Source organism: Lygodium microphyllum, chromosome 5 (assembly GCF_053477565.2).
Source record: "Lygodium microphyllum isolate KBCC chromosome 5, Lygodium_microphyllum_v1.1.10, whole genome shotgun sequence".
NCBI lineage: Eukaryota > Viridiplantae > Streptophyta > Polypodiopsida > Schizaeales > Lygodiaceae > Lygodium > Lygodium microphyllum.
Window position 1 is genome coordinate 94,276,289 of NC_141139.1, and position 72,089 is coordinate 94,348,377.

The 72,089-nt window shown below is 40.4% G+C and overlaps 1 protein-coding gene across 4 annotated transcripts; it reads right to left on the reverse strand.

Annotated features, from left to right (window-relative positions):
* Positions 1 to 2,096: 2,096 nt before the first annotated feature.
* Positions 2,097 to 51,432, reverse strand: LOC148036147 (transmembrane protein (DUF788)). 4 transcript variants are annotated; one of them, XR_015690917.1, is made up of 7 exons: positions 51,227 to 51,432; positions 38,090 to 38,283; positions 37,524 to 37,608; positions 12,047 to 12,387; positions 3,165 to 3,306; positions 2,805 to 2,873; positions 2,625 to 2,691 (listed from the first exon to the last, which is right to left on the reverse strand). XR_015690917.1 is itself a non-coding variant. In XM_087678153.1 (5 exons), exons 1-5 carry the CDS (start codon positions 51,308 to 51,310, stop codon positions 2,599 to 2,601), a joined length of 525 nt encoding a protein of 174 aa, XP_087534279.1. In that variant the 5' UTR covers positions 51,311 to 51,425; the 3' UTR covers positions 2,097 to 2,598. The 4 variants fall into 4 exon arrangements, 1 of the variants encoding a protein (XP_087534279.1); XR_015690919.1 differs by lacking the exon at positions 12,047 to 12,387 and having other exon boundaries at positions 51,227 to 51,431; XR_015690918.1 differs by lacking the exon at positions 3,165 to 3,306 and having other exon boundaries at positions 2,627 to 2,691.
* Between the last annotated feature and the right edge of the window lie 20,657 nt (positions 51,433 to 72,089).

A 72,089-nucleotide genomic window follows, 5' to 3' on the forward strand; every position in this document is an offset into this window, starting at 1 on the left:
CAACACAATCCATGCGGGGGTAGGTATCTTCCTCTTTCAAAATTTTGCATGGAAAAGGGGCCATGTAAACTAGTTGCACATAAGAGTGAGGAGGCACCAAACCTTAGCAAGCCTTAAATATTCCACAAGAGTTGCTTGTTCATTTTTTTCTTTGCAGAGGAGAAACCACATCTTAGTTGAGATGGGTGCTACAAGAATATTTGTTCTAAATTTACGAGCTTTATTGTTTTTCCATGAAAGTATTAGGATGGAATAGATCTTCTAAGAACTAAGGTGGAACAAATGCATCAACATAGAGTGTCTCATCCTTTTTTATGCCCAATCAAGTGTTTCCTAAGAGGTAGCCAACATGTTAACTTCCTCTTACGTAAAAGCAACGAAAATTAGGGAATCACATTCCATGGTACAAGGGTCAGGGGAGGGGTCTACTTCAATACATTTGTAATTATCTTGTAGCACAATCTTAATCACCACTACTTCTAGATTTACATTCCATTGTACAAGGGTCAAGGGAGGTATCTGCTTCAATACATTTGTAATTATCTTGTAACATAGATTAACCTTAATCACGACTACTTGTGGATTAGAGAGATGAATTTGATAAAGCTTGAGCCAATAAGCAATATCAAGTTATAATTATAATAGGGATTCAAAATCCACATCTTTCTAGTATAACTATCAATGTTTGCACATGAATAATCCTTGCACACAAGTAGGTGTTGTAGGGAGGGGATCATCATAACCAAGCACTATTACTTCAACATGTCGAGCCTTCTAAAATTGAGGGACATTGAAAAGTGTCTTAATCACTTTGTAGGTAGTAATAATATTAAAGGAACCACCATGGTGCACATTGCATGTGTTATCATAATCAAAACATACAGGATGTAGAGATAAAAACTTGTCACCTCATATTATTGTAAAATAAATTCATTAACTTAATCCAAGGGATTTTATATTACAACATAAGTGCAACATTAATAAAGAAAGTACAATATCGAAGGAGTTTAGGTACCTAAGAAATGATGAGAGTTAGCATGATGTTGTGGTCAAGCGTAGCTCTAACTCTCTGTCCAAGCCTTCCTTCTCTAACATTTGTTGAGCTTTCTTTTGGGCTAAAAGATCTACTTGCTATTCCTCATGGATTTCTAGTATACTTCATGCGCTCTATCTATCTCCACTTTTCATGTTCTCAATCCCATTCATGTTATCCTTCCCATTTACTTGAATCAATCTCACACAACTAGATTGATCACATCTTATATTTCTAGATCCAAGCTCAACCTTGAAAGTCAAAAGACATGTAAATCCTTAAATAATGTGAGAATTCTCCTACATCAACCTTCAAACTATTAGCCTCAAGCCAAACAAACACCAAGTAGCGATCACAATCAATATGCTAGTCGAATGACATCTAAATCATCAATATCCAATTGAACCAATACCAAGCATGCAGCAAGGTACTACATGAATGGCACATTATTTAACACTAATGATTTGACACCCAATGTGTGTTACTATGTTCACGGTAGTGTTCAATAACACTATGTGCTACACAAAGAATAGGTCTAAGCTACGCTTGTCTAATTATCGATCGACAAAATAAACTAAGAATACTAGCATTTGTTGTTGAGACCTCTAAACACCTCTCTTTTCGACTGACACCTCTCTTTTCTACAAACTATTCTTTCGTAAATCAATTCTACTTGGAATTGCATAGAATTGATTTCCATAAACAAGTCAAAGATGTGACCATCACACTAAGGCTCAAAAACAAAAAGGCCATTTATAAGTGTGAGATTAACTTGTATAGCACATCAAGGATGATGTGTATCTACTAAGATACCATGGCCTCTTGTTACAAGATTTCCCTAAGCATCGACCCATTGCTTAGCCCATTAACGTTCAGTAAAGCCATGCTCCTACATTGCTATTTTGAGATGATAGTGAGATGAGAAGACACGTCATAACCTATTCTTATAGTTTGACGTTTGGTTTTCTTTTGCAAATCCACTTTGACCTACTACTATAACTTCATGCTTATAGACAAACAAAATACACTGCAATACAAAAACAATATTTCAAACGCTACAAGATTTGGGAAGCAAATTTGTTAAAATTGTCAGAAAAGCTTAGACAAGTAACAGAACATTTGACTGCAGCTGCTACATTCCTGCATGAAATTTCATGCAAGCATCCTCCTCCAGAAGCAGTCCATGTTACAAAGCTGCACTAATAAGCAAAACATCACAATATTTAACATTCAAGCAAGTATTGTGAATTGCCTCCCCTGCTGCATTGAATCAAGCAGCCAGCTCATACATCACAATTCCACCATTGCCCACTATTTAAACTCATATAGATCAGGAGCATAGAAACAAGACTATCCCTCCAGCTGGGCCTTATAAGACCTGGCGCTCTTCTTATCAAAGGTTATGTGACATCCAAACTTCTTTCAAATTTCAGCCTTGTGATAGAAGGATACAACATCAACTCGATACAGAAATAAGGATTTCTTCTTTCAAGCATTCTTCATAGGAGATCAACTTAGCACCTGGTATACCCTTTCCAAAAGAATCAGCCTGTTAGTAATCCCTTTCATCTATTCCTTGTTCTTATCATCTTGGCCCTTCCAGCTTTCTTCTCCATTTTCTCCCTTTTCTTTCTTGATTTTTCATCTTCCACTTCCTCCTGATAAGCGTGTGCAAGCAGCTTGTTCAGGTCCAAAAACTTTCTTCACCAATTTCCCAAATATAAAATGAGATGTGAAACTTAATGCATGCATGAATGGCCCCATCACTTACCGGTGAGCTTTGGAAGATAAAAGGGTACAATACTAACTGCCATAGCTTGAATAGGGCAAAAAATGGAATCTGCAAAATGAAACGTGCATTGGAAGAGTATACAACTAGAATTCTAGAATTGATTCATCAACAAATCATGAACATACAAAAACTCGAGTCACACTTTCATATGCAGAAATTCATTAGCATTACTTTATATGTTTGGGAAAAAAAATTTAAAACAGCCAAAAGTTTAGAGGTTGTACATATGATTGTCTTGTGAGAGTGCACGACAAAAGAAGAAACACACACATGGAGAGAGAAGGGAAGAGAAACACTGCAATGAAAGAAGAGAATGGAAGTAGAAATCTGCACTGTAACTGAATGAAAGCTGAATATAAAAGAGGACTGAACAGTCCCTGCACACAGCCCAAGGCATCAGTGAGGGCATCGATTAGGCCGATGATGGAAGGCAGCACCGGAGGATGGAGAAGAGTCCTTGTATGTTGGATTGTGCTGAAACCTGCAAAGGAAGACCTGTGAATGACCAGCCAAGTGTGGGGAAGGGTTATAAATAGCCATAAACAAACAAATCTAGTCAACCTACTCCAAGCGGCCCAAAATATGTTGGCTAACCTGTTGGAAATGGAGAGAGAGAGAGAGAGAGAGAGAGAGAGAGAGAGAGAGAGAGTAGACAATGTGAGCTGAAAACAATAGATTGTACTTGCTGAACTAAAAGTCATAGAGTACAACCTTAGGCCTAAGGTAGACCGAACCCCTAACTTAACTCCAGTTAGCCAACTCTAGAATCAACTCTAGAAGTGGTGACACAACTTATTAATGTAGTTGTGTTCACACTACAAGCCAACCAACCAAAACACATTGCCCATAGAATTGGCGAATTCTAACACCCCCTGTAGCGCCAATGTGGTAGAAGTACCAAAAGATCAATCACCAAAGGATAGCAAGTTGGAGGACTTTCGAAAAGCCTCCAACTTCTCACAAGGAAGTGCTTTGGTGAAAATGTCTACAACAATTTTCCTATGTAGGGACATACATCAAACTAATCTCTCCTGCATAGCATCTCTCTCTGACATAATAGTAATGTACCTGAAACACAAGATTCCCTACCACTACAATAGCACTGTAACTATCAGAAAGACCGAGTGTACGACCCTCCAAATAAATCTGTAGATCAGCCAACAATCTACGCAGTCATACACATTCCATTGTTGCAATGAAGGTTGCCTTGTACTTAGCCTCACAAGACGAGGCAGCCATTGTAGGTTGTTTCATACTTAGCCACGAAATGCATGAACAACCTAGAAAGGCAGTGTCCACTACTAGAATACCCAATGTCTGAATCACCAACCCAATTTGAATTGTTGTAAGCTTGTAAGTGCAAGTCTCCCCCCCCCTCCCCCCCCGGGAAATACTAAAGCATATGGCTGAGTACCTTGTAAATATCTCAAGATCCACTTGACAGCTCGCCAATTGACTATTCATGGGCTATGCATAAACCTACTCACCTAAAATATTGCATACTGTATGTCAGAAAGTGTGTTGCAAAGAGAAATAAGACAACCAACAGCATGGCCATAAATTGCAACATCATACATCTCTTTACCATCATGTATGGAGAGCTTGAGTGTTGGCTCCATAGGAGTGCACATAGGCTTGTAATCTTGCATGTTAAACCTATGTAAAAGCTTATCCACATATTGTGATTAAACATGATGATGCCATGCTGATTTTGGGTTAATTGAATCCCCAAATAGTAATGTAAATAGCCCATATCTGACATAGCAAAAGTATATTTCAGTTCAGCCTTGAAATTTGCAATTTTATGCTCTTTTACTTCAGTGAGAAACATATCATCTAAATATAGAATGATAACCAGTAGGTCTCCACCTTCATTCTTAGTGTAGAGAGTGGACATAGTTGGACTATTTGTGAACCCAATGCTGGCAAAATAAGTATCAATCTTAGCATACCATGCACGAGGAGCTTGTTTTAAACCATAAAAAGCTTTATGCAACTTGCAAACCATGTGCTCTTTGCCTTTTACCACAAACCCTAGAGGTTTTGATACATAAGCATCCTCATGTAAGTCACCATTCAAGAATGTCGTCTTAATGTCCAACCAATGTACCTTCCATCCATTATTTGCAGCCATTGCGATAGCACACCTAACTGTATTCATACAGGATCTAAGAGCAAATGTCTCCTCATAATCACTTTCCTTTTTCTATACATATCCCTCGGCTACCAAACATGCTTTGTACTTGTCTATAGTACCATCAGACTTGCGCTTTAGTTTATAGATCCTCCTCATAGAACCACACACATCAAAGTATATGAGCTACAATTTTTGGACAACGCGCCCTACACCATCCCTTTTAAAAGAAAATAAGTGCATTTTTCCAAGAATGCAACCTTAACAAGCATGGGGAGATGGAGTATCCAAAGTAGGCAAAGCATCTACCATTTGATATCTCTAAAGAGTCATGAGATTGCCAAAGCTTATGTGACCATAGCGAGCATGCCAAAGCTTCGCATTCTGCATAACGCGCATAAGAGTACTAGCTGCTAGAGCATCATGAGAACTCCGCTCATATGTGTCCAACAAAAATAAACCCTTGTATAAGGTACCTAACAATTGAAAAGCATAGTCCATCTCTCTGTCTCTACCAATGCACTTATGCTCAAAGACAATCTGAAATCCATGCTTATTAAAAGCTGAAATGAGCAATATGTTCTTTGTGATACCAGGCACAAACACTGAACCAATGCCACATACATCATAAATGTTGTTATTAGCACATGTAATACACTTCCCTGCAAGGGCTGGCCGCTGAATGCAAAGATGTGGACAAACACTTCCATGAAGTGATGTGCCTAGACGCCCCACTGTCAAAATACCAAGAATGTTGTGTTTCAACACCATTAAATGTACTATCAACCATGGATATGTCATAACTACACGTTAAGAAAGCATAGTCCTCTACAAAGTTGGTTGTACCATCCCTCTTAGAAGACCAAGTGGTGAATGTTGCGTTTCAGCACCATTAAGTGCACTATCAACCATGGATATGTCATAACTACATGTTAAGAAAGTATAGTCCTCCTCTACAAAATTGGTTGCAGCATCCCTCTCAGAAGACCGAGTGGTGAATCTCTCCTAAATAGCCAAACTAGAGTCCTTTTTCTTCTCCTTGGTTAATCTTTTCCTGCATTCATCAATATAATATCCCAGATTCATGCAGTAGTGGCATTTCCTCTTTTTCTTTATCTTCTCTATGTCTTGGGCAGCCTTGTTTGATTGCTATATATTGCTGATTTTTTACAAATTTCTTCACTTTGCCCTTGCCCTTGTATTTAGAGAGCATGGCAACATCCCCTGACTTCATAGCAACATTTCTCCGAGTTTGTTCCTCTTGTAATAAGAGGCCTTCCAACTCCACAAAAGTAAGAAGCTGCTCAAATCCCCAAAAAAGAAAAAACCCAGTCAGGCGTGGAAACCAAGATAAGACTCGAGAGTGAGTTCAAAATCACATTCACCAATTCTGCATCCAAAATAACCTCATCAATGTTCAATAACTACTCACAGATATCCTGCAAGTGTATGAGGTGATCAATCATGCTGTCACCCTCATCCATATGTGCATTAGTCAATTCTCTCCGTAAATAGGAGATTCAAACTTCATTATGAACTGGAAACATGCACTCCAAAATATCCCACGTTGCTTTGGAGGTCTTGCATGAGCGTATATGAGTATGATGGCTCTCCTCACTCATAAGCCAATCACTAACAAAGCATGTGCATCTTTGGAGTCCCATATCCTTTGATTTGTTGTAGGAGGAGTCGGGGCAGCAACTAGACCAACAACAAGAACAATTGGCTGTCCTCTAGGACCACGCTAAGGTGTGTGAGAAGCAAGCTCACCGATTCTTGGTAAATCACCTGTAACATAATCCCAGAGATCCTTTGCAATGAGAAGATTGTGCACTGTAAAACTCCATAGAGGATAATCGGTGCCACCTAGCTTGTCTTCTTCTATGAGGACTCCCAAAATGTTGCTCTAATCTTGTGTTTCGAGATTTGAGATTGCTACAATTCATGTAAAAATCGAGCAGTCAAACACTCGCAAGCTGAAGTGTGAAGTGTGCTCAACTGAGTACCGAAATCCCAACATGAGATACTAAAGCAAGTGCAATACTGTCAAAACTCTCTCTCTTCTTTAAAAACATGCCCAAATTGCATAAATAACACCAAACAGGTAATTTACAGCAATTTAGTGTTGTACAATTGCATAAGTCTAAGTATGAGTGCCCAACATAAAATCTAGCAAGTTAATGCTCAAAACCACCAATTTTTCACTGCAATTTTTAAATTTACAGAAATTTCTCCACCCAATGTTACACAGACAACAATATAATGTTGTTGCACCGCCTATCTTGTGCTTTGGGATGCATGCCACACAAAAGCCCCAAATCTCAATGAAGAAATTGTCAAAAATATTAGAGATTTGTACTTGTAGCTTAGAAAATCTGGAGTGTCGTCTCGGGATACGTGTCCACGGCAACCAACAACTTTAGGGCACCTTAGGATGTGTGTTAGATGCAAATATCAAAAAAGCCCTAAATTTATCACACCCATGTCAAAGAAATTGTGCAATCTTGGCAACTTCCGTGGAGAATTACGCACAAGAGCTTGAACCGGACAAAAGCCCCACATTTTCTCGAAGAAGTTTCAAGAAATTTTAGAAATTGGGAAAGTCGATCGAAAACTCCCAAATTTCTTGGCACAAAGTGTAAGAAATTGAAAATTTCTTTCAAATTGTGCATAAGATGAACGAGATGAATGAGAAATTGCAAAAATTTTCAAAAACCCCCAAATTTAGAAAATTAGAGTTTCTGTATTTTTTTTCAGATCTACAGGAAATGGCTGCAAGGCTAAGAAAATGACAAGCCAAGTAAAGAAAATGGCAAGCAGGGGTGAGAATATCATGAGCAAGGCTGAGAGAGGATGTGTGTGCAAGGCTGCATGCAAGACTGTGTATGGGACTGTATGCACGCTGAAAACAACAGCAGGACCTACTCCAAAACAACAGTTCCTCTTCCTTTGTTGGCTAAGTGGACTTCGCATGGGTGGCATTGGTTAAGCAGTGGCAAGAAATGCATGTTTAGCTCTAATACAAATGTTGGAAATGGGAAGAGAGAGAGTATGTGTTTTGTGTGTGTGTGTGTGTGTGTGTGTGTGTGTGTGTGTGTGTGTGTGTGTGTGTGTGTGAGCTGAAAACGAGAGATTGTACATACTGAACTAAAAGTGATAAGAGTGAAAGTGCAATCTTAGGTCTAGGGTAGACCAAACCCCTAGCTTAAACTCAACTTAGCTAGCTCTACAACTAACTCTAGAAGTAGTGACACAACTTATTAATGTAGTTATGTTCACGCTGCAAACTAACTAACTAAAACATTGGGCACTACCCATAAAATTGGAAAATTCTAAAACGACCAACATAAAAGTAATAAAATAATGCTGACGTAAAAAAACAACAGGCCGACCATAATAAATGTAGGCTGCCCACCTCACTAGCCACTGAAATAAACCTCAGCCAATGTGAACACACCTAGATCAAATTGAAAAATAAATGCATCCTCTTAAAAGAGTTGCCTTCTTCATCAAAACACATGATAGATTGAGTGTCAAAGCTCCTAATGTCCCCGTCTGTTGACTCAAACTAAGACTCATAAGCAAAAGATGACTGTGCAAGACATACATGACTGCTAACACCCCCTCTTAGATCTTGGATACGGCTGAAAGCCAAAGAAGATGAAACCGACCTTCCTTCTGTGGATGGATAGTAATTCCATGATTACAACGTAGTTATAGCAGCAACATTTATTACAAAACTGAGAAATGCAAATTAACTCACAATCTTGGATAATGGCCCCAAAATTGACGCCCCTTACGGTATTTCTTTAACTTAATTGAAGAAAAAGTTGATGTATAATGGGATTTTCCCAACCTCTTTCGGTATTCCAACTACCCTTGCGGTCCAAAATGACTAGCAAGTCTTTAATCTGATTTGTCCCTTGATTCAGGTAGTTGGTTGGCCTTTACCCGCTTTGATGGAGATGGATAATGCCCTAACTTCATTGATTTGTTGGTTCCTCACTTGAATTTGACTGAAAATGGCTTCAACCCTATTGAATCCAAGCCTTGGAGCTTTTGATTTTGGCATGCTTCCAGAGGTTGCTGCTAAACCCTAATTTCTGCTGTAGATTAGGGTTTACAGTAGAGAAATCTGAAATTTCTCAGCCTCAAATGATCTCAATGCCGTAATCTTTGGAGCAAGGTTGTACAAAGGCTAGGAAATGAGAGAGAATGTTGAGGAGAGAGAAAATTCAAACTTTCTTCGCAAAGAACTGAGAAAAATCAGTTATTTATTACTACTCCCCTCTCTCAATAGCCTATAGATGCTGTCACCTACTGTTGGGAACCCTCTCCTTACTGTCGCTTGCAATAAATGTTGCTGCTAACCGCCTAGATGTTGTCGACTACATTTTAGGGGTCCCCAGAAGCTGTCGCCTGTAACCAACCTGCTCTTTCTTGCTGGAAAATGGAGGAAAAACAATCCCAAACAGCTCCAACAGCTCTCCACTTTCTTCTTCTTCAGCCTCCTACCAGCCTTCATGGGCAATGACAACCTTTCCAAACGGTTTTCTAGTATTGTCCATACTTAAATATTAATTTTCAGTCTTTAAATACTGAAATTTAATTTAATAATCATTTCGATGCCCAAAAATCATTTGACTGGCCAATAATTAGATTGGCTAGGCAAATTCAATTCCCGAGTGTCTTTGCACCATCTTTGACCATTAGATTTGGCATTAGGTACCACTAAACACTTCTCTAGTGTCACCAACTCACACTTATGGCCAAATGAATGACCTAGGCCAACAACTGGCACCAAATACTAACAAGTGCATGTGCAACCATAACTTATAGCAACTTTTGCCTTTGATATCCCATGATTTTCTCGAGTCTCGGGCTCGTAAATTTACTCTTAACCCCAGTTGCACCTCACATGTACAACATTTACTTAACCATGTGATTAAAAATTAATCCACATATTAAGTGAAGCTTCAAAAATGCATATCCTCATAATAGAAGATAGAATGAATCCAAGGGTGGCAATTTGATAAAAGAAGTGTCAATGCTAAATAAGTCCGTCCATGAAGAAGCTCCTCACAATCTTGAGAATCCCGCTTTAAAACACAGGAGGCTAAGAAATCCACAGTCGTATCACCGTTATAGTTCCCCTCTGAAACCTCATAATAGAAGATAGAATGAATCCAAGGGTGACAATTTGGTAAAAGAAGTGTCAATGCTAAATAAGTCCGTTGATGAAGAAGCTCCTCACAATCTTGAGAATCCCCCTTTAAAACACAGGGGGCTAAGAAATCCACAGTCGTATCACCGTTATAGTTCCCCTCTGAAAGAGATGAGAGGTACGAGGTAACTACTAGAGAAGATGATAGTTAATGGGATGGAATCTATGGGATAGATGATGCACAATCTAGAACGGGTGAGGCTATGAAAGACTACCTCAGAGGACCCTACAATGAAAGGGGAATGGAGCATGTAAAGTCCTCTCTCCTACCAACCTATCGTTAAAATGGCTCCTAAAGAAGAATCCTCAACAATAGCATGCTCAATGAAAACAACCTAGGTACCGAGTTTAGTAAGGCCGTGAACGCAAAGGAGTGGAAACTTGGAAGCCGAAGTCCGAAACATGTAGAACTTCTGAAATGGAGTCGAATGGATAATCAAGCAACGGCAACAAAGTGCCAACACCACTAGTAGGCACCGAACAAATATTGCCAATAGTGACCATACCCCCAGATGGAAAAAGATCCTATAGTAAATCTTCTCCACAAGTCATATGATATGAAGAACCACTATCAATGAGCGAAGGCCCCTCTCTAAAGACAAGACAACCACTAAAGAAGGCTCCTCCATCTCATGGATGTGAAGGAACATGAACTTATATGTAGCAACTAGTATAGAAGTAGAGGAAGGCTTAGATTTTTTAATTCCATCCTTTAGTCTTGGCAAAGGTAAGGATATTTCTTCCAACACTTCTCCTCGACATGAGTGCCCTTCCCATAGTGTGGGCATTTAGGCTCGTCTGAATTTATGTCAGAGACAGAGGAAGACTTCGAATGTATAGCATGCTTCTTCTTCTTGTTCTTGGCCTTCTTGCCCTTCTTGTTGCCCCCTCCTCGAGCCTACAAGAAAGGCTTAGCAAGCCTCAATCAACTAATACCAATCTCCTTGAGTCACTCTTTGTGCTCCAAAACAAGTGGAGCTAGCTCTTCCCATAGAAGTCTCCTGAACCCTGGACACAAGCAAGCTAATATAAAAGACATCATACTTAGCAAATGATAAGTAATGAGAATCATCACCATGTCCTCTAATGAGATCATCCCACCAAAGAGATGCAAGCTCATCCTACATATCCTCCATCTTGTTAATATGATCTTACATAGAAAGGGAATCATCAACAGAAAGCATTCAAAGTTTCTTCTCTACGGTAACATAGTGGACAAAGGTCTTCTGATGGTACAGAGAAGAGAGCTTCATCCATACCTCCACTGCAATCCAAAGTTTGCGCACATGCACAAGGACACTATCCTACAGACTCATAAAGAGAAAAGATCACACTCTATAATTGAGCCAATCCCAAAGGGCTACTTGATCCATTGTAGAACCAATGTGGAATCCTCCATTGGGTAGGGAATTCAAGTACTAACAAACTCCCACAAGTCGAAGGTATCAAGAATACACTCCACTTTGTGGAACCAAAGAAAGTAGTTCACACCATCGAGCTGGTCTTCTTTGGGGAGAGAACAAAGCACGTGCATTTGAACAAAGGAAGTCATCATGGCTAGGCGAGGGCCTATAGTACAAGCCTTGATGTGAAAGATGTAGAGCAGTGGGAGGACGAAAGGGGCTCTGAGCTTCTCGATCTATAAGAGCGAGAACGAGGCTCTGAATATTGATCTTCGCGTCGCTCTTCACAATGGTTTGACTAATGTGGCCACATATTGGCAAAAGACTAAATGATCTCTGCATCAGAGTTATCAAAAGCATTGAACTAGTTGTAATCAATAACTCTTTAAAACCTACAAACTCACAATAAAATTTGTGTTTTGGTGTTGAGATGCTCAAACGGAGGGTAAATCAACTATACCTTGCAAAAGGAAGTTGTAGTTGCCCCCCACACTTTGTAGAAGGCCTAAACAATGCAAAAAATCCTTCTCCAACTAGAAGGGAACACAGATACCATGTGAGTGTGCACAACAAAAGAGGAAACACGAACATGGACAGAGAACAGAACAAAGACTGCAATGAAAGAAAAAAATGAAAGGAGAAAATCTGCATTGAGCTGAATGAAAGTTGAATACGAAAGAAAACTGATCAGTCCTTCCCTGCACACAATCCAAGGCGTCAGTGAGGGCATCCGATTAGGATGGTGACGAAAGGCAGCACCGAAAGACTGATGACTCCTTGCATGTCAAAGAGTGCTGAAACCTGCAAAGGAAAACCTATGAATGACCAGCCAAGTGTGGGAAGGGCTATAAATAGCCATAAATGGCCAAATTTAGCTAACCTACTCCAAGAGGCCAAAAATATACTAGCTGACTAGTAAAAAACCAATAAAATAATGCTAGCACAAATCAACAATGGACCACCCATAATAAATGCAAATTGCCCATGCAAAGAAATACTCTAACACACTAACTCAAACACAATCATACGACAAAGCACAAGCTGATAACTGAACACAATTAGGATTAGAGTAACTCAAAGACAATGAATACATTGAATCATGAAATAAATGAATTGGAATAGAATATGATGCTTATGTGAAGAAATGCTCTAAACGCAGATAAAACAAAACAAATCATACGACAAAGCACAAATTGATAAACACAGAACACAATTAGGGTTAGGGTAACTCAAGAGACAGTGACCACAATGAAAGATGGAAGTGAATGACTACTGAATATACATTTCTCATTGCAACACATCTTTAAGTATCATGGTATGCCAGCATCGATCATTAGTGATCAAGACCCCCGGATGACTTGTTTATTTTGGAAGGGGTAGGATACCACACTGAAATTCTCATCATCCTTCTATCCGCAGACAGATGGTCAATCTAAGGAAGCAAATTCCACAGTGTTAGATCTTTTGAGGTGCTATGTTTCAGACCACAAGACACAGTGGGAGCATATCTGCCCTTGGTTGAATTGCTTACAACAACACAGTGCATAGTTCTATGGTCAAAGCTCCATTTGAGGTGGTTGAGTGTGGCAAGAATCTGCAAACTAAGGATAAGATCTTTGAGGCTGATCGTTACGTGGAAAACTAGGATGTAGCCTATGCAAAGATAAAATATGCACTTCAAAGATCGCAAGAAAAGCAAAAGAGGGCAGCTGATTGCCATAAACGTGCTTTACAGTTTGCAGAGGGTGATTATGTATTGCTGTATTTTGAAAAGGCAAGGCTAAAAAAGATGAAAGGAAGAGAAAGATTGTATCTGAAATTCAGTATGAGACACTATGAGCCCTTCCACGTGTTGGAGAAGATCAGCGATAAGGCATATCGACTGAAATTACCTCCACATTGGCCAATACACAATGCCTTTCATGTCAGTTTGCTGAGGCTCTTTCTATTGGGTGTAAAGGCCCTTTACGCGCTCTCCCGTGTATATATTACTTCACACATGTAAACTCACCCTAGCGGGTGTAAGTGTACCGTATCCTAAGTATAAATACATTATTTTATTCTTTGTGTCTACCACACTGATACACACCTATCCGTTGACTCACTCTCACTCTATCCCACTGTTCAACAATGTTCAGCTAAAGGTCATTGAGCTCCTCGATTAATGTGCATGCTTTTAGCTCTCTTTCTCTATCTACTTCCACTTCAACTCTACAATCTAGTATCAGAGCTCGACAATCCAAGCTGGTAGATGTGACTCGCAACACTTGTAGTTGATAGGCACAGGCAGCACTCAACAGTCGATAGGTGCAGGCAATAGCCAGCATTCACAGTCGTCGACAGGTGTAGGTGAGAGCCGCAGCTACAGGTGAGAGGAAGCAATCATAGGTGAGGGGAACCAGTCGCAAATGACAGGAGACACCTTCGCGATAGGCACAGGCAAGCAGACTGTCAACAGGCAACTGCTACGCAATTGAAGACTGCCGCATGACGGGCAACTACATCGTGTTGGGTGACTGGAGGTCGGACTGCACAGACGACGAACAAGTCACGCAGCCGCACAATCGACGGGCACGTCAACGGCCCCAATATTCATCTTCAATCTGATTTATTTCCCCTCATGCGGGTGTTCATGTGAGCAAGCACAGAGCACGAATCTGTGTCAATTTGCTCCATAAAATTTGGGGCTTTTCCCAAATTTGGGGCCTGACATATATTTCAAAGACTTCTGAACCATAAATTGCAGACATTGAGTCCACAGGCGTCAGAAATTTCGGGAATTCTCAAGTGCAAGTAAAATTTTTGCTTGGTTGAGCCAATTTCTTGAAAATTGTGCACTCTTGCACCTCGAAATTCAGGGCTTTTGCAGAAATCGTGAAATTTTCGCAACATTAGCCCATGCTTGACGCTCGGGAAGATGTATGTATGCAATTGGAGCAGATTCACTGCAGAAATTTTCTAGCTTTTCACATTGGTGATATATTTTGAGTCGTTTTGAGACCGAACAGTGAAATTTGCAGCAAATTCACTGCTGAGTAGGAGTCTTTTGAGTTTTGGATGCTTCAAGTGCTCTAGATTGCAAAAAATAATAGCACTCTCTACCACTGAGGCTGAATATATTTCAGCCACTGAAGCTGCAAAAGAAGCAGTTTGGCTTGGTCGTTTGGTCAAGGATTTTGGGCTGCCCACCAAAACACCTGTACTTAGATGTGATAGTGTATGCCTCGATAAGAATGCCATGTTTCATGCACGTACCAAACATATTGATGTTTGGTATCATTTTATCAGACAAGTTCTGGATGATGGTCTAGTCACCCTGACTAAGATCAAATCACAGGATAACCTTGCAGATGTTCTCACCAAAAGTCTTGCAAAGGCTCCACATAAGCATTGCATTAGACTTGTTGGTCAAAGGTTCGTTAAAGGTTCGCTTCGGACCTTTAAGTGGGAGGTTGTTGGGTGTAAAGGCCCTTTACGCGCTCTCCCATGTATATATTACTTCACACATGTGAACTCACCCTAGCGGATGTAAGTGTACCGTACCCTAAGTATAAATACATTTTTTAATTCTTTGTGTACCACACTAGTACACACCTATCCATCGACTCACTCTCACTCTATCTCACTGCTCAACACTGTTCAGCTCAAGGTCATTGAGCTCCTCGATTAATATGCCTGCTTTCAGCTCTCTTTATCTACTTCCGCTTCAACTCTACATTTTCATGGTGATGCGCCAAAGAATATGTCTACTAAAATTCAGCGTGAGATTGAGCTGGATGAGATTTTGATACTTGAGCAGATTTTGGCATATAAGGGAAAAAAAAGTCAAAGGTAAAGTTTCCATGAGATAATTGGTGAAATTTTAGAATTATTCACCAATGGATGCCAAATGGATGGAAAAGGATGACTCGACAGACCATCCTCACTTGTTGCGGCTTTACCTAAATGCCTTTCAGTTAGAGTTAACTTTAGTTCGGGATCCATCAGGTTCAGCAGAGCAAGGGTCTGGAATATTGCTTGATGATCAAGGGGGAGGTAGCACTTCCACTCCTCCAGTTATGGACAGCTCTCATATATAGTGGACCTTGGATATATTCAGCATGCATCCAAGGTATTGCGCTAACAATATGTTTGCCATGAGGTCACTACTTAGTGTACTAGTCACTGTGAGATATATGCAAATAAGTATGAGTTTCACCTAGGCACTGGAACTATACTTTTGCATCAACTTTTAATCAATTTGGCATGAATTTTACCTTAATTTTGAGACGAATTCCAATCAGTTTCAACTTAGTTTTTTATCAGCCTAAGAACCATTTATGGTTACTTTTGGGATCAGCTTCGCATCAATTTTTGCATTGATTGCTAGTCACTTTTTGCAATGAGTTTGTGATCAGTTTGGAGTCACATTTGCCGCAGTTTGTGATCAGTTTCTCAAATCAACAAGTGATCAGTTTATGATCAGATTATGCTCAGTTTTCAATGGTTTACATCCGGTTCCAAGGACAACAGCATATGTTATGATGCCGTTGATGTTTTAGCCATGGTTTATGCTTGGTTATGCTATGCTATGGTTTGCTTTTGCCAAATGAATTGAGCTCATGAGAAATAGACATGTCATATGATAATCTGGCAATGTTTTTGAGATTCTTTGTGAGTCTTATGTTATGTTATGATTGGTTGGTAATTTTCAACATGTGCTGGGCATATGGAATGGTTGAGCAACAGTGCACAATGTTGTGTTAACTATGATGCCTTGTGGAAATTCCAATCCACTATTTTGCTTTTGATGCATTTGGTAGTGCAATCGAGGACGATTGCAAGGATTTTAAGGGGGAGGGCTGTCATGAAGACATGTATTTTTGAAACCTCACTTAACATGTGGATTAATTTTTAATCACATGGTTAAGTAAATATTGCACATGTGAGGTATAACTGGGGTTAGAGTAAATTTACAAGCCTGAGACCCGAGGAAATCACGGGATGTTAAAGGCAAAAGTTACTATAAGTTATGCCACACCGGTACTTGGTGGTATCTGGTGCTAGTTGTTGGCCTAGGTCATTCATTTGGCCATAAGTTTCAGTTGGTGACACTAGGAAAGTGGCTTTTAATAGTACCTAACACCAATCTGATGGTCAAAGATAGCGCAAAGACACTCGAGAATGAAAGTTGCCTAGCCAAATTAATTATTGGCCAATCAAATTATTTTTCAAGGCAACAAAATAATTATTAGATTAATTTTCAGTATTTAAAGATTGAAAATTAATATTTAATTATGGATAATGCTGGAAAAACCATTTGGGAAGGCTGCCACTTGTCAAAAATGCCCATGCAAGACTTAAAAAACGTCCTTAGAGACTGGAGAGAGGCATTTTTAGTATATTCAGCCTACAAGAGAGAGGGAGAAGATGCTACTGATCTGATTTGCAGCCATTAGAGGACCTTCTGAAGCAGCCAGGGACAGGAGAAGACCAATCAACAACATGCGACAACATCTACAGGCTGTTGAGACAAGGCAGCAGTAGTAAATGATTCATTTTCTTCAGTTCTTTGCATTTGCAAGTTATTAAGATAGGGCAGAAGCAGTAAATGACAAATTTTCTTCAGTTCTTCGCGAAGAAAGTTTGAATTTTCTCTCCTCACTATTCTCTCTCATCTCCCAACCTTTCTACAACCTTGTTATGAAGATTACAGCATTGAGATCACTAGAGGCTTTCTCTATTGTAAACCCTAATCTATAACAAAAATTAGAGTTTAGCAACAGCCTTGGAAAGCGTGCAAGAAATTGAAAGCTCCAAGACTTGGATTCAACAAGGCTAAAGCTATTTTTAGCCTATTCAAGTGGAGGGACCAATGAATCATTGAATTTGGGGCATTTTCCATCTCCATCAAAGCGGGTGAAGACCAATTGATTGTCGGAATCAGGGGGCAAATCAGATTGAAGACTTGCTAGTCATTTTGGACAGCAAGGGAAATTGGAATACCGAAAGGGATTAAGAGAATCCCATTGTACATCAACTTCTTCTTCAATTAAGTTAAATAAATACCGAAAGGGACGCTAATTTTAGGGCCAACAGGGTGTCCAATGTCCAAGATTATATGGTAAAGTGTGCATTTCAGTTTTGGGAATTTGTTAATTGCTGTAAATAGTGCTTAATCAAGTCATTCACCGCCCTATTCAAGGAGGAAGGCTGGTTACACAGTGTTTGTCCCATTAAGTCGCAATATCTCAAAGTATAGGAAATAAGGATGATAGCCTCACTACCTTCATAAAACAAGTAAAACAATCCCACACACTACTATAATAAGTGCTTAGGGATTACCTAAGGGTGTGTGTATGTCAATCGTATAGAGAATGTGTGGAGAGACTAGCACGACAACATGAAAGTAAGCAAGACAATCAAAGCCAACGTACAAGCATAGGGAAAAAGTGCCTTTGGAGACTACCATGTGCAATGCCACGAGTATAGTGAATCCAGAGTCAACCACTCCAAGGGCGACCGAAAAGGGATAAATACGCACAAATGCATGTTTACATGAATAGAATATCAATGCATGGGATAATGCAAAGAAAGATGAAACTTATCATACTCATGCAAAATATGATGCAATGGTGCTACTTGGACAATGCTCTCACAAGAAAATTGTTCACTTGTTTAAGCCCTCTTTTACAATCATGTCGGTGTAGAGGACACGTCAGCAGTACGGCAGGATGCCACGTGGCACTGGGTAGTCGGACAGCAATTCTATCTAGTTGGACTGCACAGTCAACCAGTTTACTGCAGTCGGCTGCATTTAATGCAGCCGACCTGGTGCAGTTATTTCCTTTTTTTTTTTTGCTATTTATAGCCGGTTTGTGGCACACTTCAGCATCTATTCACTTCAGATTCTGGACTTGAGATCTGTGGCTGAGACAGGCTGTGCTCGGGCTGACGGAGATCGAGGTCATCAAGTGGAAACCACGCAATATTGGGCTCAGTCGTGGACAATGTTGGGGGTAGACCTGACGAGGAGTTGCGCCCTGATGTGGGGAAGAGATCTCCAGAAGAAAGCACGAGTTGATATGGAATCCTTTGTCCTCCAGGAGACATACGCAGATATTTCCTCTGCCCCTGTGTATATTTCTGCACTCTTATACAGCATACTACACTGCAAATTTTCTGCATTTACACTGTCTCCTTTTCTCTCTCTCTCTCCTCTCTGTGTTCACTATCTCTTAGTCTTTGTCCTACGCTTCCGCATCGCTGCACTCTGACATGGTATCAGAGCGGTGAACATGGACTGTCTGAGGGCAGAACCTATCTGAAGAGGAGATTTCAGCGCGATATAAGGCTGTGTTTCCAGGATTCGAGGGCGAGCGGGAGGGCTGCGCATCGGATCAAGGCTGAAGCAAGCGTGGGCATGCGGAAAAGGAGTCTAATCGGTGAATTTGCTGCAGGTTATTGCTGTTTGAAGGGGAGGAAGGCTGCGTTTGAGGCCTTCCATTGCAGATTTTACTTTTTCATCGCCTCCGGGGGGTGAAGAAGGTTTGGGCAGCGGAGGAACCAACCCTAGAAGGCTGCATTTACACAGTCAGAGGGGGCTGATTTTGCATTTATGCAAGTATTGCAAGTTAACATGTCTACAGAGACTAATTTGGAGTTCCAGGCGAGAATGGACAGGAAGGTGTGTGTCCTACCAGCTCTTCCATCGGATCAAAAGCTTGATGGTGACAATTATCGCATCTAGTGGGTGATGATGTTGGCCATTTTGGAGTCTTATGATTTGGCGGAACTGGTGATGGAGGAGATTAACAGACCCTCGGTGAGGGATAAGTCCAAACTCTCTTCCAATGCTCGTGCAGAGTTGACCAAGGCTCAGCCTCATTGGGACAAACTAAATGCCAGGATTCGATCTTTTCTATTTCTGTCTTGCACTACAGCCGTGATAGCTCACATCGAGCACTTGACGGTGGCTCGAGAGATATGGCTGGAGCTCAACCGGATGACCTTGATGAAGAGGGTTTCTTTGGAGGTGCAAATGCGGACTTTGTCCATGAATAAGTCTTCTTCGCTTCGGGAACACATCAACAAGCTTCGGCAGCTTCAGATGCAGGTTCAAAATGAGGGGAAGCCTATTTCCTCCAAAGACATGGGGATCACTTTACTATCCCAGTTGCCACCACGATTCGGTACCTTTTATTCCACCCTTATTGCATCAGGGCGGGAGTCGACTCTTCAATGGGAAGAGTTGGTTCCTATGGTCTTGGACCAAGAGGAACAATTGAAGGGACAAAATGCTTCCAAATCAGAGGCTTTGGTTGATCAAGCCTCTCAGAAGAAGGGGAAGGACCAAAAGAAGGAGCATAACAAATCCAAGAAGGACAAGGAGAAGGAATCGACTTGCCATATTTGTGGTAAGACCGGTCACTAGAAGAAGGATTGCCCCGACAAAGACAAAAAGGACACCAAGACGAAGGACACGAAGGATTCTGGAGTGGTGGCTGTACCCTCATCAGCTGCCTTTCTACACTTAGCAGTCATTAAGGGCTCTACATTGAAGACTTCTGATGCTGCGATGACAGCTCCCCAGGCCCGAGAGTGGATTGTGAACAGTGGTGCCTCACGGCACATGACTCCTCCTTCCAATGGTGTTGCCCATTTGCGACCTTCACGTGGGCAGATTCTCATTGGAGATAGCTCTTCTGTGTCTATTGTTGCACAGGGTGAGATGCAACTTATTCCAGATGGATGTGGTGGTACCCACACTTCCGAGGTGTTGCATGTGCCAGACTTGGGATATCATTTGCTTTCGGTCCATAAGATTTGTGCTCTTGGTCTCTTGGTGGAGTTTGACAGTAATATTGTTCGCGTCCTTGATCGTGGATTGAGAAAGGTTCTCTTTGCAGGGTATAAGGAGGATGGCACCTACAAGTTGAAGTCTTCCCCAGCTCTTACCTCTTAGTCCTGATGGCCTATGACAAAGGATGATCCACCAAGGTCCAAGTCCCATTTCGATCAATACTATCCAGTTCCTTCTCCATGGCCTCACGGTATAAAGGGTCCTGGAGACCCTCCTGCCAATTGTTCAGCTCAAAATGTGCAATGTAATTAGCTATAAGCAACAATGCATACAAAGCCTGAGAGGCGAGCCAGGCAGACCTTCTAGGACCCTCCAAAGGAAAATCCAGAGGAAGGATCCCCGAATCCTGTATGGTTTACTGGTACCAACAAGATAACGGGTCTCACGGAGAAGGCTTGGGAGCTGAAATAGTTGCAAGAAGATCAAAAGCGCGCAATAGACCCGGCTCAAAAGGCACGATCTTATATAATGTGAGGAGCGAAGGTGAGAATGCTGAGTCCAATTCAAAAGATTGCACAATGTCTCTCTTGTCAAAGACGACATCCCTCCTAACAATCACCTTGTTCGCCTGAGGATTGAACGAACTATAGGCTTTTGCTTCGAAATAATAGCTCACAAAGACCAAGATATCTACTCGAGGGGTGAGCTTTCCTATCTTGTCACTGGGAGTGCACGTATACATGAGACTACTGAAGACTCTGAAGTAAGAAACAACGGGCCAAGTGTCAAAAAACACCTTGCACGAAGTTTTTTTAGGGATCGCCGCAATGGGACATCGGTTAAGGATGCACATCGAAGTATTAACAGCCCCAATCCAAAGGTGCTTAGGGAGCTCTGTTACGAACAACATAGTGTGTGTCATATTCATGACTGTCCGGTTCCTATGCTCTACGACTCCATTTTGTGCATGACAATTGGTAGAGATGAGCTAGCATCCAATGCTCTGCTCCTACAGAAACTCTGAAAACTCGTGGGAGGTAAACTTGCCACCAGTATCACTCATCATAGTATCCACATGACAACCAATCTGGTTATGAGTCAGCAGCACCCAAGCACTAAAATAAGTGAAGGCATCTAGCTTTACTTTAGGAAGAACACCCATATGTACCTAAAGAAATCATCCACTATCAAAAAGAAGTACAGCGCGCCATTCAAGGCGGCAATGGATGTGGGACCACAAAGATCTACATAAATGAGCCTAAGGGGTTCCTCAGCACGAGTGGTAGACTGCTGAGAAAAGGATGTATGATGTTGCTTACCTAGCTGACATGCTTTACAACCTCTTGAGATAGTTTTAGGCGTGGCAAGTTCTCAATCATCCCATGACACGACAGCTCATAAAGAGGGTCACAGCTAAGATGGCCTAAGTGAAAATGCCAAAGACGCTCAAAGTCCATGGACTCCCCTATGGTAGCCAAGGCTTGGAAGCAATGTAACTCTGAATCATCGACAATTGGCTTGGAAAGAAAATGGATCGTGAGATAAAGGCCATTAGGTTGTGCCTTGCCGCAAGCAATCACTAAACCAATCTCAGTATCTAGAATCTCGACTGTGGTCGTTATGAAGAAAACTGCTCGCCCCAATTGACAAAGTACTGAACAAACAACAAATTCACCCTAAGTTGAGCGACATGATAAACACTATCCGGCAAAGCTAGATCTGGACCCTAGTTAGTGTGAAAACTCACGCAATCGTAGGTCTGAATCTTAATCAAGGAGTTGTTTTCTATGAGAACTCTTCCGATTGCTATCACGGAGACATGAAATTTTGAGATGCTCTAATCTTGCCAATAACATCCCATTAAGATATTAATTAAATGCGCAAGGCTGTTTAGTACATGTGATGCAGATGACAGTTATTTCATGGTAACAGGCCAAGGACCCCAAGGATGCAATGAGTACAATCCTCAAGTTATCTGGACATTTTCTAGCAATTTGAGCCATCAAAGGAAGAGATTTCCGTCAATCTCTACTGTAAATCCTAATTTACAATAAAAATGAGGGTTTTGACAGCCACCTTGGAATGCTTGCTCAAAATTGAGGGCCTAGGACTTGAATTCCTGCAGCTAAAATTGAGGAATTTCAGAGAGATTCAAGAGGCCAACCAGTCAAAATCAGATTTAGGGCTGAATTTGTCTTTCAAGGAGCACGGTGAAGGCCAATTCCCAAGCAAACCAAGGGGCAAATTGGTTTGGAGGCTTACTGGTCAATTTTGACAACAAGGGGCACTTAGATTAGCTTAGGAGATCAAAGAATCTCAGTTGTACTTCTTCCATTTGCAATATAAGATAAAGAAATACCACAAGGGGCGCTAGTTTTGGAACCAACCAAATGTCCAATATCCAAGATTGAAGTGGTAAAGTGTACATTTTCAGCTTTTGTGAATTTTATACTTGCTGTAATTAGTGTTGTCGGAAAATGAAAATTTCCTCTATAGAAATCATGTGATAGGTAGCTCCACTATTAACAAGCCAAACATGTGCTAATGTACTTGGTTGTAATGAGTGGGCCTCTGCAGTCACCTCGTCAAGAGGCAACTCGCAGATATGAACGAGATTCACATTTGACGGCTCTAAGGAGACAATATAGGCCTTTGCAGGCCAATAAGACAACCCTTTGGACTTGAGTAATTCACCGACTCTAATGGTTGACTGGTGACAGTGTAGGTCTGGCCTCACACTACCCCTACTGGGGGTTGCTACCACCTTGCTTCATCTGTTGGGTGTTACTCGATGAGGGTGTGAAGGTCTAATTTTTTTTTGGATTTTGGTTGTATGCCTCTTGCCTTGGATCAACACTCATCATCATAATGGCCAGCCGATTCTTCTTAGATACATTCTGTCATCTAGGTTTGAAAGTTGACTGTGTGATTCCTTGGAATTCACTAGCCTTGTTCTAATTTTGATTTTGATTTCAATGTTGTTTGCCCTTGCCATGATGCCCTTCTCAGAAGTTGCAAGGAGTGCCCTCTCTATTGAGGATGTGTTGTGAAATTGATTGAACAACCCTGCATAATGCAATAGTTGACACTCAAACTTATAAAATGTGGACATCTAAGGCTGTGAAATCACTTGCTGCACAAAATGGAAACATTTTCATGGCAACTTGTTAAGGAACAGCATAACCTGACCGTCAGAGGACTTAGGAGCTCCAATGGTTGCGAACTCAACGAGGAAACACCAATACTCAATCAAATTAACTTTCAAGTCATCCTAGCTTGTGATTTTGAAGTTTTGGAGCTCATGATCCAAGTTGATGCAGCAGGTTTTTTCCCGAGCCACACAGCGGTTGATCAAACCCCCAACGCTCGGATGCTAAGTCAAAATGCCGAAGCTAAGAATGAAACTCAAGCAATAAGCCCTGCATAAGCTCACAACAATAGCAGAGGTGTTACGAGCCTTCCATGAGTGGATGACCTCGTATGGAACAAGTGTAGGATCAGGTTGGGGTTCCAACCCCTACACTAAATCCCATGGGTTCTGAGAGTCTAAGACACGCCTCATCAAATTAGACCAAGTGGTGTAGTTTGACCCCTTGAAATAAGTCTTGTCATTAAAGCATACTTGGCAAATAAGGAGCTAGAATCATGAGATGTCTGTGAAGATGGATAGGTGGGGTAGTGTGGAGGATAAGATGGTGGTGGTGGCAATGGATAAGAGAGGAGGAGGTAATGGTGGATAAGCAAAAATAGGCTATTGATGTCCAATGAGTGCCAATTAATGCAGAGGTAGAGAAACTGCCATAGGTCCGGTCCATATGGTATCATAGGTGGAGATGGAAGCATTGCGACACGATAGCCCTGTCTAAATGTCGGTAGCGGCAGAACATAATGACTGGATGGTCCACTAGGTAGAGCCATAGAGGCAAACTACCATACCAAACAATCCACACTCAACTATGTCTAGAAGACACTCCCAAAGGAATAACCCAAAAGTGTGAAGTGAGTGTGTGGAAGGTCAAGACTCCGTCACACATACACCACCCGAAAACACATATGTAGAGGTCCTAAAGTCTATGCATAAATGTGCAGAACTCCCTAATGTAGTGTGTGGTGGTAAATGTGGTGCACTTAATAGAAGAGGTAAGGAGATAACTCAAGCTTATCTTCAACCTCTTGTTGAGCCCTATACATAAGGATGAGATCATACTCAATGGCAGAAATCTGATATGATCTATGGACACCACAGTAGTCCAATGGTTCTCTGTCCATATCAGATTGGGCAGTAGCAAGCTAGGAGACCTACTTCTAATCGTTTTTGTCCATGTTTGGTTGTGGAGACGAGCAATTATGTGAATGCATTCAAAGTCATCCGACTCTTCTGTTGTTTTTACTTTTGCGAATGAGCTTTCCGATCAAAGGCCAAAGTTTCTCAAGGAGTACCTAGCTCTGATACCATATGAAGAAATGCTCTAAACGTAGAAAACACAAAACCAATCATATGTCAAAGCACAAACTGATAAACACAAAACACAGCTAAGTTTAGGGTAACTTAGAGATAGTAAACACAATGAATGATAAAGTAAATGACTACTGAATATATAGTGCTCATGCAGCAAACACACTATGCAGTGAATAGTGAATACTGAATCTCAAACTCTCGTATCTTTGAGATCAAGACAAAGGTTATGAGCTAGAGAGTGTATCGTACTCCGAACGGATCCTGAAACGCAACAAAGCAGCATCTATGTATCGAACAACAATAAACGTAGCTAAAGAGGCTGGATCTGATGCAAACAAGCAATAGGAAAGAGAATATACAACAGACGCAAATTGCAAAGGAAAGAGAAAACCTGGCGACTGTGCACAACAGGCAAATGCAAGCTGACTAATGTTGGATGACAAGTGAAAACGGATGGCAACAATGCATATGCTGATGATGACTACTGGAGGAGAGAGATTGAATGCAAACGCAAGCAGGATGATAATGGTCACAACTCCTGATGGCAATTGGATGCAAATGATGGCGACAATGTGTGACGGCTCTAACAACAACAAACCCAAGCATCCTGATGATGACGACAGCTCCAAGAGATAGATGATAGGTGGAAGAAGCTGGAATCATGCGTCAAATAGATTCGGACTACGATAAGAAACTCTAACCGCAATGTCCTCCGTGAATGGGATTTGGGCAACAAAGATACAAAACCTACAAAAAGGAGATTAAGGGAGAGTGGTGCATTGCATGCCAATTTATCCCAAGTTTAAAGCACCCAAATTAGGGTTTGGCATGTGGGACACAATAACTCTCTAAGATCGTGTTTTTTATTTTTAAAAAAGAAGGTTCTTCAGTAATTAAGCATTGTTTTGAGGTTGTTTAAGTCACCCTAATGTAATTTTAGCTCAACAGCTTAATGCAACAAACCTCGAACTCTTGTGTCTGAAGGATCAAGGCAGAGATAATGAGCTAGAGAGTGTTGTTAGGTTAGGGTTCAGCAATGTACGCATCTTCATACACACTCACAATGAACAAGTGAACAGCAAGAGAGAAGAGAGTGCTAAAAGGTCGCATCAACTATGTGAGAACGTATGAAAGTAGAATCCTTGTGGTACTAAGTACCACACCCATTGACGGATATTCACACAGGGAAAAAACCCTTCTTTAAAAGTGTCTATGAGATAAGGAAGTGTTCGCACCAAAACTTAGGAGAAACACAACAAGTATAATAAATCCCCTCAAGTAAACGATATGAGTGTATACAAGGAATAGGTAAATCAATCCCCAAACAATATCAAACCAAGATCCTTGCGAAAGGCTTCGAACTTCTCTCTATAGAGAGCTTTCACATCAGCCAAGTTGTCCTGTGTGAAAACATAAACCAAGTCAATCTCCCCTACATGAAGCCTCTCTCTGATATAATGATAATGCACCTCAATATACTTAGTGCAAGTATGAAAAACTAAATTTCTCGCAACTGCCATGGCACTCTATAACTGTCAGTATAGATAGGAGTAGGTCACTATTGTCCCACAGTAACATCAACCAAAAGGCATCTAAGCCATACACATTCCAATGTAGCTATAAATGTTGCCCTGTATTTAGCTTCACAGCTAGATATGGCCACTATAGACTACTTGCTCAGCCAAGAAATGCATGAATCACCAAGCATAAAATAATTGCCACTAGTGGAAACACCCTTGTGTTAAAACAACCAACCCAATCACTGTTTGTAAATGCATGCAAGCAAAAAGTAGTGCCTTTAGGATAGAAAAGGCTCAATATTTGAGTGTCTTTGAGATAAAAAAAGACACGTTTAACTACTTGCCAATGTGTAGTACCAAGGTTGTGCATAAAGCATGCCAACTGAGAGACCCCAAACTAAATATCTAGCACTGTATTACACAAGTACAATAAACAGCCAACAACCTGCTAATAAAGAGAACCATCAAAAGGTTATCATGCTTCCTTAAGTGTAAACTCGTGACCTATCTCAATGGGAGTAGAGATAGACTTACAGTCTTGCATTTGAAAGTGCTCAAGAAGTTGCCCAATATACTAAGATTGCTACAAAGTAATGCCCCCCTCAACTACAGTAGACTACAAATAGTAGAGCAAGTAGCCAAGATCTGTCACATCAAAAGCATGCTGCAACTCAACTTTTAAAGCTGAAATATGTGTCTCATGAGGTCCAGTCACAACAGCATATCATCCACATAAAGAATGAGAATCAAGAGGCTATCCCCATCTTTGCAAACATAAAATGTGCTCTCAGTGTGTGAATCACTGAAGCCAAGAGCATTCAAGTATGCATGTATCTTTTCATACCATGCCTTAGGTGCCTACTTTAAATAATAGAGGGCCTTATTCAAACGGCACACTTTACTTTCTAACCCTTTTATAACAAAGCCAAGAGGTTGAGTGACTTAAATCTCCTCATGAGGATCGCCATTTAAAAAAGTAGTCTTCACATCCAACTGATGCACATGCCAATCATAATGAGCAGCCAAAGCAATGATACTTCGAATGGTTGTCATACGTAAAATGGGTGCAAATGTCTCATCATAGTCAATCCCATATTGTTGGGCATACCCCTTGGCAACAAGACATGCCTTGTAGTGATCAATGCTACCATTAGATCCACGTTTTAATTAGTAAACCCACTTAGTGCCTATAGCATGCTTACCAGCACACAAGTCAAATAACTTCCATGTGCCATTTTTATCAATAGAGTTTAACTCCGATTGCATCGTTACCATCCAATGTTCGTTTTGTAAAGCATCATGTAAAAGAAACAAGTTCTTCATTGCATGCAATAGCTACAAGTGCTTGTGCAACCAAGTTACCCTAAGCATAGCGAGTGGCTACTCTAATTCTACCGAGAAGAGGAACGGGCTGTTTGCTGTCCCATAATGTTTCTAACAACCATCTAGTCACTTCCCAAATAGCAGCCCTCTCATCGGCCACTTCATAATCAGCAATGCCTTGATCAATAGGCTGAAAATCAGGCTACTATTCAAAAAGTGTTTGCTGCTGATTTTGCTGCTGTAAACCCTCAATAGTTGCTGAAATTGACGAAAATCAGGTTCACCTTGCTAAAATAAAGGCCACAAACTGTCAAACATGTTCATAGGCCCCACATTGGGCTGATTTTTGCAGTCCACTAAGGACTGACCAGCATGTTCAACAAATACCACATCTCTACTAACAAAAAATTTATTGGTGGAGGGTTGGTACTCTTTCTGCACTATAACCAATAAAGATGCATTTGATAGCCTTGTCTTCCAATTTATGTCTCCGTGGTTGTGGCACTATAGCATATACCAAACCACCAAAGAGACAGACATGTGACACCACTAGTTTCCGACCATTCCAAGCCTCATAAGGCGCACAATCAGTTAATGCTTTAATTGGTGAGCTGTGATTCAGCACATACACTGCACACATGATAGCACCAAGCCAAAACTTTGGGGATAGCTTATTATGTGACCACATGTAACATGTCGTTTCCATCAAAATGCGATTTTTTCTTTCAACCGCATTGTTTTATCGAGGTGTGCAAGGCATTGTACATTGATGGACAATGCCCCTTTCAGCCAAGGAGAAGTTGAACTCCCGTGACATATATTCCCCACCCCGATCGGTACGCAGTGTAATCAGCTTGCATTCATTGCCATTTTCAGCCAAGGCCAAGAAAGTTTTAAAGCATAAAAACACTCTGGATTTATGCTTCAAAGCATATACCCAACAATGATGAGTCATGTTTTCAATGAAGGTGTAACAAAGTACAACTATCCTTTGATGGATTTGACACGCATGGGCCCACAAACATCACTATGCACAAGATGTAATTTCTAATTAGCATGCATAGTACCTGTTAGCCTCCTTGTGTTAGTCATGTCAATCTGTCATCTCCTAGTTGTAAGATCCTGTCAGAGTCTAACGGAGACAGGAGCTCTAGTAGTTTAGGTGCATTTTCTTTATTTGTCGGCTTCCTATGTGCATTCCTAGGCCAATTACTACTTTCCACAATCTGCCTACACCCACTAGACATTGTCTTTGTCATCTAGGATTTTTCCGAGGTGTCCCCTATTTTTTCTGGCATTTCTTTCTCTGTGACTAACATTTATTGCTGGTCAACCAGCATTTATGGCCTCCACTGATGCAAGTTGGCCAAATTTGAACATTTAAGACTATCTATAGCCAACCCCCCACTTGGCAAACACACACGCTCTTCAATTTTCAGTCTTCCCCTTTGCAGATGCAAACTCCAACTCTCTGTGCTTGGTGCTGCCATCATCATCAGCCTAATTTGGTGCCCTCACTATTGCTTTGGGCTACATGTAGGGACTAATCAATCCATCATCATCATATCAACATTTTTCTTCAATCAGTGCAGTATTCTTCCCTCATCTTCTGCTCTCTCTCTCTCTCTCTCTCTCTCTCTCTCTCTCTCTCTCTCTCTCTCTCTCTCTCTCTCTCTCTCTCTCTCTCTTGTGTGCTTCTCTCTATGTTCGTGTTTCTCTTTCATTGTGCACCCTCACATAGTATCATCGCCTAAGTGAGGACAGTCTCTAGAGATTTCCTGCAAATGAGCAGGTTTTCATCATGAACGAGCAGCCCAAATTTCCAAAACTCAAATTTTCAACCTGCATTTAATATGTTTACTACTCGAACAGGTGATCCATTGCCCGTTTGCACCCCCAAGCAGTTGGACGACAATCTTCAAGGATTAGGCAACAGCTTTCTAGCATCAGGTGGCATCAACCTTTGCGTTTTGCTCAAAACGCAGATTTACGTTTTTGTAGAGGTGTTCGCTTCTCGGTGCAAGCATCAACATATTGCTGCAAGCGACGACTTCTTGAGACTTGGCAACAACTTCCCGGCAATAGCTTTCTATGCAAGCGAGAAATTCTTGGTGGTAGGCGACTTTTTTTTTTGTCAAACACAACTTTCTGGGCGATTGTAGGTTCGAAGATGTCTTTCCAATTCATGAGCTTTGATGACTTAAAGGAGGAGCTCCTTTCCAGACACTCTTCTAAGCGGAGACACAATTTGATTATTGTCAGCATGAGTCCCCCGTTCGCACTTGTTCCCCTTCTATTCATCTTTCACAGAAGGCTCCGTCCTCAATGAAGATACCGTCCTTGATACCCTCAGTACAGGTGCCTGTCTTACCTTCATTACCCAAAGAAGACAAACTCAATGATTCGAACTGTTCATTGTGGTTGTGTAAGGTGAAGTGCATACTCGATACCTTCTATCATTGGGCTTTTGTTTCAAATTCCATCCCCTATTGTCATAAGGAGGATCCTCTATATAGAACTTCTAAGGCCCGTACAACCTTGTGGGATTGGCTCACCTCTCGAGCCCAATCCTTCCTTTTTATAAGTTTGTAAGATTCTGTCCTTGTGCATATTCGCAGGTTGAAGACCGTGGCAGAAGTGTGGAAGAAGCTTGCATCTTTGTATCAACATAAGACGTTTGCCCACAAGATTTCCCTTGAGAAGAAGTTATGGATGCTCAGTCTTGATGATTCCTCCTCTATGAACAAGCACATCACAAAGATGGAGGACATGAGAGGTGAGCTTGCCTCTCTAGGTCAAATGATATCCTCTGAAGACATGGCTATGATCCTTTTGACTCAGTTGCCATCTCCTTAGTTCAATGTCTTTTACACCAACCTTATCACATTGAGGACCCACAAGATCCTCTTATGGGAGGAGCTTTCATCACTTGTCTTGGAGTGTGGCGAGCAAAGAGGTTGGAGCCCATGGTTTTGGCTCCATTAAGGCATTTACTACAGATACAAGTAAAGGGAAGAAGAAGAAGGCACAAGCCAAGGACAAGAAGGATGAGAAGAAGGAGAAGAAGCCCAAGTGCCCACACTATGGAAAGGGCACTCATCCCGAGGAGAAGTGTTGGCAAAAGTACCCCCATTTGAAGCCAAAGAAGAAGGATTCAAAGGAATCGAAGACTGCCTTGGCAACATCAGAGTCTATCTTTGTGCATGTATTTGCTGAGGAGGATACAGCTCTTGCTTCTTCCACCCAAGAGAACCCTTGGCTCATTGACAATGGGACCTCTTCTCACATGACCTATAGACAAGATTGGCTTCAAGACCTGAGTGCCAGAGGGGGCACAATCACCATTGGTGACAACTCTACTATTCTCGTTCAAGAAGTGGGGACTATTCCTTTATTGCTAATACCATGTGGTCTTTACACAGGATGCGGTGACAGTGGAGGATGCTTCTACAGGTACCATTCTTTGGATAAGCTCCTTGGGGGGTGGGCTCTACACACTCAGCCTTAGCCGCGCGGTCTTCCCACGACCTTGGGCTGCTTTGGCATGCTCGTTATGGTCATCTTCACTTTGATGTGATCAGACGAGCTTCTCAAAAGAAGATGGTGGAGGGACTTCTTGATATCCCTCCTATTCACACTTTGTGCCCTAGCTATTTGAGGGGCAAGCAACATAGGCAGCCACATCCCTAGGTTGCTACTAGAAGGGCTTCTATTCCGCTTGAGTTGGTTCACACCGACCTTTGCAAACCTATGGGACAACCTCCCTTAGGAAAGCCAAGTACGTGATACTGATTACAAACAACTTCAGTCGTTATGTGTGGCCTTATTTTCTGGAGTACAAGAGCATGGCGTACTCCCGTTTCTACGAGTGAAAGGTGTTTATGGAGACACGCACTACTTCCAAAGCTCAGGGCATACGAGAGATCATGGTGGTGAGTTTACTTCTAACCTCTTTTCTCAGTTTTGCAAGGATCACCGAATTTGGGTGGAGTATACTCATTCGAGCACACCTTCAGAGAATGGTATGGTGGAGCGTGCAAATCGGACCATGCTCGAGATGGCCCAAGCATCAAGGTCTTCTCGTACCCTTTGGGGTGAGGCAGTGGCTACTGTCGTCCACATCCACAACCACTCCCCGACTTCTATGTTATAGGACTTGACTCTTTACGAGGCTTTCTTTGGTCAAAAGCCTTCTATGTCTCATTTTCACATCTTTGATTGCGAATCATTGGTCCATGTGGACAAGAAGAAGAGGCCGACAAAGCTTGACTAGAAGTCAATGAAGCTTATCTTCATGGGCTACAGCACTACCACAAAGGGCTATTGACTCTACGACCCAATGGCACAGAAGCTTGAGGTGAGTAGGGATGTGATCTTCAATGAGGCTTCGGCCTTTGAGGATCCTCTTGATGGTTCTATTGCAAGTGATTCTTCATCATTGACTAACCCTCCCCCACCCTCAATTTTGATTCTCCCTTCATGGTTGCCTCTTTGCACCCCTTCTTCATCTTCGACTCCTCCCTCTCCTCCTTCTCCATCCTCTACTTCAATTTCCTTACTACCTCTAACAGATAAGACTACTTCTACTTTGTCGCATACTTCCACCCCTTCTACCTTCCCTCCAGAGTCTTCTAGGGCTGCTCAACCGTCAAAAGGGGAACCTTCTTCAGATGAGGAGGGTATACCTTCCCTTGGTGAGGGGGAGTCCCTAGCAGATGCACTATAGGTCCCGAAGGCTAGACAATCTCCCTTGCAACAAGATGCGCCTATTCGGATTCCCCCTTGGTACCGACACCCCATGCAAGATTCAAGTGTTTCTTACTTTCCTACTTCTCCTATACAGGTCCACGTAGATTAGCTCACTTACAAGCCCAGTAGAATAGTTCACTTTGTGCGAACTATGCTCTTATGTCACAGATTCTTCATGATAGTGAGCCTACTACAGTTGAGGAGGCTCTTGCATAGGGTATTTGGTGTCAGGCCATGCAGGAAGAGCTCGATTCCATCGAGCATAATCAAACTTGGGGATTGGTTTCGCGTTCCCCGAAGCAGAAGGTGACAGAGGTAAAGTGGGTCTATAAGACCAAGTACCTTGCAGATGGTTCCTTGGACAAGCACAAAGCTAGGCTTGTTGCCAAGGGTTTTGCTCAAAGGGCAAGGTTGGACTATTTTGAGACTTTTGCACCTACAGCTCGGATGTCTACTATTCGGGCTATTTTGGCTATTGTAGCCCACAACCGCTAGCCTGTTTATTAGATGGACGTAAAGTCAACCTTCTTGAATGATGTCCTTAAGGAGAGATTTATGTTTCCCAACCTCCTGGTTTTCTTGTGCAAGGGAAGGAGGACCATGTCTAAAAATTGTGAAAGGCTCTCTATCCCCTAAAGCAAGCTCCCAAATCTTGGTACCAGAGGATTTCAAAATAGCTTCAATCGATCAACTCATGACCCCAACCTATACTTCCAAGTTAAGGGTGATAGGTGTGTTTTGCTCATCTTGTATGTGGATGATCTTATCATTATAGAGATCCATACTCAGGAGATTGATCATACTCGGGAGATTTTGCGACAGCAGTTTAACATGACGGATCTAAGGATCCTTCACTTCTTCCTTGGATTGGAAATTTATCAAATGGCACAAGGCATTTTTGTTTTGCAGCAGAGGTACATTTTCGAGATTCTCTAGAAGTTTGGTATGGCCGATTGTCGGCCTATTTCATGCCCCACAGACTTTGAGTCCAAGATTTTGGCAGCCAAAGTTCCCCTTATAGATGCCATCCGTTACAGGTGTCTTGTTGGCTCCCTCATCTAGCTTATTCACACTCGACCACATATTTCTTTTGTTGTGGCTCTGTTGTCTTTTTTCATGGAGACTCCCACTCAGGAGCATTGGAGCGTGGCCTTACGCATTCTTCGTTATTTACAAGGGACTCAATCCTACAGGATCATGTATGGAGAGGGGGTTACTCTCTCTGGTTGGAGTGATTCTGACTGGGCAGGTGATGTGGATTTCTGAAGGTCCACTACAAGTTATATCTTCTCCCTTGGCTCAGGAGTTATCTCCTGAAGCAGCAAGAAGCATCCTACTGTGATCCTTTATTCTACAAAGGCAGAGTATCGTGCCTTATGTTCTATAGCTATGGAGGCGATTTGGCTTTGCCACATGTTGGCAAAGCTTGGCTCTCCTCAGCCAAGACCTACAGAGTTGCATATGGACAACCAGAGTGCTCTAGCTCTGGCCAAGAACCATGTGTTTCATGCTCACATGCACATCGAGTTTAGTACCACTATGCTCAATAGTGGATCGTGGATTCCGAGTTGACAGTGGCCTATAATCCCATGGAGGACAACATAGCAAATCTCTTCACGAAGCCTTTGCCCAAGGCTTCTTTGCTTCATCACATGAAGTTGTTGGAGCTTCAAACACTCCTAGGATTTGAGAGGGGGTGTTAGCCTACCTGCATTAGTCATGTCCATTTGTCATCTCCTCGTTGTGAACTCCTATTAGATCTGACGAAGACATAGGAGCTCTGGCAGTTTAGGTGCATTTTCTTTATTTGTCGGCTTCCTATGTGCATTCATAGGCCAGTTATTGCTTTCCATAGTCTGCCTACACCTAGTAGATATTATCTTTGTCATCAAGGATTTTTCCGAGGTGCCCTCTATTTTTTCAGGTATTCCTTTCTCTGTGACCAGCATTTATTGTTGTAGACCAGCATTTATGGCCTCCACTAATGAAGGTCAACCAAATTTGGACATTTAAGGCTATTTATAGCCAGCCCCCCACTTGACAAACATACACTCTCTTCAGTCTTCAGTCTTCCCCTTTACAAGTGCACACTCTAACACTCCGACTCTCCATGCTTGGTACTACCATCGTCATCAGCACGATCTGGTACCCTCACTGACACTTTGGACTACATGCAAGGACTGATCAGTCCATTCTTCTTCAATCAATGTAGTATTCTTCCCTCATCTTATGCTTCCTCTCTCTCTCTCTCTCTCTCTCTCTCTCTCTCTCTCTCTCTCTCTCTCTCTGTGTTCGTATTTCTCTTCCATTGCGCACTCTCACAATACAAACCTTGGGAAACAAAGCATGATGCATTTTGCTAAGTACACAACTTTCACATACATTGTGAGTAGGTGCTTTCAACTAAGGAAAATCAAGCACCATATTTTTGTTCCTTAGGCATCGCAAACTGCCATAATTAAGACGACCAAACCAAGTATGCCATAACTCAATGTCATTCACAATGGTGGCATCAACATGTAATGCATTCTCTGATGCTCTCCTCTCATATAAATCAAGCTGATAAAATCCATCGTACAAAGTACCAATGACAATGAGGACATCTTCATCACTACAGTCTCATAGACACTACATCAATCCATGTGGAATTTGTCCACAAAACCAGCACACACTTGGGCTCCCTTGGTAAGATAACTATTGCCTTTGTAGTCTTGGTAGGTCACTTGGCAACCAATGTGCACCCTTTGACCAATGCCCTAGCCACTTTGAGGTATAATGCCTTGGAAAAAAGAAAAGAAAAAGGCTCGGACTTATTTGTTCTCTTTTTTATTCCAGTTTTGGGCCTAACGGGGGAGTGCTGAGCTTAAAAAATCATTAGCCTCAATTAAACAGCCCCAAACTCAAGTTACTTAAGGAATTTAAACCATTTCTTTTAAATAGACACAATTCTAGAGAGTTTCAGTGTTCCACATCTAAACCCTAATTTGCGAGGTCCCAAAATTTTAGACAACCTGCCCTCCCATTCAGCCCAATCTCATTTGTGCACGCACCAGAGCTTTGCTGCCCACACTCCGTTCAAGGAGGATATCTCAACCAAAGGTGCCCCAACCTATCTACTACCTACTAGCACGTGTTTTCAGTCATCATCTTACTGATCTCTCCTCCTATAGCCATCGCCAGCTGATCCAGCCCCCTTCATCTGCTGCGTTTGCTGCTGGCAACCAGCCCCAAGTTGCATTGCTGCTCCAAAGTTTCATCCAACTGTTGGTGACAGTCATGTAGGCTGAATTTACTGATTTTTCTGCATTTTCTCTCTCCTAGAGCTGCCCAGCCTGTCACCTGCAATCCTACTGCTGTGTTTACAGCTTCTCTCTCTCCCCTGCCTATCTGACACTGCATTTGCTGCTGCCAAATGTCTTCGGAGGCAGACTTGCTGCAATTCGCAATCCAGCGGAGTACGATACACTCTCCAACTCATACTCTTTGCCCTGCCCCTCGAGACACGGGAGTTCAGGGGTCACTATTCATTCACTGCATAGTGTGTTTGCTGCATGAGCATTGTATTATTCAGATTCATTTTCTTATTCACTGTGTCATTGTCTCTGAGTTACCCTAACCTTAATTGTGCTCTATTATCTACCACGCGGCACACTCTTGGACTGTTGTACCTATTCTGCCCTCTTCTACAGTGGCCGCCTTCTATTGAGCACCTTGTGTTTCACAAATTGGAGGCTTGGACCTGCTGCTATTTTTGTGTTTTCTCCTCCAATTGGCTGCCCAGCAGTCTTCTTGATAGCAGCCATCATTATGGAGAAATTATATTATCATCACAACAGCTCTTAAGGACTATGTTCTGCTCCATCTACTGCTATCCTTCATCACCTAGTGTCTTCTCCAATATCCCCCTACCCAGAGGACTCTGTTTCACTCCCCGAAGCATCCTCATCCACAAGCACTACCGCCTAATCAGCTAAGACTGTATTCCTCTCCGAGATTTGATCGGCGTCATCAACTCGACTCTGCTCACCTCAATAATAGTCCCATAGACACAAAAACCTAAGGCTCACTCCATTGTATCATCATTGTACGCGATTCACCATTTCATTCATTTTCTGTGTTTCTGAGTTCTGTGCCTCAGCATTTGCCATCCACATATTGTTTTCCTTCCTGCAAACCATGCCATTTCTTTCAACCCCTGGTGGTACTCCTATATCTTGGAGTCAATATATCAGCCTAGCTTGCAATTACCAATACATCCTCAGTCTCAATGCCCCACCCTCCTCAATGATGGCCCATAATCCACAAAGCACCAATGTATCCTTGGTCTCAGTGCCCGACCCCTTCAATGAATATTGCCTATAAGGTAAGATGTGTCAAGGATGGAGGATCATTATCTGACGACAGCCTGTCCAAGTGCTGTATGCCAATGGTATAGACTAAGATATAAGTATGTATCTCACAATACAAAAGCCCATGCCCAATGGCTCATTTAAAGGTTTAACATCATCAAACAGCTGTGGTGGGCTGTGGCTATTGAAGGACTCCTGGAAGATGGTAATTGAGGCCAGAGATTATTTGTAGTAATATAAGGTGTGTGCCTTCACCTGGCTAACTTGAGGCAGAAGGGACAACCTTGGTATAGAGGGTTTAATCCTTACTAAATCAGTCAGCCATCCTAGACAGAGGTTGACCTCATCCAAACACACTTTCCATTTATCTATTTATAGGCAGCATTGCACCACCAAAGAAAGCATCTAAGGAGCTGACGGCCTCTGTGCTATTGACAGAAGAAATTGTCCTCTCCAAGTTGAGCATTCAGCCTACTCTCAGAACAATGATCAGTAAATCACATCTACTAGATTTTTGTATGTCACCTGCAGATAGCATATCAAGCAATGCCACTGCATTTACTCCTGTTTATCTCAAATCTGCATTACTTGCACCCAACTTTAGTTCTAGAAAAACTAGAACATCGAGGAAAAAATCCATGCTGCAGAAGTTTTTGCCTAGAACAGTACATAACCACACAAACCTAAGAAATTTCTGTTAGCTAGATCTACATTAACATTATGTACAACCAACTCTGATGAGGTAGATTACTTACCACTACATAGACATACCAAAATTTGTCTGATATGATTGACGCCAGCTGAACAAAAATAGTAATGTACACAATGTCATGTATATACCTGAAACCATGTGAATCCCACACACACCACATGATTAGTCTATTAAGCCAAAGATATTGCATCGTCAACCATACACAAAGATTTGCATTTCAGTCAAAACGCCCCAAAAAACACACAAACACACATGTTGAAAGGTGGGCTTCTAAATGAAAACTGTGCACAGCTACAAGTTCAATTTCTGCATCTTTTCTAGAGCATCAAGGATAAACTTAATGACTCAAGATTTCTTGTATATCCCTTATCTCTACAGGCCATGGCAAGTACATTGGAGGCCCAGAAAGAAACCCTGAACTAAAATAGTAATAAAGCTTGACTACCCCGCAGATCCACCAATCCTTAGCCCTCACATTTATTTCCCATACTACATGCATCCCTCTCACAAAATAAAGGATTCCAACATGATACAAGCAGGCAAAGAAACAAACTGCTTACTTGAAATACAGAATGTAGTTCATACAGTAGAGTTATGAGTTTAACTCACCCACATAATCCACCACCATTCATATCAAAGCCGCCATCTATAAGCTCTCCATTGTCATCATAGGTAGGCTTTGCCATTCCAGCTATTTGATCATAAGAAAGCTTGTATGCGCCAGACATAATCAATAAACCTACCCAATGCTTCCATGAAAATGATGAATGGAAGATGATCATCCTCACTACCACAAAGATGGCCTAACATTGACAGCAGTATCACACATCTCATTAATAGCATAATCAAAAAAAGATTGGACCTACATTTAGCAACCCCAAATTCGCATTCTTCCAAACCCCTGCTCGTATCACATTAGAAAATAGTTATAGTTTGAAAATAAATAAATTCTGCCAAACTTGAGATTTAAGGTCTGCATATCTTGAATGACCAACAATGGGAGCATGGTACCACTATCAGGAATAGCTCTGATACAAAGAAGCACTGATACCAAGAGATTCACTTTAACAATCCAATCTAGGTACCAGAGAGAGTGGAATCTGAATACAATCTCCTTTACAGATGCTCCATACATAAAAACATTATCATTGAGCCCATATAACCAGGTAGGAAGAATCAGGAGGACTAGAAGCACCAAAGGTAAGAGCTATATCAAATAAAGGTGAGTAGGGTTTCATGGTATCGAGATACTACCCACAAAATTTTGATGCAAAAATGGAGGTTCCAAATTCCTACCATTTTGACTTACAGACTGCCTTAAAAGATCAAAGGCGGTTTAAAGCACAAATTTCATTAAGAAGCATGCCATGCTTCAGACTCTGTTAACTCAAACTCAGCCTCTCAAGGTAACACAAATAAGCACATATGAATGGAGCATGTCTATCATCATGGTGTGTTCTAACCAAAGGGTACAGTAAAGGTGACTCAAATGCTACATTACACATGAATAATGGTATGACACATTCAGAGAGAATTTGAGCTTACCCTAGAAAAGTAGTCTAGACAGGCTTGTCCATCTATAGCCCTGCACATTGACCCTCACCACAGGTAACCTGCTTTAAAACCCCATGCACATTGACCCTCTAAGTGTAAATAAAATTCAACTGTCCAATTTTGTGTCAACTTTATCAGATGTCTGTAAGAAAACACATTCCCAACTACTTTCTGAGAATTGTGAGGATTAAAAAACACAGGGACAGACATTCACCCATGTAGAAAGCCCTGCATTGAAATACTTGCCTGAGAGAATAGAAAGTCCTATAGGGTGGTTCTAGCTGACTAGCAACCACAGAATTCTAGCATGCCAATCCCCCAAATATCTTCCATGCTATTGGAAAAGTTCTCACATATAGACATATGCCATGTGTAACCAGCCTTCCTCCTCGGATAGGGTGGTAAATAACCTGATTAAGCACTATTTACAGCAATTAACAAATTCACAAAACTGAAAAGTACACTTTACCATACAATCTTGGACATTGGACACCCTGTTGGCCCTAAAATTGGCGCCCCTCTCGGTATTTATTTAACTTAATTGAAGAAGAAGTTAATGTGCAATGGGATTCTCCCAATCCCTTTCGGTATTCCAACTCCCCTTGCTATTCAAAATGACCAGCAAATCTTTAATCTGATTTGCCCCTTGATTCGGGCAATCAACCGGTCTTTACCCACTTTGATGGAGATGGAAAATAACCAAATTCAATTATTTGCTTGTCCCTCCACTTGAATAGGCTAAAAACAGCCGCAGCCCTGTTGAATCCAAGTCTTGGAGCTTCCAATTTCTGGCATGCTTTCCGAGGCTACTGCTAAACCCTAATTTATGCCTACATATTAGGGTTTACAGTGGGAGATGAGAGAGAATGATGAGGAGATAGAAAATTCAAACTTTCTTCGCAAAGAACTGAAGAAAATCAGTCATTTGCTGCTGCTGCCCTATCTCAACAACTTGTAGATGCAAAGAACTAAAGAAAATCAATCATTTACTGTTGAAGAAAATTAGTCATTTACTATTGCTACCCTATCTCAACAACTTGTAGATGTAAAGAACTTAAGAAAATCAGTCATTTACTGCTGCTGCCCTGTCTCAACAACCTGTAGATGTTGTCGCCTACTGTTGATTGGTCTTCTCCTGCCCCTAGTTGCCTCAGAAGGTCCTCCAATGGCTGTAAATCAAACCAACATCTCCTCCCTCTCTCTTGCAAGCTAAATACACGAAAAATACCTCTTTCCAACCTCTAAAGACGTTTTTCAATCTTGCATGGGCATTTTTGACAAGTAGCAGCCTTTCCAAATGGTTTTTCCAGCATTATCCATAATTAAATATTAATTTTTAATCTCTAAATACTGAAAATTAATCTAAAATTTATTTTGATGTCCTAAAAAATAATTTGATTGGCCAATAATAAAATTGGCTAGGCAACTTCCATTCCCAAGTGTCTCTGTGCCAACTTTGACTATCAGATTGACATTAGGTACCATTAAACATCACTTCTTTAGTGTCACCAAACTGACACTTATGGCCAAATGAATGACCTAGGCCAACAATTAGTACCAGATATCACCAAGTACCGGTGCGGTATAACTTATAGCAACTTTTGCCTTTGGCATCCCGTGATTTCCTCGGGTCCTGGGCTCATAAATTTACTCTAACTCCAATTACACCTCACATGTGCAATATTTACTTAACCATGTGATTAACATGTTAAGTGAGGTTTCAAAAATACATGTCCTCATGATAGCCCTCCCCCTAAAAATCCTCGCTTTGTCCATGATTGCACTGCCAAATGCATCAAAAGCAAAATAGTGAATTAGAATTTCCACAAGACATCATCGTTAACACAACATTGTGCACTGTTGCTCAACCATTCCATATGCCCAATACATGCTGAAAATTACCAACCAATCATAGCATACCATAAGACTCACAAAGAATCTTATTTAAAAAAGCATTTCCATCTTATCATGTGACATGTCTATTTCTCATGAGCTCAACTCATCTAGTAAAACCAAACTATAGCATAGCATAACCAAGCATAAACCATGGCTAAAACATCAATGGCATCATAACATATGTTGTTGTCCATGGAACTAGATGTAAACCATTGAAAATTGAGCATAATTTGATCATAAACTGATCACTTGCTGATCTGAGAACTAATCACAAACTACTGCAAATGTGACCCCAAACTAATCACAAACTCGTTGTAAAAACTGACCAGCAATCAATGTAAAACTTATCCAAAAAGTGACCATGAATGGTTTTCAAGCTAATCAAAAACTGAGCTTAAACTTATCAGAATTTTTTGTCTCAAAATTGAGGCAAATTTCATGCCAAATTGATCATAAGCTAATACAAAAGTATAGTTCCAGTGCCCGGGTGAAACTCATACTCATCTACATACATCTCATAGTGACTAGTATACTAAGTAGTAACCTCATGGCAAATACACTGTCAACGCAGTACCTTGGATGCATGCTGAATACATACGAGAGTTGTCCATAACTGGAGAAGTGGAAGTACTACCTTCCCCTTGAGCATCAGGCAATACTCCGGACCCTTGCTCTGCTAAACCTGACAAAGCTTCGGCTCTAACTGAAAGGCATCTAGGTAAAGCTATAACTAAGGTGGTCTGCCAAGTCATCCTCTTTTATCCATTTGGTATCCATTGGTGAATAATTCTGAAATTTTACCAGGTATCTCCTGGAAACTTTACCTTTGACGTTCCTTTCCTCATGTGCTGAAATCTACTCAGGTACCAAAATCTCATCCAGCTCCTCAACCAAAGGCTGAATTTTAGCAAACATATCCTTTGGCACATCATCATGAAAAGCCCTCAACAAACTGACATGAAAGGCATTGTGTATCCACCAATGTGGAGGTAATTTCAGCTGATATGCCATATCGTTGATCTTCTTCTACACCTAGAAGGGCCCATAGTATCTCATACTCAACTTTGGATACAATCTTTCTCTTCCTTTCATCTTTTTCATCCTTGCCTTTTCAAAACACAACAATGCATAATAGCTCTCTGCAAACTACAAAGCACGTCTGTGGCAATCAACTGTCATCTTTTGCTTTTCTTGCGATCTTTGAAGTGCATATTTTATCTTTGCATAGGCTACATCCAAGTTTTCCACATAACGATCAACCTCAAAGATCTTATCCTTAGTTTGCAGAATAGATGGTACCTTCTTGCCACACTCAACCACCTCAAATGGAGCTTTGCCATAGAACTATGCACTATGTTGTTGTAAGCAACTCAACCAAGGGCAAATATTGCACCCACTATGTCTTGTGGTTTGAAACATAGCACCTCAAAAGATCTAACACTGTGGAATTTGCTTTCTTAGATTGATTATCTGTCTGCAGATAAAAAAATAATGAGAATTTCAACGTGATACCAATATTCTCAAACAGGCCCTTCCAAAATAAACTAGTTATCGGAGGGCCTTGATCACTAATGATCGACTCTAGCATACCATGATACTTAAAGATGTACTGCAAAAACAATCGTTTCATATGATCAGCCTTTATTTTCTTCCTCATCGGAATGAAATGGGCTTGTTTGCTAAACCTGTAAATGATAGTCAATATCCCATCATTCTCTATAAGTGTCTTAGGAAGCTAAAAAATAAAGTCCATTGGAATGCTCTATCAAGACCTATCTGGAATAGGCAAGGGCTGCAACAAACCCGACATTTTTTGCCTATCATGCTTTACCTTATGGCATACAATGCATGTCTTAACAAATTGTTTTACATCATGCCTCGAAGCTAGCCAATAAAAAAAACGCTCCACTGCCTTGACTGTGGCATCAATACCTCTGTGTCCTGCATACGAAGGAGCATGACTTTCAGTGATAACTCTAGGCCTTAACTGCTTTGTGACACACAGTCGTCCATGCATCGGCCTTAACTGCTTTGTGACACACAGTTGTCCATGCATCATTAGAAATCCATCTCTTAGCACAAAGTGTCCATGTCTTTGGCCATTGCAAAGCTGATCATAAACATTAGCAAAGTCCGAATCAGCAACATATTGCTCTTTCATAGCATCCAACTCAGTGTGATAAACCATGCTGACGACTAATATTTGTGGCTTATGTGACAGTGCATCATCCACAATATTTTTTTTACCATCAATATGTACAATCTAAAAATGAAACATAGAGAGAAAATTTGTCCTTCTTATATGCTTCTCTGACAACTTTCTCTGTATCAGAAAGTACCTCAAAGTTTGATGGTCTATTGTCTGTACTATAAAATCATCCCCCAACAAAAAATGTTTCCACGTAGATAGTGCGTGAATTATAGCCAAGAGCTCTTTCTCATAGACCTGCAAATTCTTTTCTCCACCGTGGAGAATTCAGCTCTCATAAGCCACAAATCGACCGTCCTCCATAAGAACAATCCCAATGTTGTTACCACATGCATCACATAGAACTATGAATGACTTCCTTAGATCGCGCAACACAAGCGCAGGATCTAAAGTCATCTTTTTTTTCAATTTTTCAAATGCTGAAATTTCCACTGCTATCCATCTAAATGACACATCCTTCTTCTACAAGGCATGCAATGGAGATGTGATTTCAACAAACCCGCGTACATACTTCCTATAGTAAGAATATAAACCCAAGAAGCTGCGGATCTCATGCACATTCCTAAAAGGTGGCCATGATCATATTGCCTCAATTTTTGCAGGGTCCATGCGAATGCCATCAGCCGATACAATATGCTCCAAAAAGTGGATTTCATGCAAAAAGAATTCACTTTTCTTGTCATTGATAACAAGCCTATGCTTAGCAATTCATTGAACACAATGTCCAAGTGTTTTCTATGCTCTGCCTCGTTTTTTTAATAGATAATCATGTCATCAAAGAAAGTGCCCACAAATCCTCCATGTGGCCTGAAGATACGATCCATCATCCGATTAAAAGTGACAAGAGCATTCGTAAGTCCAAAAGGCATAACAAGAAACTCATACAATCCAAAAGATGTCCTACAAGCTGTCTTAGGCACATCTTCCGGTCTAATGCGTATCTGATGATACCCACTTTTCAAATCTATACAGCTAAATATAGCTGCTTCTTGCAACCTATCCATAACATCATCGATCTGAGAAATTGAAAAGCGATTCTTTATTGTGATCTCGTTCAGAGCACGATAATCAATGCACATACGCCATGAACCATCCTTTTTCTGCACCAAAAGCATTAGAGAACAAAAAGAAGATGAGTTGGACTAAATCAAGCCTTTTTCTAATAGCTCGTTTACCTGACTCATAATCTCCTCCTATTGGACTGCACTAACTCTGTAGGTTGGCTTACTAGGTGGACTATCTCCAAGGATAAGATCTATACCATGATCTTCTAGCCTTTTAGGCGGTAGCTGCCCTGGAAGTGATTGAGAGAAACAATCAACATACATTTTTAAAAATGGCATGCGATCCTTCTCTAACTTAGACATTTCCCCAACATTCTCACTATCATCCTTATCCTTAGTAAAAAAAACAAGTACGCTGAAAGATGATTTTTCATTACTTTAGAAATGACAGCTGCAGATACAACAGGAACAAATTCACCTTTCAACTTTACATCACGTGTGAGTACCTTTTCCTTATGCTGAATAGTGAATCTTTTTTGCATGAGAATCAATCACTGTATGCATACGGTGACACCATGGTATACCAAGCAATACATCACAACCCTCAAGTGGAGCAATGAAGAACTCTTTGTTGTCCACATATCCTTGTATATGCAATCGAAGCTTTCCAATGAGCGGTGTAGCAGGCTCTGCATGGCCTTTACATACCATTCCAAATTTCACCATGGGTCCCATCTCATCTTCTATGATGCCTAGACGGGCGGCCATGTCAACACACATGAAGTTGACTCGTGCACCGTTATCAAAGAAAACCAATGTATGTTGATTCCTAATGTTGCCCCACGCTCTACACAACTCAATAGCATCGTCATTAGGCTAATCACTAACAACATCGAGCACCAATCCCACTGATGTTTTGGCCTTCTTTTCTTTAGAATCTCCTTGATTTTCTGATTTTACAGCTTGCTACCTATTGGAATAGTCCCTTGCAATGTGGCCCTCATGTTCACAAATCAAACATTTATTTGCAGCCATCAATTCCCTACGTTGTGCCAATGTTTTTGAGCCCTTTCTTTATTGTTTTGGCCTCTTTTTAGGCTGATTTTTAGATATGCCCCTTTTCTTGGCCTTAAATAACTTTTTATTCGACTTCTCCCCACTCTCTAGGAAGCCTGAATCCTTCCCACGCAACAAAGCATCGGCTATACGCAGCAATCTCTATAAGCTGAGACATGCTAGACACTGTGGATTTAATGCAAAAATCCCTAATTTCTTTGGGCAACCCACAAACATATTTTTCCACTTGCTCATGAAGGGGTAGACTTGCTCATGAAGGGGTACGGGGCAATAAGAAGTAATAGGCAAACAATGCATTCCAAAACTTCTTATTATATTGCTCCAAATTCTTACATTCCTTAGTATCCAACTTATTCCAAGTTGTCATGATGTCCACCTCAAAGATACTTATTAACCAATTCGATCCAAACATTTGCTTGGATTGTACCCACGTTAACGGTGCTCTACCTTGCATCAAAAGAGTGGACCACCACTATAATACATTCCCTTTCAAGAAAGTGGCTGCCTTTCGAATCTTCGAAGACTCCGTGAAGTTCCCCCCTAAATAAGCTGCATCAAACTGCTGAATGAAAGTAAACGCTTTCAGCCTAACTTATATACCGCTGAAGGACTTAAACTTCACTGCTTTTCCACCCTCATCATAGTCTTTTGCTGCCCCTTTGAGTGTCAAGTTTTCATACACACTGGCTGCTGCAACAAGAGTGCATTTGCTAAATTTGCATCAAAACCAATGCCAAACAAAGCATTTGCATGACTAACATTCATTCCTTGAGCCCCATAAGCATTCGGGGATGCAGACGCAGTACCAAACATGCTACTTTGTGCCCCAAGCATCAAGCCAATGTTGCCATACATAGGGTTTTGCATATTTTCAGTCATACCCGAATACATTGGGCCTTACATACCATGCATTGGTTGCTGCATACCATAGGGATTTGTGCCATACATTCCTGTATGCGGTCCTTGTCCAACCATAGCATGAAAAATAGTCCTTCCACCAAAATATCCTGGCTGCCCCATCATAGCATGCATGCTCGGCTGTCCAAAATCCATTGGATTGGCACTTCCGTGATGGCCTTACATTTGCATTCCTTGCCCCATAAGGACCAACTGTTTTATTTCAATAGCATCTTTAGGAGCTTTAAATAAAGGGTTTGGCATTATCTTCGGTGCATCTTGCTGTCCCAAAGGTGTAGAAGACGTATTCTTCTTGTCTTTTTTATCCTTCTTTGGAGCATTCAAAAATCGGGTAAATTGAGGTTCCTTTGCCAATTCAGCAAAGAGATTTGCTACTGTCCTCATCCGATTCTTGAACTGGTCATCAAATTCCTCTTCACTTTGCTAGTCATCAACCTCCTTATGCCCTGAAGGCCGTGCCATCTTACCCAACAACAACATTTTCAGCTTGTTGTCCATGGTCTGAGCCTTGTCCAAGGTCAAGCATTGCATTTCCTTTATTTCCATGTGAATATTCATACTAAGAGACATCATCACTGCTTGAGTCCATCTCACTGTATGAAGACATATTGGTGTAATTTCTCAGGTGAGAGTAAAAATCAGCACTACACAAAGCTTTCGCTTGCAATCAGGTGCCTCAAGCCTACCAAATCAAGGGATTGAGTGGTATCTCGGCAATGGAACCATGTAACCAACTTTCCTCCTTGGATAGGGTGGTAAATAACCTGATTAAGCACTATTTACAGCAATTAACAAATTCACAAAACTGAAAAGTACACTTTACCATATAATCTTGGACATTGGATACCCTGTTGGCCCCAAAACTGGCGCCCCTTTCGGTATTTATTTAACTTAATTGAAGAAGAAGTTAATGTACAATGGGATTCTCCCAATCCCTTTCGGTATTCCAACTCTCCTTGCTATTCAAAATGACCAGCAAGTCTTTAATATAATTTGCCCCTTGATTCGGGCAATCAATTGGCCTTCACCCACTTTGATGGAGATGGAAAATGCCCCAAATTCAATTTTTTGCTTGTCCCTCCACTTGAATAGGCTAAAAACAGCTGCAACCATGTTGAATCCAAGTCTTCGAGCTTCCAATTTTTGGCACGCTTCCCAAGGCTGCTACTAAACCCTAATTTTTGCTACAGGTTAGGATTTACAATAGAGAAAACTAAAATTTCTCTACCTCTGATTATCTCAATGTTGCAATCTTTGGAGCAAAGCTATAGAAAGATTGGGAGATGAGAGAGAATGTTGAGGAGAGAGAAAATTCAGACTTTCTTCGCGAAGAACTAAAGAAAATCTGTCTTGCAAGCTGAATACACTAAAAATGCCTCTCTCTAGCCTCTAAAGACGTTTTTTAGTCTTGCATGGGTATTTTTTACAAGTAGCAGCCTTCCCAAATGGTTTTTTTAGCATTATCCACACTTAAATATTAATTTTTAATCTTTAAAATTAATCTAATAATTATTTTGGTGCCTTGAAAAATAATCTAATTTGCCAATAATAAAACTAGCTAGGCAACTTCCATTCCCGAGTGTCTATATTTCATCTTTGACCATCAAATTGCCGTTAGGTACCATTGAACGTCACTTCTCTAGTGTCACCAACAACTAATGACCTAGGCCAACAACTGGCACCAAATACCACCAAGTACCTGTGCGGCATAACTTATAACAACTTTTGCCTTTGACATCCCATGATTTTCTGGAGTCCTGGGCTCGTAAATTTACTCTAGCCCCAATTATACCTCACATGTACAACATTTACTTAACCAAAAGATTAAAAATCAATCCACATGTTAAGTGAGATTTCAAAAATACATATCCTCATGATAGCATGTTCCACATGTTTAACTATAGTAGGATGATTTCCAATGGTCTGTGTGTGAGCCAGTATTTGAAAAGATTAAAATTTTGCTGGAAATTGTAATGCTACCAAATAACATGAATTTGATCCCTTGTCAGGGAATACAGACCAAACTCGGGCAATTTTCTAATTCAAGATTGAGACTCTGCTTTATTGAGAAAGAGACATACGAACCCTGTGTATGCAAGGGTGGATAAGGGTAGATGGGTGTGAATGGACTAGAGGGGAGGAAAAAACCCTAACCCTAGCCATCCAATGGCTATTTAAACAGCCTAGAGGTCACTCTCAAATCATGAGAGAGTATACCAGTTGTACTTGTGAACAACTCTCAGTAAGCAAGATCTTCTTGTACTTGAGCTCTCTCTCCCTCTTGTACACACCTCCTCATGCTGTCACTCTAATATTTTAACATGGTATCAAAGCCATCTCTAATCCAAAAAGTTGTCTTCAACTTCAGCTTCTACTAAGTGCACATGAGCATGTCATTTTCTCAACTTATCCCTCTCTTCACCATAGCCGGTTCAAAACTACCTCCATTGGAGGAGCTGGTGTGAGCAAAGGAAGCCATATCTTCTCCTGATTTCTTCTAGAGATCTCCTCCTCAGCTCGTGGTGCAGCATCCTAGCAGGTCAAACTTCGACATTATAGGTGCAGCAGCACGGCATTGCGAGTTATCCTAAATTTGGCACAACCTAGACAGCGACGTATTCACAACAACAACACGGGCAGCACAGGGCACAATCCCTAGAGCTTTTACGGGGCATTTGTAGCCCCACAAGTGAGCTATCTATAGCTAAAAGAATTCAAAGAAATTCCCTCTCTAATGTCCATAATAAGCAAAACCCTAACTTTGGTTTTCTATGGCAGCCATAGCCAAAGCTTCAAAGCTTTGTTTTTTGAGTTTTCCACTCAATGAAGTCATCAACAATGATTTTAATCACTGATTAAGGTTCTGTGGAGTTTGTTGCAAAGCTGAAAGCTCCAAACTCAAAGTATCCTCAACCAAAGGTGACTTCTCGAGCCGATTACAATGGGGTTAATGTCAAGTGCTTCACCTATGCTTGGCAATGAATGCTTCTTAGCACTAATGATAAATTTGTCTATTACTTCTTGCTGATTATTTTCAGAAAATTGAAAGTTGTAGACCTTAAGCACGAATCAATAAGTGCCTAAGTATCATCATATTTTTTATCATTGTAAGGCTATTCATTAGTTATAAACACACACACCATTTTCCTCATCCCTTATCTAATATTGTAAAACATCACATTTGAGTCGGCTACTCATTAATCATTTCATTTGCTTCCACACTTATTGGCCGTTGTGTAAAGGACTAGACACTGCCATTACCTAGTGCAATTGGTAAGCAATGGCCATGGCCTATGCTGATATTAGACCTCAAATCCATAAGTTCGATGAAAAAGACTTTTATCCATGGCAGGTATTAGTGAAGTACAAAATGATGAATTGGAACTACTGGCTCTTCATCAAAGAAACCAAAGTTATTGGCCCATCCAATCCACTTGATGTAGAAGATTATGAAAGAGCCTAAGCCATAATCATGCTTCATCTAGATGAATCTTTGATTCATCACGTTGACCAACTCTCCATTGTCAAGGAAAAATGGAATAAGCTTGAAAAGCTTTATAGGGCTAGAGGAAAAAACTCTAAAATTTTTCTCAAGGTTGAATTTTTTAGGCTAGAGTATAAGCAAAGAGAAGACTTGGGTAAGTTCATCTCACACATGAGGGGGCTCATGGCACAACTATCCTCAGTTCAAGCTCCAATTCATGATGAAGATGCTATTGCAATTCTCTTAAAAGTCGTGAAGAATGTATTTCCAACCCTTGTAACTACTCTTACAAATATCCCTAATCCAACCTTGGAAAGCACCATCCAATCTTGTTTGAATGAGGAGAAAAGAAATCATAAAGAAGTCTGCACTAGTCATGCATCTACTTCAATAGCCCGTGAGCAACTCTTGGTTTATACTGCCTCCACTAAATGCTCCTTTTGCAATAAAAAGGAACATCTTGTAAGTAACTATTGGAAAAAATTTCCTAACAAAATGAAGTGTAAGAAATGTAAGAAGACATGGCATATTACCAGTAAATGCCCTATCTGGTAATGCCCTATCACCCCCGAAGTACCAAAAGAATTGGAGGCCAACTTTATCTCCAAAATACTTGATGATCGACTCTTCTAAATCTATAAATCCTTTACCTATAATAACTCTTGTAACCTAATTTATAAAGGCACCCCACTTGGTTGAGCGGTGGGAACATTAACATGTCTTATAGTCCAATGCCGCTTTCGCATTGAGGGGGATTTTGAGAGATAGGCATGTGAACCCTACGTTTGCAAGGGTAAATAAGGATAGATGGGTGTGAATGGAGTGAAGGGCAAGGGAAAAATATTTTCTCTATAGAAATACCCATGAAGAGATCTCTACTAATAGACACAAGCACTTTAAATCTATCACCGAAATATCCAGCATGATGCCAGAAATTTCACATTCCGATAGAATTTTCCTACCTGATTTTAAGCTTTTCAACATCCCAGAAAATGCATAAGACTTGAAACCATGCTGTGAAGATAGTGGAACACATGAAAACTCCTTAAGAAGAAATTCCCATTCCCCAGATAATTCCTGCCATATTTAAGATTTCCATGAGAACTCCTTAACAAGAGATTCGCATTCCCCAAATATTTTCTGCCATAATCCAACATCTCTGTGATTTGACATCATCAGAAAAACTATTTGCATGAAAGAAGACATTAGAATTCCGCAAATATTTCCTGTCATATTCCAACATCTCTGTGATTGATTGACATCATCAGAAAACTATTTGTATAAAAGAAGTCATTAGAATGAGTACCACCATCAGAAAGCCATTATATACAAGAAGACATAAAAACTCCTTAAAATGCAGCGTGATTGACATCATCAGAAAACTATTGTGTAGAAGAACAAATGAAACTCCTTAAAAGGCAATGATTGACATCATCAGAAAGATATTAACAAGAAGACATGAAAACCCTAATGATAGACATTTTCAGAAAGCTACTGCACATAACAAGACATGAAAACTCCTTAAAAAGTAAATCGGCGGGAGTGGAGGTAATGACTAAGCAGAACTTAATCGGGTCAATCGTCCTGATCAAAAGATCACTCACATTGGAAGCCAAGATAATGCGTTGGAGCATGCGGATATGTCGTACATTCTCATCTCTCCGTTTCTTGGCCGCCTGGTTAGCCATGACTGATCCGACTCCTCCTCCTGCACTCCTACAGCAGCAAATTTATGGCAGGTTTAATTTATTCTGTCCGACCCTGCGTCCACGACAAGGCATCAAAAGCCAAAACGGGAAAATTATTCTCAAAAAATTACCACCCTAAAATTTGTTTTCTTAATGCCATCAAAAGACAGAAGAGGAAAATTATTATCAAAATTTTATCAAAGCATCCCTAATAATTTTGTCAAAATTACCAAAATACCAGCCCGAATGATAGTGGCTTTAACCGGTGAAATCAATATCGATATTGATGAAAATACCAAAACTCCCTTGATAATTTTGTCAAAAATTAAGGCCTAGGTGTGCCTTTTGGTCTATCCTCCCAAGGGAGGCTATAGCATTTGATTGTTATAGGGGTTGAAGAATTTCCTCTAAGGAGATTATTATAATAATTGGTGAGTTTTAATTGGTTATTTGATTAGGCTTTTATGAAGCTCTCCCATGTTTTTAATAGGAGAATGTTGTCAAGGCTATCGTTTATACTTCCTTCTATGCTTTTTCAATTGCAATCTCCAAAAAGTTTCCTTTTCAATTGCCTCTTTACTTGTTTTTGCTAACAGATGATAAAAGGAAATATAGTCACTAAATCAAGTTGAAATCTTTAACAGTTTTCATTAATACGTATACTTTGTGTTATTATTTAAATATTCTAGAGAATAGGCATGCCTTATGATAAGGTTTTACTCATCACTTGTTTTTTAAGTTGACAATAAATATATTCATGGAATATTCACATCAAAAGTAGTAAGACACTCGCAACCAATTTTAGTTTATGGCATTCTATAAGGGGAAAGTGAGATAGGCCCAATATATGTTCATGATGTTTCTCAAGGGCGGTGTACATAATACTTAAATCAATCGTTGTAAATGGAAAATAACGTAAGTGTGAGTATGTTTATTCATCGCATGGATTTGTTTGTATAAATAATGTTCTTTTTGAAATAAGTATATCCACATGCTTGAGCACTTGGTTATATTAATGAATAACTTTGGATGTTAAAAGTTTGGAAGATCTTAACTAAGGTGTCATTTTAAGAATCCTAGTCAGAACTTTTTCCTTTTTCCCTTATTTTCCCCAACTTACAAGCATGCTTCAAAACCATTTCACTTTAAATGTTACATCCGCTCATGTGGCTTCCACCTTAACCTTCACAAATACAAGTTTAAGGCGAGGTTTCTAGATTGCTTGCAATGCAATATTTCCTATAGTTTGATAGGCCAGCTCCTTTATAGTTACTACTTATCCTCAAGGTATTGACAAGCACCAATCTTAATTGAATTGTGGATGTAAACCATAATTAGTCCTACGAACTGGTTATAGACCTTGCTATGACTATGACTCCTACATTGCGCTCAAACTCCATGAGTGCTGTTTAGTTGGCACATAATCTAATATTTCATACAATGACCAAACACATTGAGGTCTATTATGATTATCAGAGAGGTGGTTAAGGACAAGAATATAAAGCTTGTCCAAGATCTTGACTAACTCACCAAAATTTTTCACCATGACATAATGCATAGAGGGCTCAAAATGATTAGAAGGATGGAAGGCTCTAATAGAGCATCAGAAAATTGGCTATGGGGCATGGCCTATCCTCTTTGTCTAACATCATGATCCTACATAATAGATAGATCTTAGGCCACTATATCATCAGCAGGCTACAATAGATTGTCTAACTAGGACTAGCCATACTATAACAAGAGGTTCCTCTTGAAAGATCACCCTATATATATCAACCATTTGCTCAAGTTGTTTTTGCATCTTATCCTCATGAAACACAACATCATGGGTGTGGATAAATCCACACTTCCAAGCTTGCAGATCCCAGAGGCAATAATCCATATCAATTATCTTGGCTACGTTAATGAATTTCACAAGGTTGTTGTCTTTGAATCCTCAATGTGGAAGAAGGCTATAACTGGCTAGTTGCAAAAAATGATTTGCCATCGTGGAATGAAGCCCTCAATGCCTTTCACATTTCTCTCCCTCCTGGTCTTAGGTACATATATGAAGTTCAAGAGTATGTTCAAAGATAAATCTATATATACCTACTTATTGCATACAACTAGTTTGGATTCCAAATATGTAGCAATAGATAGAATATCATAACTCTCTTTCTAATTCTACAACCATGATATGTGGTAGCCAAGAAGGATGACAACATCTCCAATCGCATGAGAACTAATGAGTGCTTAGTACTCTACTTTGAAAACCAATCTAAGTAAGATATAGTAGTTATGCTCTAAGTCATAGTATAGAAGGATGAGACAACTTATCAAGTATATGGACAAGACAACATATCAATCTCAAGGAATTCTTTAATCTCCATAAACCCAGTACATCAAATAAGAAGAAGAACATGACATCTTACATATAATGAATTGCAAGTTAACATATAAAAATTGAAATTCTAATCCCTTAAGTGTAGGTCCTACAACATAGGATAATATGAAAACTCATCATCTAAGAAAGAAAATCTAAAAAGATATAGTAATATTGAATGTTGCTCATAAGCCATAATAACATATCAATATAAGTTCTTAGAAGAGATTATGACAAATGGGCGAACTTCATACTAAGATTATGGATAGAATTATTTGCTATAGGTTAAGAGTTAGGAATTTAGGAATGACCAAACATTATGACACTTTGAACTTATTAAATTCGAAACTTAGATATTGAATACCGAGTCTATTTCACACGAGGGAAATCTTAGAGGGAAATGAGCCAAGCAAAGTACTTCAGGAACCCTAGTTGGACAAAGTCAAGTAAATTCCTAGTTAGAAAATCTTTTAAAAATTAGAGAATCAATAAAGTTAGATTAAGTCAACATGAACATAATAACCATATAATTCTTGAAATTAAATATGTTTTTTCATGGATAAGTGTAGCTATTTGCTACCTAACTGTGAAGATAATAGGCAAACAATGATTGGAAAAAGCTGTTTAACAACAATACCATAGGGCCTCCTTACAAGTCTCAATGACTCAATAACAGATAAGGCCATGTATTTTTGCATCCTAGACATCCAAGAAACAACACCTCCAACAAAAGTGAAGACATAGATAGAGGTGGACTTCCTACTATTTGCATGCCTTACATAATCAGAGTCTATGTAGCCTATGACTGTAGTATCCTAGTTGCTATAACAAATGCATATATCTATAGTGTCCTTAAGGTATCTCATGATACCCTTCACGACGTTGCAATGTTGCCTAACAAGTGTCACCATATAACAAGCCACTACTCCCACTACAAATGTTAGCTACGTTAGTGGCTATCATGGCATACATCAAGCTGCCCACTGTGAGTGCATATACGAGAACTTGGCCATCTTAGTCATCTTATCATTGGATTGGGGAAATTTTGCCTCATTAACCTTCACATAAGAAGATAACGGGCAACCAGTGGGCTTACGGGACTTTATGAATATACTCCTTCTATGATAGGTAGAGGAGTCCTTTAGAGCAATTGTGCATAATGCACATCTTATGTGAGAGGCACAACCCATGTCATTCGTCTCAAAACTCTTCTTGAGTTGAGTCTTCAAAGCATCTAGCTCATTATAAGCACTCCCAACAATCAGCATGCCATCTACATATAGTACCAAAATGATAAGGTTGTAAGCACTGGCCTTCTTTATGTAAAGACACAGATATGGAGATGTTTGATCCATCTCCTCTACTTCATATTAAGCCCTAGTTGGGTGAAAATCCACTTGAGACTTTTGTGATCGATCCACAAGCATGAATTTTCTACCAAGTAAATAGTGATGCTAGAGTTTCAAGGCATGAACAATTACCAAAAGTGCCAAATCATGTGTGTTATAACTATTCTCATAGGATTTGAGCTTGGGAGAAGAATATACTAGTGGGCACACTTCCTACATAAGAATACATCCAAGTGCGATGATGTTGGTATCAATGACAATCTCAAATTCCTATGTGAAGTCTCATAACTTTGGAACCAGAGCAATAGTTGACATTCCTTCACCTTGTCAAAGCTATCATACTCTCATGTCATCCATATAATCTTTGCTTGTTGTTTAAGCAATTTAGTGTGAGAGGTGATGCTATGAAGGAGTAATCCTAGACAAACATCATGTACCACCCTATTGAAAGGTGAGAAGGATCGAAGCTTGCTTGAAAGAGCTATGGTGGGAGAGCAAGAGCAAGAAAGAAAGAGACACACAATGGAAACTCCAACAGTCACAATGTGTGACCAGGCCTTCCTTTATTTAAACTGTCACTAAAAGAATAAAGAATAAAGTGATGGTCATGGGCTGTGCAGTGGCGGGTATTGTCAGTGTAGTAATACACGGGCCACTAGGCGGAGGCATCTTGGTGCACAGATCGGATGCCGTATGCGCGCTTAGTGAGCGTCGGAAGGTCCCCAAGAACAAAAGAACTCTACTTTTGCACAAAAAACAAGGATGAAATCTTGCACGACATGAAGCAAGAGACTAATTGGGTACAATTTCCCCCCATGCCTTGTGTGAGTGCTCCACAAAGCATGTATTTTATATATTATTCATCTTCAAGCTCAAAAAATAGCCCAATTTACAATTAGCACGCTTTTGCTTTTGTGTTTGCTTTTGTGCCACTAAAGAATTAAAGCTATTGGGCGCCCAAGGAGTCAGGCAGTACCCAAATACAATGTCCCATATAAATATTTAAATCGTGCACCCATGCGCATACAAAAGTAATAAATAAATATCAAGTGCTTTAATAAATAAGCACGTCAAAATATTGGCACCATGCCTAAGATGTGCGCCTATAAAAAATTGATAATAATTTGAATACACGCTATCCTCCAATGCTTCCCAATGCCACCGCTGCTTGCTCAACACATCAACTAAAGCATTCACAATTGTTAGAAAAATAATACAATTAAACCGACAAAAGTGAATACCTAGCAGTCTTCAGCTATAAAATGAATAAATTGGTTAAAACTCAATCCTAACCTTAATTTATTACGAGTGCACACTCTAAACTCATAAACGTTTATTAATTTAAATATGTATTTTGCGGAATCACCCGCTATGGAATCACCCACTTACACATTAAATTAACAAGACGCCCGAAAAGGATAGGCGTCCCCATCGACTTTTCACACAAAGAATCCACCTTGTGTATGAGCCCCGGTAATAAAATTTTACGGAATCCACTGCAAAACCTCACGGAATCCACCGTGGAATATGCCTCCTAGCATCATACCCCCGGGGTGGAATAGCGATTGTCCTCAATTGCTATTAGCTTAACGTGGAGCTAACAGTGTGGGAAAAGCACTTAGGTCTCCAACGTGCATCCATTGGGCCTCTTCAACAGGATGATTTTTAAACTTAACCAAATATCTAGAATATCTACGGCCAGTTCTAGTGGTGATAAAGTCAGTGTCTATAATAGTTTCAGGCTTAAGAATTTCAGTTTCTTCGTGTAGCAAAGAAGGGTTTTCATAGACAGGGTGTACAGGTAGTTGTCCTCTAAAAGGTCATAATAAATTGATATGGAATGTGTTGTGGATTTTCCAATGTTGTGGTAATTCTAGTTTAAATGCATTGTCATTGATTTTGTGTATGATCTTGAATGGTCCATAAAATCTAGGTGCTAATTTTACAACGGGATGTTTATCAACACTTTGTAATCTTCGCTTTTCAATTCGTAACCAAACATAATCATCAACTTTAAAACTCATAGTTTTTCTTTTCTTGTTAGCTTGTTTTGTGTATGATTGCTGGGCTTTGGCAATCATATCTTTAACTTCATAAAAAATAGTAGCATGCATATTAGCAATATCATCAGCAGTTTGAATTTTGTTTGACAATGATGTAATAGGTGTAGGCAATCGATATCCATAAATAATTTCAAATGGTACTTTCTTTGTAGCTGTATGTGGTGTGTTATTATATGCAAACTGAAGTAAATGTAGATATGTATCCCATGTGTGCGGTTTTGAAATTGTGTAGGCACGCAAAATATCTAAAATGGTACTGTTAGTAGCTTCTGTTTGACCATTTATTTCAGGATGAAATGCAGATGAAAAATCAAACTTTGTTCCTAAGTTAGCAAACAAAGTAATCCAAAAATTATTGCAGAATCTAGAATCACGATCAGAAATAATAACTTTTGGTAAACCATGGCTAGTGAAAACAATTTTCAAGAACAATTGAGTAGCTTGAGATGTAGTTAAGATTTTCTTGCATGGAATAAAATATGCTTGTTTGCTAAACCTATCTACAATAGTCCAAATCATATCATGATAGGATAGTGGGGAGTTTGATCTACATGACCATTACAAGGCCAGACTTGAGCTATGCTGTTGGTCTTGTGAGTCAGTTTATGCAAGTACCTAGAAAGCCACATTTGGATGCAATCAGACGCATATTGAGATATGTGAAGTCCACATTACATTATGGACTTTTCTATGAGGCACGTACATATGTACAAGTGTTTGGATACATAGATGCAGATTGGGCCGATAGTATGTCGGTAGTATGTCTGACAGAAGATCTACCAACAAATACATATTCTCTCTTAGTAGTGCAGCAGTTACTTGGAGCAGCAAAAAGCAACCTACAGTTGCTTTGTCGAGTACAGAGGCTGAGTATAGAGGTGAAACCAGTGATAAAATCCATTGAAATCTATTCCCATGGTCATGATGGAATGGATAAGGGCATTAGTAAACCATATATATGTACCATGGTGTCTTTTAACTCTTTGACAAATTAGGCATTCAGATACAAAATTAGATACATCAGTGTCCATGTGTGGCCAATAAAAATCTTCAATTAGTGTATGCAAAGTAGATATAATTCCTCTATGACCTTGGTATGGGGGACAATGAATTTCATGCAAAACAAATGATCGAAATGGAACAGTCACACATAATCTTTTTTCATAAAACATAAATCCATTAGTGTAAGACAATGAATCAATAGGAATCCAATTATTTGCAACTAGTTTATTCCAATCAGCTTGAAAAGTAGGATCTTGGTGATAAGTATCTTTCATAGGGATAAGGGAATCAAATGATATCACAGAAATATTGTGAATCGTCGGTCTTCTACTCAAAGCATCAGCAACAACATTCTCTTTTCCAGGTTGATATTGTATAAGGGGATGAAAACTTTGAATAAAAGCAACCCATTTAATGTGTCGGTCAGATATTTGTGGTTGACTAAGGAGATGTCTAATGCTTTGTTGGTCAGTTTTGATCATGAATTCAAATCCCATTAAATAATGTTTCCATTGACGTAAGGCTTGTACTACGGCTAGCAATTCCTTGTCATAGGTAGAATACTTAAGTTCAGTTGGTTTGAGTTTGCAGCTAGAGTAGGCTATGGGATGAGAATCTTGCATAAGGACTACTCCTATTCCAGATCCACTAGCGTCAGTAACTACTAAGAAAAATATTCTATTGAAGTTAAGTAATTGTAATACAGGAGCATGAGTTAAAGCATGTTTCAGTAAATCAAAGGACTTTTGTTGATTGTCAGACCAATTATACACAATATCTTTCTTTAATAGTTTTGTCAAAGGTAATGCAAGTAATGAGAAATTCCTCACAAATTTTCTGTAAAAGCTAGCAAGACCTAGAAAAGAACGTAATTCATGCACATTTTTGGGTATCGGCCAATTTAAGTTTTCTTCTATTTTTTTAGGGTCGACTTTAATACCTTCTGATAAAATAATATGTCCTAAATATTCAATTTTTGTTTGGAAAAATTCACTCTTTTCTGGATTAGCATATAATTGATTGTCTTTTAATAATTTAAAAACTAAAGACAAATGTTCATAATGCTCATTCTCATTTTTACTGAAAACTAATATATCATCAAAGAAAACAATGACACAATGCTGATGTTTCAAAAATATGCGATTTATTATACGACTGAATGTGGCTGGTGCATTAATTAAATCGAAAGGCATAACCAGGAATTCATAGTGTCCAAATTGTGTTATAAATGCAGTTTTGAATATATCAGATTTGTCCAATCTTACTTGATGATATCCAGATTTAAGATCTGTCTTGCTGAATATGGCAGATCCTTGTAAAGTTGTCCATAAGATCATCTACCCTAGGAATTGGGTATCTATTCTTAACAATAATTTTATTTAGGGCAGGATAATCAATGCACATGCGATAGGTATTATTTTTCTTCTTCACTAATAAGACAGGTGTACCAAATGGAGAACTACTAGGTCTAATTAGTCCTTGGGTTAGCAATTCATCTATTTGGTTTTGAATTTCTTTCTGTTCAATTTGGTTATGTCTATATGGTGCTTTACATGGTGGTTGTGATCCAGGAATTAAATCTATCTTATGATCTTCAAGATGTGCAGTTGGTAACCCAGGTGGTAAATCAACAACAAAACAATCTTGGAATTGGGAAAGAAATTGTGCATGCCTAGGATGCATCTGGTTTTCTTTAGCTTTAATTTCATTCACCCATATTAAATAGCATTTGCTACTTTTACGTAATGCACATTTAGCTTGAGTATGAGTAAGCAATGGAAAATTATTGGAAATGTGCATACCATGCAGTGTGATTTGTTTTCCTTGAAAATAGATTTTTATTGAATGCATAGAATAATCTATATCAAGATTGTATTGATGTCGCCAAGGCATTCTTAAGATAATGTCACTAGACTGCAAAGGTACAACTAAGAAATTTCTTTGTTCAGTATAATCACCAATTTTAATTTCTAAATTATGCACCTCTTGTGTTCCATTATATCTCGTATCTAGGAATGTAGCCTTGATGTGATAATGTGTAAAAACAGTATGTAAATTCAATTCTTTGACCAATTTTGTAGAAATAAAGTCGTGTGTGCTCCCATCATAATGTAAAATAGTCTTTTCTTTACCATTCACAAAACATTTCATTGTTAATAAGGAACGGGGAGTTGGCATACCTGGCAAAGTATCAGAAGTAGTATCAATGTCGTCATCATCTTCTGTAAAATGGTAAGCCAGACATAAACTTGCGTTTATGAGTTGCTTCAGGTACATCTTCGAGCATTCATAGTTGCAATAAAGCATTCCAGAAACGCTCAGTATATTGTGAAATAGGTTCGCGATTCCTTTGTTATAGAAGATCCCATTGTTTGATTGCTTTTTCGTGGAATTGGGGTGGAAGGAAATTCTGCAAAAATTTCTTTTGGAAAGTCTCCCAAGTAGTGGGACAATCAACGCTTTTGTGGACAACAGTCCACCATAAAGATGCTCAGTCAACTAGATGGTTAGTGACACATTTAATTTTGTCTTTCTCAGCATATGATTCTTCATGGAAATAGTCATCAAATTGGCTAATAAAAGCAAGTACAGTCTTTCCATCGCGCGATCCATTGAAAGTACGAAATTTGAAGTTTCTTTTACTTATCTTTATTTCTTTCCGAATAGATTGAGCTTCAAGTGTTGCATCGATCGTACGTCGTATAAGATCTTTAGGTTGCAACCCATCTTGGTCGTCGGTGGTAGATTGTTATAGATTGGCCAATTGAGCTTGCAAAGTTTGTCGTACTCTTCGTTCCTCTTGAAGCTGCATCATAATCAAATCCAATTTTTGCTCCATTGTTGGTTCGGGTAGATCACCTTCAGCCATAAAATCTTCCATGGTTTGATTAGACATCTTGCAAAATTCCAAAAGACCTCACACACTCGAAACCTTGTTAGCGGGATGAGCGTAGCTCAAAGGTGGGTTTACAAGGCTTGCTTATATATATATATATATATATTAGTTTGGATTTTGTAGCATTTCTCCTTTACGATTGCGAAATTTAATATCACAGTCGTCTTCCAAGAAAATAATTTTGCGTATAGACTGCGTGTTGCCGATTGTTCGCAGGTGTGAACAGGGGCTTCTAGAGAGTTGTAAGCAGGTTCGTGTATTGTCGAATAGGAACTGCCTCTATGGTAGTTGATTGAGATTGAAGCTTAGGAACTTTAGGACCTTTGGGGCTTATAGCCTTTAGTTTTTTTAAATTAATTGTGACTTTTGAGGACAAGAGTATGTTGACGTCCGTTTCGGCGACGTGCAGTACATATTGCCGCCACCGAGACGGAGAAAAACGAGACTTGAAGCTTTTTAAAAGCTTCTCTTTAAGCCTTCTAAGCTTGATCTTGAAGCTTTAATAGCTATGGTTGAAATTTGCTTATCTGTTGAGAAGAAACCAACGACTTGATGTAGGATCTTTCCGTGTGGTCCTCCGCCTGCAGAGGCTGGTCCCTCGCGATCTGAGTGTACAGCAGGCGGTTCTTGACTGCCAGGAACACGTTGGTATCGACCGTTTGCCACGAGACTGACTGTAGATCTCGATCGTTCTAGGAGCTCCGCCTTCGCGCGAGATGGTAAGCGATTGGAAGCTCTCGATCTCAGCTTCGCTCTGATACCACTAGTGCACAGATCGGACGTTGTATGAGCGCATAGTGAGCGTCGGAAGGTCCCCAAGAACAAAAGAACTCTACTTTTGCACAAAAAACAAGGATGAAAGCTTGCACGACATGAAGTAAGAGACTAATTGGGTATAATTTTTCCCCATGCCTTGTGTGAGTGCTCCACAAAGCATGTATTTTATATATTATTCATCTTCAAGCTCAAAAAATAGCCCAATTTACAATTAGTACGCTTTTGCTTTTGTGCCACTAAAGAATTAAAGCTATTGGGTGCCCAAGGAGTCAGGCAGTACCCAAATAAAATGTCCCATACAAATATTTAAATCGTGCACCCATGCGTATACAAAAGTAATAAATAAATACCAAGTGCTTTAATAAATAAGTGCGTCAAAATATTGGTGCCATGCCTAAGATGCGCACCCATCAAAAATTGATAATAATTTGAATATACGCTATCCTCCAATGCTTCCCAATGCCATTGTTGCTTGCTCTACACATCAACTAAAGCATTCACAATTGTTAGAAAAATAATACAATTAAATCGACAAAAGTGAATACCTAGCAGTCTTCAGCTACAAAATAAATAAATTGGTTAGAACTCAATCCTAATCTTAATTTATTACGAGTGCATACTCTAAACTCATAAACGTTTATTAATTTAAATATGTATTTTACGGAATCACCCGCTATGGAATCATCCACTTACACATTAAATTAACAAGACGCCCGAAAAGGATAGGCGTCCCCATTGACTTTTCGCACAAAGAATCCACCTTGTGTATGAGCCCCGGTAATAAAATTTTACGGAATCCACTGCAAAACCTCACGGAATCCACCATGGAATATGCCTCCTAGCATCATGTCTTTACCCCCAACAACCTCCCACTTAAAGGCGAATATGCCCTAGTGAGGAGTGAAAAGAAAAAAGAAAAAAAAGAGATAGTACAATGTACACATGTACAATAGGATGAGGAAAAACGTCATCTCATCCAATGCCCATTAATCTCTTGAAAAAGGCAAAGCGCTCAATAGTGAGGCTTTTCGTGAGTAGATCCGTAGGATTTTCGTTAGTGAAGATCTTGACAAGGTCAATAGACCTGTCCTCCATGACCCCATGTATGAGGTGATACCTCACCTCAATGTGTTTCATCTTTGCATGAAAGACTGGTTCTTGGCTAGCTGAATAGCACTCATAGAATCTGAATGCAACGTAGGTGTAGCATCAATCCCAAGGTCATGAACCAAATGACCTAACCATATGGCCTCATTGTAGGCCTCGGTGGCTGCAACATACTCGACCTTAGTGGTAGGTAGAGTCGTACACTTCTGAACCTTGGACATCTAAGAGATAGCACCTCCAGCATAGGTGAATATATAGCTAGAAGTGGACTTCCTACTATCTCCATGTCCTACATAATCGAATTCTGTGTACCCTATAACTCCTGTATCTTGGTTGCCATAGCAAATACACATATTTGATGTGCCCTTCAGGTAACTCATGATACTCTTCACGGCATCCCAATGTTTCCTGCCAGGTGTAGCCATATAGCATGCCACAACACCAACTGCAAAGGCAATATCTGGACGAGTGGCTATCATGGCATACATCAAACTACCCATGGCTGATGCATTAGGGATCTTGGCCATCTGCTCATCTGTCTGCAGACAATTGGCCTATGAGACCTTCACATAAGAAGGTAATGGACAACCAATAGGCTTCATGTCCTGCATGCGAAAACTCTCAAGGACTTTATGAATGTACCCTCTCTGTGAGAGGTAGAGTAGTCCCTTGATGCTTGTTGCGCTTAATGTGCATACCAAGAATGTGAGAGGCATGACCCAAATCCTTCATCTCAAAGCTCTTCTTCAAGTGAGATTTAAGAGCATCCAGCTCATCATGACCTTTCCCTACTATTAGCATATCATCCACATAAAGTACCAAAATAAGCAATGAGCCATTGCGAGCTATGTTTGTGTAAAGACGCGGATCCATAGCACTCCTGTTGTAGCCCTATGACCGCATAAAGGCATCAAACTTATGATACCACTCCCTAGGTGCCTGCTTCAAGCCATAGAGACTTTTCTTCAACTTGCACACTAGGTGCTCCCTGCCAGGTTCTGCAAAGCCCTTAGACTGCTCCATGTGAATCTCATCATGCAAATCCCCATGCAAGAATACAGTCTTAACATCCATCTAATACATGTCCAAGTCAAGATGCACAACTAAGGCCAAAACTAAGCGTAGGGTGGTCGTCTTAACCACATGAGAAAAGACTTCATCAAAGTCAACTCCATGCTCCTGTTTAAAACCCTTAGCAACAAGTCTTGCCTTATAAGCCGGCTTGGGGTGCCCAGGGGTACTTTTTAGCTTATACACCCATTTGCATGGCAAAGCCTTCTTGCCCTTAGGCAATGCAACCAAATCCCAAGTCATATTCTTATGCAGGGAATCCATCTCAAACTGCATAGCCCTCTCCCAAGAGTGACTGTCACCCATGCGCATAGCCTCATCATAGGTGAGAGGCTCTCTTGCATTTGTAATCAAGACATAATGCATCGAGGGATCAAATCTATCAGGCGGACGTCTAGCTCTAGTAGACCATCGCATTACATGCTCAATTGCATGTCTAGTATGCTGTCCAACACCCTAGCTATGTGTACCGATTACTGCTGCATGCTGTCCAACTAGCTGTGCAGGAGCACATGGCTCCTCCTGGAATATAGCCCTGCGTATCTCAACCACCCTCTCAGGCTACCTATGCATCTTGTCTTTATGGAAGACTACATCATGATTGCAGATGACTTTCCGCACCTACAGATCCCAAAGGTGGTAACCCATCTCATGTGCATCTCCATAGCCAAGAAAAATGCATTTAACACTTTTAGGATCCAACTTACTATCCTTGTCCTTGGGCACATGGCAGAATGCCTCACATCCAAAGACACGTAGATGCGCATAAGACGGAGGTTTCCCAGTCTATACATCCTCTGCAACTTGGAATTCCAAACCATTAGAAGGTGATCTATTTATGATATGCACAGCTATACTGATTGCCTCAGCCCAAAAGCTCTGTGGTAGACCTGCATGGCTAAGCATATTGCGTACACACTCCTAGATGGTTCTATTCATCCGCCCAACCAAACCATTCTGGGGTGGGATATAGGGGGTGGTCAACTGACGCTTAGTACCCCTCTCATCACATAGCTGCTCAAAGGCACATGACACATATTCTCCCCCATTGTCAGTCCTAAGGCATTTTAGCCTATGCCCAGTCTAGTTCTCAACCAATGCAAGCCATCTCTGAAACATAGTCAAGACATCACACTTAAGCTTAATGGGATAAACCTAGACTTTATGCAAAATATCGTCAATAAACGTCACAAAATACTTTGCACCACCCATAGACTGATAGGGCATGGGCCCACAGACATCTGAATGTACCAATGCCAAGGGCTCACTCATGCGTATCCTACCAGACTTCTTATGTGTAATCCTAGTTTGTTTGCCATAAAGACAATGCTCACATGAATTAAAACATGCATAGTCAAGGGGTTGTAAGTATTGTAAAACCAGAAAGCATTTTCATTCCCTTCAAAGGCATATGGCCCAAACGGGCATGCCAAAGAGATACATATGGGATGGAACCCACTAACAAAACATGGTCAACAAAGGACCCATCAACTACAAGAGGATAGAGGCTGTCGGCCTTACCACCTCTAGCAAGCACAAGTCTGCCATGTGTGATCTTCCAGGTAGAATCCCAAAAAGAGACATGAAACCTAGCATCATCAAGCTGCCCTCCCTGCAAACATAAGATTGCGTGTAAGCATAGGTACGTGACGTACATCTTGTAACAGAAAAGCACTGCTTGCTAGTAGAGAACTGTAGCCGTACATCCCCAATGCAAACAATAGTAAGTGACCTGTCATTCCCTAAGCGAACTAAACCAGAGATAATGCGGTAGAAGTGGAATCACTCCTACAGCACTATCTCTGGAATCACTCACGGCATGGTGTAACATGAAATGAAGCACAAAAATCCAAAAGCCAGCAATGTGCATACATAGAGTAAACCTCGATCAACTGCATAGCATCACAAGAACTAGTTGCAAGTATGTACTTCCCATCAGAGTCCTCAGTCTGCATGACATTTATTTTCTCAATTTTCACACTAGATTTCATAGGTACCATGCTGTGAGATCACATGACTTTTCTTGTACTTTGTCTTTTCCCTTCTCTTTGTGCTTCTCATTGTGTAACTCATGACACTGTGGGCGTATATGACCCTTCTTGCCACAATGATGACATGTCACATTAGCATTTCTCCCATGAGACTTGCTGCACGACTTACCATGTGACTTAAACCTAGACTTCTGCGAGTCTCTACCGCAGCCATTCCCACGGTCATTCTTTCCATTACCATCTCTACCTCTAGCAGTCAAAGCATGTGACACATGAGAGGCATCCAAGTTCTTACGGTTGATTTCTTCATGCAGAAGAGAACTCTCTATATCAAGCAAGTTCAGAATAGTAGCAGGAGCACATAAGGCAGTGCAAAATATATCCCATGACTCACTCAGAGTCCCAAGCAAAAACAATGGAGTAGTCTCATCATTGAAGGCAATGCCCTGCGAAGTCAAGTTCTTGAGGATAGTAGGGAACTGGCTCAAATGAGCAAGCATCGTCATATTCTCCTTCATGCGTAGATCCATAAGTTGCTTCAGCCAATACATCTAACTTGCTGGACTTTTCTTGTCATAGAGGTTCTTGATCTTATCCCAAAGCTGCCAAGCACTCTGTGCTTCCTCAACCACATTGTAATGAACATGTTCAATAAGAGACAAGATCAAGGTGGACTTGCATAACTCATCAAGCTCTATCCATTTGCCATCAACCATAGTTTCAAGCTGCTCTCCATGCAAACTTAGTGGTTTTATTTGCAATTTCTGCACCAGTACCTGCCAAACTTGGCTCTTCCAATAGGCATAATTTGTACCATCAAGCTTAGTGATGTTGAAGATAGTACTCTTAGTGGAAGAAGATGCCATACTGCAATCCAAAATAGTGCAAACAATTCAAAATTTCTTACTGTTTTCTATTGTAAATAGCCAAAATACCACCAAAATCAAGGCAAAATGACCAAGAATTGATAGCTAATGATGCTGCCCACCATGTACCATCAAAAGTACATAAAATCATGATGATTCAGCATGAAAATTCCACATCAGTCCATACATAAATGCTTGTTGTAATAAATTACAGCCATGTATAATGAGAGCAAACTATAGGCAAAATGAATGCACCAAGTCAACCACACTGATTGTCAAAGTATAACCAACATCATGCGGGCATAAAACATCATGTGACAGTCATACATATATTAAGCAAACACCCAAGCATGTCAAATGAATCTGTCAGTAAGTCGACACACCCCCCATTTAATGGGGCAAAGTGTACACAACACTGGCAAGACCTGTCACAAATAGGTGTATGCTCAGGGAGTGCAAAGCCCAGATCAACCCAAGTACATCTGTGAGGACCACGGCATATCAACTATGCAACATCCAATTGAAGATCCTAATCTCAAGTGTGTGAATGCTCAAGTAGCATAAACCACATGTTCAATGTCTGCTGTCAAGCATCCAAAGATGCTCCTACTGGCAAAAAAGGTCTAAATATTAAGCAAAGAAGCTCAACAAGGGCATATGATAGCACTAATACTAGAGATCCAAGATCAAGCATCAATAAGACCTCACGAGCATATAGCCCGTGTAGCATCCATACATAGCATCCATAGACATCAAGTATATCCAACTTTTAACTCTGTCAAGCCAAGAAATAGCCAAAGTAAGCTCTGTGCAATCAAATGTCAAGCCCAAGGAAGCCACAGTAGCAATCAACTCCAAGACAATGTAACTAGCATATATAGAGATGGCATAAGCCAAGCATGTTAAGATGGGTTAGACATAAGCAAAGTACATGCCATAAGTACATCAAAGATGGAGACCCAAATGCTATGCGAAGTGAGCTCAAGCTCAATCAATGATTCGAGAGCTAATCCAAGCTCTATGTCGATTCTCGAGAGTCACTACATCAATGTATACATCCAAGACATAGCCTAAATCCAATATGCATATCCAAACATAAGCAAATGAGCTTTAGCCCTGAATATTCCAGTAGCAAATAAATGTCCAAAACTGAGCAAACAGTGGCTCAATCCAAGCTCAAAACTAGAGGCAAACCATAAGCATACTTTCCCATGTGTATAGGCACCAACCGGGCATAATCGGGCATCAAATGACCATGTAGCATAAGCATAAAATATAATGACAGAGGAGTGCCCTATTTTTGGTTGCATGTGGACTGTGTAAAATAGTTAATGACTAAGCAAATTCAGCCCCAAAATCATCTCACATCATAGGCATACATTCCCTTAGCATTCAAGAGCATTTGAGACCACAATCGGTCAATCAATGTCAATGCCAAAGTGGTCCAGACATAAAATGCTAACAAAGCACTGTTGTGGATTTCCTATAAACTATGTATAATAGTCCTAAACATGAAGTAAATCACATCAATGCTCAATGCCAAGGCTCAGGATCAAATGCCAAGTATAAACCAAGTGTATAGTGCCCAAATGAGGCTGTCAATAACTAGGATAAGCTGTCTAGGGGCTACCATGAACTGTCACAAATTCATGTTGATTTTCTTGGGTTTCTACTCATGTTTTTGGGCCGACTCAGGGTGGTAGGAAGCTCAAGGGGGTACCAAAGAAGACACTCAACAAGCCTCAAGTCGCCACAAGTCATCTATGATGAGATATGAAGCACGGGCGCTTCAATGGTGCTGTCCCCTTTCTCTTCATAGACCCGTAGACCTGTGAACTCAATGAAACCCTGAAACCAATGAAAAAATACCTTTGATGCAATGGCATAAGGGTTTCCAAAGGGGCTAGGTAGGTGCTCGGGAAGCTAGGGAGTGACGGGAGCTCGAGAGAGTCGGTTATCGCTGTCGGGAAGGAGACCCAATGAATGTAGAGATTCAATAGAAAGCTGAAGATGCCATGAACCAAGCTTGAGTAGTCATGAATCCATGCTCTAGTACCATTTGAAAGGTGAGAAGGATCGAAGCTTGCTTGGAAGAGCTATGGCAGGAGAGCAAGAGCAAGAAAGAGAGAGACACAAAATGGGAACTCCAACATTCACAATGTGTGACTGGGCCTTCCTTTATTCAAACTATCACTAAAAGAATAAAGAATAAAGTGATGGTGATGGGTGCCCACCACCTGAAGTGTGTAGTGGCAGGTATTGTCAGTGTAGTAATATACGGGCGGTTAGGCGGAGACACCTTTACCCCCAATACATATGAAACCTAGAAATCATTGGATTTCTTTGACATTCTAAGGTGGTGGCCAATCTTGGATATCTTTGACCTTTGCATGATCTACTAGTATGCCTTCCTTTGAGACAATGTTGACCTCATCATAAGAAGAAAGTGAAAAAAGTGAAAAAGTGTAAGTCGAGACCTAAAAGAGGGGGTCTAGGAGGAAATCGGACACAACTGAAGAAGTAAGAATATAAATGACTGACATTGCAAGGGCGGCCTCAAAAGCTAAGCCAAAGGTAGAAGTGAAATCTTAAATGCAATGCATCCCTAATTTTTTTTATAAAAGAGTACTAGGTTTCCTCCTGTGCAAATTGTAAAGATAGATGGGTGGTGGAAAGGAAGCTAGGAAGATAGGAGCACTATGGGAAAGAGGGCCTAGCCGGGCCATGTAAAAAAGGGGATGACCACCCAAAAGGGATTTAGGGTTTTATATATAAAGTTGAAAAGTGAATGAAGAGCTCATTCTTTGGTGTGTGGCAAAAGTGGACTCATCTTCTTTCCTCCTTCTTTTCTCTTTGCTTATTTGTGAATGCTTGAGGGAGAGAGTGTGAGTGAGTGTGTGAGGGTGAGGGATCTTGGAGGTGAAGCTCTCCATAATCTCATCTCTTCCCTTCTCTTCTCTTCTCTTCTCTCGTCTTGCACGTGGCTATGGAGGATGGAGCTTGGAGGAAGAGGCTTGAGGATGCTTGAACTTGCATCACGATTTGTAGAGCTACTGGAGTGCTTGAGAGAGGAAGCAACTTGTTTGGGTATCAAGGTAAGCTCATACACCTTAGTAGGATCGAAGGCATGCCGGCTAGGTGAGACATAGCCATAGGTGCTCACTTGAAACGCTTGAATAATAAGCGGTCCATGGGTCTTGGTGGTTGAGTGCGAGCTCACCTCTACAGACAATAAATTGTAGATACTCGATTGTTCTCTTAAAGAATTCATACTTTTTCTTCTTGGCGAAATGATAAGTACGAAATTTGTGCAAATATAGGCACCAAAATGTGTTCAACATGGAAACATCCTTTGCAAAATAACATTTTTCTTTTGTACTCTCTTGTAAAAAAATAATTTATGAAGTAATGTAAAATGTGTAGTCCAAAGGCTCACATAAAAAAAATGTTGAAAGGAAAAGAAAGGTCAAACATCTTTTGTCTCATGCTCAAATGAAAGGCCCTTTAGACCTTAGCCAAAATGTATGCAACCCAATTTTATAATATCAAGAAAGGAAAAGGAGGCTTGTCAGGTGATTTGAGGAGGTGGGAGGTTGAGGTGGTTACAACCTCTCTCTTCCTTTAGCTTCTCCTCTCACACTTCATTTCTCTCTCTCCCATTTTTGGCACAACTCTTGCTCTCTTTCCTTTCTTGTGCTTTCTTGTGCTTTCTTGCTTTATCTCTTTCATGGAAGAAGGAGAGAGTGAGGATGAAGATGATGGTCATATTTCTTGTGTGCCAGATTCTTGTGTGTGCTAGCATAGTTTCTTGTTGAGAGGAAGGGTGTTTCTTGCAAGTTTTTGAGGGCACATGCATTGTAGATGCCACATGAAGCTTGCTCTTTTGGTAGATTCGGTGGTGTCCTTGGGCTCATCATCACGAAAAGCCTATTTTAATGAAGAATCCCTAGGATAATTTGAACTTTTCCTTCATGATCTTCCTCCTTCTTGGAATAGGTAAGAATATCATCAAAGAAGTGTTGTGAGTAAAGTCGCCTATGCCTAGCCACCTATGTATTAGTTATACTAACAGTACTCGTATACCCACACATATATACATTGCAGGTGGTGAGTACCCATCATTGTTACTTCATTCTTTATTCTTTCACTGATATTTGAATAAAGGGAATGACGTTCACACATGGTGGAGTTTCCACATCTTGTGTGTCTCTCTCTCTTGCTCTTGCTCTTTCTACCATAGCTCTTGCTTTTGCTTTGTGCTTCCACTTCAGGGCTCACTCTCTTCAACTGGTATCAGAACTAGTTGAAGGGCTCACTCCCTTCCAAATAGTATCAGAGCCATCTTCCTTGAGAGTTTGAGATTGATTCATTCACCTTGTGAAGAAAAGCTTTAGCTCACAATTTCAATGGCAACCATGGATTCTTCATCCCTCAAGGTATGCATTGAGCTCTATCTTCTACCCAACTCCCCCTCCCCCCCTTTTTGCCACTTGTTCTTGGGCATTATTTGGTTCCTTTGAGCACCTTAGAGTGCTTCCAAAGCCTTAACACCAATAGTAGGAGTAGCAACATGGACAGCCACATCAACATGAATTGCTCCTATTTGCTGCCACCTCCTTCCTGATTAGACTACCTCATCCTCCAGCTCTTGGTGGCACTCCACCCACCGGCTCTTGGCAATCATTGGAAACTTGCCCGAAATCTTTTACATGAGTTTGGGCTTCCACTAGAGCTCTTGGGATCAGCCATTTATTCACAGTTTGTAATAGTTTGGTACCATACACTTCACGTCAACACTTCATTCATTGTTTGGAGGTCATTTATGTTTTCTGGGATGTCTATTTGATAACGGATCATATGAGGATGTTGTGCCAATGTATTGGAATGCTTTGGGATTGATTTGAGCACTCTTTTTATCAATTGTATAGAGGTTGTTTTACTACTATAATAAGTAGGGATGAATGATATTTTATCCAATAAAGGCATATGCTTATTGCTCTCAGGTGGTTACCCATTATTTCGAGTGATATACCAATATTTATGGTTCATGTTACATATTTTGTTATGGTTTAGATTGCTTTTGAGTTGATATTGGAGCTTTGAATCTTAACATTGACTGTAATTCACTATTATGTATGGTTATTGATGCTCTAGTAAGAGCCTTGCAAGATACTTGCATTAGATGCCCCTGGATGTATGCTACTTGGATCTTTGATGTATGGATGCCTTTCACATGATGTTTTGAGCTTTGTTAGCTCATCTAGAATTCAACTTTCATTCTAGTGGGAGCCATTT

What these genes read in the sequence shown, in the direction of transcription:
- LOC148036147 (XM_087678153.1), bottom strand. Translation starts at nt 51,310, where the DNA reads ATGGCTAACCAGGCGGCCAAGAAACGGAGAGATGAGAATGTACGACAT. An exon ending in GCATTATCTTGGCTTCCAAT is followed by an intron (nt 38,284 to 51,226) that starts GTGAGTGATCTT and finishes TGTCAATGTTAG; the next exon opens with GCCATCTTTGTGGTAGTGAG. An exon ending in AATGGTGGTGGATTATGTGG is followed by an intron (nt 37,609 to 38,089) that starts GTGAGTTAAACT and finishes ACATGGTTTCAG; the next exon opens with GTATATACATGACATTGTGT.